This window comes from Hylobates moloch, unplaced genomic scaffold (genome assembly GCF_009828535.3).
Source record: "Hylobates moloch isolate HMO894 unplaced genomic scaffold, HMol_V3 SCAFFOLD_7, whole genome shotgun sequence".
Taxonomy (NCBI): domain Eukaryota; kingdom Metazoa; phylum Chordata; class Mammalia; order Primates; family Hylobatidae; genus Hylobates; species Hylobates moloch.
In genome coordinates this window covers 111,578,827-111,650,915 of record NW_026652282.1, presented here as the reverse complement: position 1 = coordinate 111,650,915, position 72,089 = coordinate 111,578,827, and the positions used below count along the sequence as shown (strand labels likewise).

At 41.9% G+C, this 72,089-nt stretch overlaps 1 protein-coding gene across 2 annotated transcripts; it reads right to left on the bottom strand.

The window, feature by feature from the left end:
• Positions 1-24,368: 24,368 nt before the first annotated feature.
• ARHGAP36 (Rho GTPase activating protein 36) lies at positions 24,369-55,801 on the bottom strand. Of its 2 annotated transcripts, none has more exons than XM_032756441.2 (12): positions 55,703-55,801; positions 32,344-32,738; positions 31,022-31,087; positions 30,282-30,517; positions 29,844-30,036; positions 29,570-29,625; positions 29,187-29,337; positions 28,517-28,665; positions 28,164-28,340; positions 27,827-27,924; positions 27,587-27,693; positions 24,369-25,623 (listed from the first exon to the last, which is right to left on the bottom strand). In XM_032756441.2, the coding sequence occupies exons 2-12, from the start codon at positions 32,594-32,596 to the stop codon at positions 25,466-25,468; spliced, it is 1,644 nt and encodes a 547-aa protein (XP_032612332.1). In that variant the 5' UTR covers positions 32,597-32,738; positions 55,703-55,801; the 3' UTR covers positions 24,369-25,465. The 2 variants fall into 2 exon arrangements, with proteins under 2 accessions (XP_032612332.1, XP_058297636.1); XM_058441653.1 differs by having other exon boundaries at positions 32,344-32,502; positions 55,703-55,760.
• Between the last annotated feature and the right edge of the window lie 16,288 nt (positions 55,802-72,089).

Here is a 72,089-nt window from a genome sequence, read left to right as displayed (position 1 = left end):
AGAATGTTTCATGTGCGCTAGAGAAAAATGGGCATTTGCTATTGCTGGGTGGAATGTTGCACAGGTTTGTCTTAGGTCTAATTGGTCTGTCCGTTATTGAAAGTGAGATATTGAAGTCTCCCACTATTTTTTTGTTTCATTTATTTTAGGATTTTATATATATATATATATATATATATATATATGTATAATTGTTATATCTCCCTGATGAGTTGACCATTTTATTATTATAAAATATTCCTCCTTATCTCTTGTGGCACTTTTTTGTATTAAAGTCTATTTAAATTCTGATATTAGAACGAGCACGGTGGCTGACGCCTATAATCCCAGCACGTTGGCAGGCCGAGGAAGAAGGATCACTTGAGGCCAGGAGTTTGAGACAAGCCTAGGCAACATAGTGAGAACTTATCTTTCCAAATTTTAAAAATTAGCCTGGCATGGTGGCACATGCCTGTAGTTCCAGCTACTTGGGGGGCTGAGGCAGGAGAATCCCTTGAGCCCAAGAGTTTGAGGCTACAGAGAGCTGCAATTACACCACTGCATTCCAGCGTGGGTGACAGAGGGACACCCTGTCATAAGAACAAATTTATTTATTATTCCGATATTAGTATCACCACTCCAGCTCTTTTATGGTTGATATTTGTAGGTATATTATTTTCTATCCTTTTACTTCAACCTAAATGTATCATTGAATCTAAATTACATCTCTTATAGATAGGATATGGTTGGATTTGTTGGTGTTTTCTTTTCTAGGTTAATGAACAGAATAGGAAACTCAGAAATGGATCTACACAAATATGCTCAGCTGATTTTTGACAAAGATGTGAAGACAATTCAATAAAGCAAGGATAGTCCTTCTAGCAAATAGTGTTGGAGCAATTGGAATTACAAACATGTGTACGCTCATGCACACACACACACAGAGGCAACTTCAACTGAAAACTCAAACCTCACACCTTAAGTAAAATTTAAATCAAACATTAACTTAAATGTAAAATGTAAAACTATAAGACGTCTGAAAAATCATAGAAGAAAACTGCAAGATCTAGGGCTAGGGAATTAATTCTTAGAGTTAACACCAAAAGCATAATGCATAAAATAATAAATTAACAAACTGGACATCATCAAAATTAAAAATTCTCTTTTGCAAAAGCCCAGGTGAAGAGGATGAAAATAAGGCACAGATTTGAAGGAAGTATTTGCAAACCAGCTATCTGACAAAGAACTAATATCTATAGCATACAAAAACTTTCAAAACTCAACATTTAAAAAACCCAATGAGAAAACCAGCAGAGGACATGAGCAGACATTTCACTGAGGAGAATATACAGATGGTAAATAAGCACATTAAAAGCTATTCAACATCATTAGCCATCGGTGAAATGTAAGTTAAAATTATAGTGAGATATCACTACACATCTATCAGAATGGCAAAAATAAAAATATAGTGACAACTGGAGGTGATGGCACACGCCTGTAGTCCCAGCTACTCAGGAGCCTGAGGCAGGAGGATTGCTTGAGCCCAGGAGTTCTAGGCTGAGGTGCCCTATGCTGATCATTTGTCTGCACTAAGTTCAGCATTCAGCTTCAATATGGGGACCTCCCAGGAGAAGGAAACTACCAGGTTGCCTAAGGAGAGGAATAACCTGCCCAGGCTGGAAACAGCAGGTCAAAACTCTCATGCTGATAAGTAGTGGGATCATACTTGTGAATTGCCACTGCACTCCAGCCTGGGCAACATAGCAAGATTCCATCCCTAAAAAAATAAAATTATATGTATATAACAATGAGAACACTTGGACACAGGAAGGGGAACATCACACACCAGGGCCTGTTGTGGGGTGGGGGGAGGGGGAAGGGATAGCATTAGGAGATATACCTAATGTAAATGACCAGTTAATGGGTGCAGCACACCAACATGGCACATGTATACATATGTAACAAACCTGCACGTTGTGCACATGTACCCTAGAACTTAAAGTATAATAAAAATATATATAAAAGAAAAAAAGATTAGATGTATATATAATTATACATAATATTATATGTATATATAATAAGAGACATAAGATTATATGTATATATAATTATACATAAGATACATACATATATAATTATACATTAAATTATATATAATATTACATATAGTGACGGATATGGTTTGGCTGTGTTCTCACCTAAATCTCATGTTGAGTTAGCTCCCACAATTCCCACGTGTTGTGTGAAGACCCAGTGGGAGGTAATTGAATCATGGGGGAGGGTTTTTCCCTGTGCTGTTTTCTTGATAGTGGATAAGTCTTAGGAGATCTGATGGTTTTAAAAAGGGAAGTTCCCCTGCACATGCCCTCTTGCCTGCCACCATGTAAGTTCTGACTTTGCTCCTCCTCACTTTCTGCCATGATTGTGAGGCCTCTCCAGCCACGTGGAGCAGTGAATCCATTAAACCTCTTTTTCTTTATAAATTATCCAGTCTCTTGTATGTCTTTATTAGCAGTGTGAGAACAGACTAATACAGTGACAACGTAAAATTCTAGTGAGGACGTGAAGTAATTGGATCACTTATACACTGCTGGTGAAAATGTAAAATTGTATAGCCTCCATAAGTTTGCTAGTGCTGCTGTAATAAAGTACCACAAAATGGGTGGCTTAAACAAAAGAAAATTTTTGTCTCACAGTTCTGTATGCTAGAAGTCCAAAATCAAGATGTCAGTAGGATTAGTCCCTTCTGAGGTCTGTGAGGGAAGCATCCGTTCCATGCCCCTCTTCTTGGCTTGTAGATGGTCATCTTCTCCCTGTATCTCTTTACATCATCTTCCTTCAATGCATGTCTCTGTATCCAAATTTCCCCTTTTGCTAAGGACACTGGTCATATTGGATTAGAGCTCACCCTAATGACCTCATTTAACTTGATTTCCTCTGTAAAGATCTTGTCTCCAAGTAAGGTCACATTCTGAGTTATGAGGGGTGAGGACTTCAACATATAAATTTTGGGAGAACACAGTTCAACCCCAGTCACTCTGGGAAACAGTTTGGCAGGTGCTTATAAAACTAAACATGCAACTATACAACCCAGCAATCGCACTTCCTGGCATTTAACTCAGAGAAATGAAAACATATGTTCACCCCAAATCCAGTACATAACATTCATAGCAGCTTTATTCATAATAGTCAAACACCAGAAACAACCCAGGTGTTCTTCAACAGGTGAATAGTTAAACTGTGGTACAATATACTCAGCAATAAAGAGGCACAGACTATTGACACATACAACTTGTCAATCCCATAAGATTACATACCTATGATTCCACTTATAAAACATTTTGGGGCCAGGTACAGTGGTTCATGTGTGTAATCCCTGTACTTTGGGAGGCCAAGGCAGGGGGATGGCTTGAGGTCAGGAGTTCAAGACCACCCTGGGCAACATAGGGAGACCCTGTCTCTACAAAAAAATTTAAGATGCCAGACATTGTGGCGTGTGCCTGTGGATCCAGCTACTAAGAGAGCTGAGGTGGGAGGATTTCTTGAGGCACTTTACTCCAGCCTGGGCGACAGAGTGAGACTCTGTCTCAAAATAAATAAATAAATACATACATAATAAAATATTTTTTAATGAAGAACAGACTAGTGGTTGTTAAGGGTTAGGGATGAGAGAAATAGCAGGAGGGAGGCAGCTGTAGCTATAATAGAAGGTATCCTTGTGATGAAATTGTTATGTATCTTGACTGGTAGTGGATACAGAAATCCAAAAGCATGATAAAATTTTATAGAACTAAGTACACACATACACAAGTGAGTGCAAGTAATACTGGGGAAACCTGAGTAAGATAAGTGAATTGTATCAATGTCAGTCTTAATTTGCCATATTAGCAGAACAAAATGAGAAAAACGAATGCATAATAGGTGGAGAAAAACTATTCGACAAAATTCAAAATCTATTCATTATAAAAGCTCTCAGAAAACTAGTATAGTCATGTGCCTTGTAACAATGTTTTGGTCAACAACAAGCCACATACATATCTATGCTAGTGACCCCATAAGATAATAATGGAGCTGAAAAATTCTATAGCACAATACATTACTCATTTGTTCATGGTGATGGTGGTGTAACTAAACTCACTGCACTGCAGGTCATATAAAAGTCTAGCACATTCAATTATGCACAATACCTAATACTTGATAATGATAATAAATGACTGTATTACTGGCTTATGAGTTTCCTATAGTTTTTATCATTATTTTAGAGTGTATTTCTTCTATTTATATTTTTTTAAAAAGTTAACTGTAAAGTATCCTCAGGCAGGTCCTTCAGGAGGTATTCCAGAAGAAGGCATTGTTATCATAGGAAATGACAGCTCCATGTGCGTTATTGTCCCTGAAGACCTTCCAGTGGGACAAAATGTGGAGGGGGAAGACAGTGATATGGATGGTCCTGACCCTGTGTAAGCCTAGGCTTATGTGTGTGTTTGTGTCTTAATTTTTAACAAATGTTTAAATATTTAAAAATAAATAAAAATAGTAAAAACATTATATAATAAGGATATAAAATATGTTTTTATAGCTATACCATGTGTTTGTGTTTTAAGTTGTGTTATTACAAAAGAGTCAAAAAGTTAAAAATTATTGTATGACAGTAAGCTAAGGTTAATTTATTATTGAACGAAAATATTCTTTTATAAAGTTGCTGCAGCCTAAGTGTACAGTGCTTATAAAGTCTACAGTAGTGTACATTAATGACATAGGCTTTAACATTCACCACTCACTGACTCACTCAGAGCAACTTCCAGTCCTGGAAGCGCCATTCATGGCAAGTGCCCTATACATGAGTACTATTTTCAAATCTTTTATACTGTATTTTTACTATACCTTTCCTATGCTTAGATATGTTTAGATACACAAGTACTTACATTGTGTTACAACTGCCTGTAGTATTCAGTACAGTAATATGCTGTACAGTTTTGTAGCCTCAGAGCAGTAGATAATGGATCTGAAAAACACCATAGAGCTTAGGTGTGTAGTAGGCTATATCATTTAGGTGTGTGTAAGTACACTCTATGATGTTCACACAATGACAAAAATCACCTAATGACACGTTTCTCAGAATGTATCCCCGTCAAGAATGTATCCCTGGCATTAAGCAATGTATGACAGTAGAAGGAACTTACTCAATGTGACAAAGGGCGTCTACCAAAAACCTACAGTTAACATGATGTTAATGGTGATATCTTCATTGCCTTCTTAACTAGGTGTGAGAAAAGCAATGAAATCAATTCTCATCACTTATATTCAACATTGTACTGGAGGTCCCAACCAGTTCAATAAGACAAAAAAAAAATAGTAGAAATTTGAAAGATTGGAGAAAAAATAGTAAAACTGTCATTAATCATAGATGACATAATTGTATGTACAGAAAATCTTGTGGAATCTACAAAGAAAGCTACAACAACAAAAACAACAAAAAACCCTAGAACTACTTAGTGAATTTACAAGGGAGTAGGGTATAAAATGAATAAATGCAAATTAATCACATTTATATATATAGGCCATAAAACAATTTTTTCCAAAAATTAGAAAAGGGAATTAAAAATGCCACATACAATGAGATTTCTAAATGATGAACTGCTTAAGAATAAGTTTAATTAAAAAATGCAATATCTTTACACTTAAAAATTACAACACATTGGTGAAAGAAATTAAAGATAATTAAAATAAATGGGAAAAAATTGCCATTGATTATATGTCTCAATATTGTTAAGATTTTAATTCTTTCCAAATTGATCTAAAGATATATATAATTACAATCAAAATCCCATCAGGTTTTGTTGAAGAGAGTGATAAGCTGATTTAAAATTTATATGGAAAAGTAAAGACACTAAAATAGCCAAAAAAGACTTTTATAAAAAACGAAGTTGAAGGATTCAACCTACCAGATTTCAAGTCTTACCATAAAGTTACAGAAAATAAGACAGTGTGGTATAGGCCTAAGAATGAACAAGTGTATCAACAAAACAGAATAGAAAGCACATAAATAGACCCACACATACAAAAGCAACTGATTTTCCAAAATAGCACAAAGGGAACTCAATGTAGAAAAGAAAGTTTTCAACAAATGATGCCAGAAATCTACACAGAAGAAAAGTGAGCCATTACCCCTATATCGCACCAAAAAACTTGATTCAAGATGGAGCACAGACCTAACTATGGAAAACTAGGACTATAAAGTTTATGGAAGAAAGCACAGAAAAAGAACTTCATAAACATTGAGTAGGAAAAAATTATACAGAGAAGAGACAAAAAAAGAGTAAAGTAACATTTCTAAAATGACACATTGGACTTAATCAAAATAAAAATATTTCTGCTTGTTAAAAGACACAGATAGGAAAAAGACAATAAAATGTAATGTCTATTCTAGCTGTGAAGAGTAAACTGCAGAAGTCTAGTACCCTCACCATAAAAAACTAGAAAACTAGATGAAACATATGAAGCAACTTTCAGATATAAGACAACAGTCAGTGATGAATTGTGATATCACAGGAAGAATCTAGTGAGATGATTCTTAAAGAAGGGTTAAGCAAGACTCCAAAGACTAGTAAAAATACATCAAGCAATACCTTATGTGAAATTTGAACCCCCAAAAGGGAGGGTGGGGCAGGAAAATATTTGAATGAATAATTGCCCAAAGTATTCCAAATATGTTGAAAATATAAACTCATCAAAGCTCAATGAACACAAAGAAAGGAAGAGGAAAAAATAAAGAAAACCAACTCATATGTAACAAACCTGCACATTGTACACATGTACCCTAAAACTTAAAGTATAATAATAACAAAAATAAAAAATAAATAAAAAAAGAAAACCAAATCAAAATAAATAATAATTAAATTACCTATAAGTAAGATAAAAAGAAAATTTTAAATGCAGCCACAGAAAAAGACAACATATCCATGAGGGAAAAGAAAGAGAAATGGCTTTTAAAATATAATTTAAAACTGTGGAAGCCAAAAATGGAAGAAAGTACTGAAAGAAAATAACACTCTCGAAGCAGAATTCATTATCCCGTGAAAATATTATTGAATGATAAAGACAAAATAAAAATTTTCACACAAAATAAATGTCTGCACTACAGGAAACAATAAATGAACTTTTTAGACTAAAAGAAAGTAAAACCAATGTTAAATGAAAATCTACATAAAGAAATGAAGGGCACTGGAAATGGTAAATATGTGATATACATAAAAAACTTTTCTCCTGTTTGTTTTTTATAAAGATAATTGCCTGTTTAACTCAGAATTAGTAATATCATCTTGTAAAGTTTATTGCATATGTAGAAATAAATTATATGACAGTAATTCAAAGGATGGAGTGGATAATGGTAGTACATTGTTCTAGGATCTTTACATCTTATATAGAATAGTACAAAATTATTTGAAGTAGACTGTAATAAATTAAAGATGAATATTGTAAATCCTGGATCACAACATAAAAATATTTTTTAAAAGTTATAGCCATTAAGTCAATAGTGATGCAACTTCAATACTAAGAGATATTCAATTCATCTAAAAGAAGGCTGAAAACAAGGAAAAAGAAAACAAAATAAGGGAAAAGAGAAAACAAAGAGAGTGAGGCTATACTTAAAGTCAACCATATTAATAATTACATTCAATATCAGTAGACCTAACCCATAAATTAAAAGCCAGATATTATCAGGTTTAATAAAAATTACAACCCAATTATAATACTGTCTGCAAAAATTATCTTTCAAATTTGAAGACATAAATTAAAAGTAAAAAGATGAAAGAAAACATCACAAATAAGCATAAGAACTCTGGAGTGGCTCTATTAATGTCAGAAAATGTAGACATGATTAAAACAGTAAAACAAAGGATAAAGAGTGGTTAAATTGTGTGTGCCTAGTGACACAGTTTCAAAATACATGAAGTAATAATTAAAGAACTAAAGAGAAGAATGAAGGAATCCAAAGCACATTTGGAGATTTCAACATTACTCTCAGTAATTGATAGAACAAGTAGACAGAAATCAGTAATGTTGTGGAAGATTTGAAAAACACTATCAGCCAGCTTATTCTAATGGACATTCAAAGAATACTGTACCCTAGAACTGTAGAATATACATTTCAAATGCACATAAAACATTTCCCAATATAGACTATATGCTAAGCAATATTTAAAAGGCCTCAATAAATTTGTAAGTACTAAAATTATACATGGTATGTTATCTAATGATGGAATTAAATTAGAAATCAATTACACAATGGTATCTAGAAAATTTCTGAATATTTGGAAAATAACACACTTCTAAGTATTTCATAAGTGAAAAAAGAAATCACAAGGAAAACTAGAAAAAGTTTTGTAGATGATGATAAAAAGACAACATATCAAAATTTGTGGGCTATAACTTAAACAGATCTTAAAAATAAATGTATTGCTTTAAATGATTAAATTGAAAATAAATGTTTAGAATTGATTATTCTGGCTTCCAACTTAAAAGGCTAAAAGAAAAAAGAGCAATTTAAGCCCAAAGTGAGTATAAAGAAGTAAACAATAAAAATCAGATTGGAAATCAATGAAAGAGGATACGAACAACCAATAAAAATCAACAACGTCAAAAAGGAACTACAAAAGGTGTTTCTTTGAAAATATTAATGAAACTAATAGAATCCTTACAAGACTAGTTGATTATAAAGAAAAAAGAAACACATTGGGACTATCAGAACTAAAAAAGGAGCTGTAACTACAGATAATGCAGATATTAAAAGGATAACAAGATATTAATTCTATTTCAACAAATTCAAACACTGAGATGAATTGGGCAAATTTGTTGAAAGACACAAAATTTTAAAAATAATAAAAAAATCAATAGGTCTATATCTATTTAAGAAATTGAATTTTTAATTAAAACTCCTTCCCAAAGAAAACTCCAGACCCTCCTATCTTTAACTTTTTATTCTCTCAAAACCTAAAATGAGAAATAATACCAAGTTTATTCAAATGACTTCAGGAAATAGGAAAGAGAGGAGCATTTCCCAGTTCTCTTAGGAAGACAAGTTATCCTGAAACAAATACCAGACAAACAGAAGAAAACTGTGCACCAATATTTCTCAAGTACATATTCAAAAGAAATTTTAAACAACATTAGCAAGTTCAATTCAAAAATATGTAAAAAAGATAACATGTCATGAAAAAGTTGGGTTTACTCTGGGTATAAAAAGATGTTTTAAAACTTGGAAACCAATCAATGCAATTGACCATATTTACATAATAAAGGAAGTAACTAAGTTGTCATCTCAGTAACTACAGGAAAATATCATGTGAAAAATATAGCTATATTTGTGATTTTTTAGAATTTCAGTAAACTAGGAATAGAAGAGATTTTCATCAACCTAATAAAGGGAATCTAAGAAAACCTGATTGCTAACACAATTTTAATGGTAAAATGCTGAAATCTTTCTAAAATTGAGACCAAGGCAATGATGTCTGCTTTCACTACTTCCGTGCATAATTTTCTTGGAGTTTCTATCCAGTGCAATAAGAAAATAAAATATACTTCATAAAAGGCATACATATTGTAAATAAAGAAAACACTCTTCCCTTAGAGAAGACGTACTTTTGTTTACAGATAACCATATGAAATCTTTTCAAAGCATTAAAAGAACCAATAAATAAAATTTAGAAAAGTCACAGGACACAATGTCAATATTCATTAGGTATATCTCCTAATGCAATACTATGCAGTCACAATGTCAATATTCAAAGAGGATGTGAGTTTCTATACATGAATAATATACAACTGGAAATTGAAATTTTTAAAAATACTTCCAGTAGTATCAAAAAACATGAAATATGTAGGGAAAAATTTATCCAAATATATAAAAAAACCTAAATGCTGAAAAATATAAAATATTGCTGACTGAAAATAAAGAAGATTGAAATCATTGGAGAGATAGATCATGCTTATGAACTGAGTCACTCAATATCAATGTCAGTTTAATTATGTCAGCAAGTTAATCTCTCTCTCTCGCTATACATATATACGTATATATATGTATATATGAGTCATATGCAAATGACATGTATACATATATGTATATATACGTATATGTATATATGTATATATGTGTATATATATGTGTGTGTGTATATATATAACCCCAATCTAAATGCCAGTATAGTTGATATAGCAGTTGACACTTTTATTCCCAAATTTATGTAGAAAAGCTAAGAATTTAGAATTGCCAAAACAGTCTTTTAAAAGGAGAACAAGGTTGGAGAATATACACAACATAATTTCAAAGCTATGATCAGCAAAATACTGTAATATTGGTTTGATGATAGAGACATAGACGAATAGAAGAAAATTACAAAAATAGACCCACATATGTATGGTCAACAGATTTTAGACAAAGTCACCGAAGGAATTCAATGGAGGAAAAGTAGTCTTTTCATGAAATAGTGCTGGAACCATCATATCCTTAAGAAACCAATGAACATTAAGTCTTAACTAACACCATATACTAAGTTAATTCAAAATGTATTACAGACCTAAGGATGAATGTTAAAACTGTGAAACATGTAGAATAAAACATAGGAACATATATATTCAGTTTCAGGGTAGGAAAAGCATTCTTACACAAGAAACACTACAAATTTTAAAAATGATACATTAGTAGTTTATTAAAATTGAAAACTTTTACTATGTTCGCTACTTGGGAGACAGGATTATTAGAAGCCCAAACCTCAGCATCACACAGTATGCCCATGTAACAAACCTGCATATGCTCCCCTGAAACTAAAACTTTTTTAAAAATTGAAAACTTTGTTTTCTGAAAAACGCCATTAATGAAATGAAAGACAAGAAATAGGAAGGAAATGTTTGCAATATACATATCTGACAAAAGACTTTTACTAATAATACATTTAAAATCTTAGGGATCAATAAAAACACTTTACAAAGAAACATGCAAATGACTCATAAGCAGAAATGCCCAAAATCATTAATCCTCAATGAAATGCAAGTTAAAACTGTAATGGCGTACCACTTCAGACCTGCCAGTATGGCTTTAATTTAAAAACAAGACAAAACAAACAAAAATTTTCAATGCCTTGGGTTTTTCAGGTGTGTGTACCTAACATCAGAGCTTCAAAATAGATGAAGCAAATACAAATCTTAAAACAAAATAAACAAATTCTCATTTATAGTTGGAGATTTCAATACTCTTTCTGCAAGCACAGAGAAATAAATATGTGCAGTATACAGATTACTTGAGTTACACTATTAACCACTTGTCTTAATATATATAGAAAATACAGCACCCAACAACAGCAAAACAAAGTTTCAAGTACACATATAACACTTGCCAAGATATACTACCATATTTCTGACTTGTAAAACAAACTTCAACTAATTTGAAGGATTTGAATCAGACAAAGTATGTTCTATAATCACACAGAATTAAATTAGAAATAAACAACAGAAAGATATCCAGAAATCTTCTAAACAGTGTAAAATTAATAAATATTTCTGATTTTCCTTTTGAACAGGAAGGAGTAACAGGTTGCAAATTTACCATCCCACTTGACATGACTAAAAATAATCAATGTATATGAAATAATGGCTCTCAATACATTGAATGTCATGCAACAAAGGATAGTGATCCCTGAAAGACAGAAAATGAATGAGATGAGCCAACAATTGTTCCAGCTTGCTGCCTGAAAGGGGTACCAAGGTGCAGTGCAAAGGATAGAAACCCAGGTGTTGCCCAGAATCCATTCTCTCTGAGTTGAGGAGTTAGACCTAGAATTCCTAGGAGTCCCAGATAGCTAAAGTTCACAGAGCAGAGTAATTGAGAGGAGAGAGTCATACAGATAAAGAAATAAGGAGATCTGCAGAGTGTCCTTATTCATTGCTTAGATCAGGGCTGATGGATTTGTGCATGGAAGAACCCAAAGGGATTATAGAAATAGTACCTCACATTCACATAAGGCAGAAAATAATTTCTGTACCTACCACCAGAGTGAAAGACTTCATAATTCATGGGACATAGAGAGGAATACTCAGAAGGGTCTTGTCTGAGTAGTGAAGAAAATGAACCCTAGACTAAATGCTGTTCTGGTATACCTGGAAGTTTAAAAGGAAGACATGTAAGTACCAGACTTTTTTCAAGTAATTTAGCTGCATCCTAGAGCAAAGCTCAAGAATAGTTATAGGAATACAAAATATACAACACCTACAAGTCAAAATTCACATCTGGCATCCAACCAAAAAATTACAAGATGAACAATGCATCAGGAAAACACTACCCATAATAAGGAGAAAACTCAGCTAATCAGAACAGACACAAAACTGGCACAGATGATAAAATTAGTACATAAGAACATTAAAATAGTCAACTTGCCTGTATCTCGTGTTCAAGAAGATAGAGGAAATACTGAATGAACACGTTAGCTGGAGAAATGGAAGATACAAAAAAGACCCAAGTCTAACTTGCAGAGATGTAAACCACATTGTCTGACGTGAAAAATACAGTCAATGGGAATAACAACATAACAGACATTCAAAATAAAAGATAAACAAAGATAAAGATATAGAAATCAAAACTCTCCAAAATGAAATACAGGGAGAAAAGAGATGGAAGTAAAATGAAGAACATCATTAAGTTGTGAGATAATTTAAAGTAGCCTAATATATATGTGATTGGAGCCTCTGAAGAGGAGGAGAGAGAGACAGAAAACTAAATATTTGAAGAAATAATAGTATAAAACTTTCTAGAATTGGTGAAAACTATAAAACTACAGATCCAGTAACTTTAGCATGTCCAAGCACAACAAAGATGAAAAAAAATACATTAAGCACATCATAATAAAATTAACCACAGTAATTCATGAAAACAAACTCTTAAAATAAGCCTAGAAAAAAGACACATCATGTAACGGAAGACAGGTAAGGATGAAAGATAATTTCTTTTCAGAAACCATGAAAGCTATAAGACAGTAAAACAATATGTTTAAAGTACTGTAAGAAGGACAAAGTAAATCCACAATTCCATACCCAGCCAAAATGTGTTTTTTTAAAAGGGATAAAATAACATTTTAGGATACAAAAAAGCTGAAAGAATTAATCACTAATTACATTTTGCACTAAGCAAATTGTACAGGAAGCCCTTCAGGTGTGTATCTATAAATATGGACATGCACAAAAGAAGGAAAACCACTGAGGTTTTAGCATATTAAAAGTAAAATACGTGACATTTGCAAAAAATTGGGAGGGAGGAAATGGCATATCTTAGGATTCTTATGTGGCAGAGAAAATATGAATATGGTTCCCAGGATCTCTACTTCCTGTTTTTATGTCCTGTGTAATCCAATCCCCTTGAGTTTAGGTGGGACATGTGATTTGCTTCTAGCTGATAGAATACGACAAGAGTAATGGGATATTACTCCTTTAGTGAGGTCATGTTATACGGCAAAGATGATGAGCTGCCACTCCTATCATTATATTGCGTTATAAAAGTCTTACCAGACTGGTAAGAGAGATTTTCTGCTAGCTTTAAAGAGGCAGACGAACATGTTATGAACTGCCTATAGAGATAGTCACATGGGAAAAAAATGAAGGTGGCCTCTAGAACCTTGGGGACACCTCCAGGCAAGGTAAGAAACAAAGGCCTTTAGTCATACAGTTCCAAGGAAATTAATTAGGCCAACAAGTTTAATGATTTTGGAAGCAGATTCTTTTCTAGTTGATTCTCTAGATGAAAATATAATCAATCAAAACCTTGATTGCAGCCTTTGAGACCCAGAGCAGAATATGTCATTAAGCCATGCCTAGATTCCTTACCCACAGAAACTGTAAGATAATAAATGTGTGTTGTTGTGTGTCGCTGCACTAAAGGTTGCAGCTAGTGCCCCAAGACAAGAAAAATAAGAGGTGAGTCTTTATTGCAGACCCCAAAGGAATAAGGAAGACTTTATTCACAGATATCATAGTCACCAATGTAGAAAAGCCAACCAATTTTACAAAACAAAACTATTATGACTGATAATATACAAATTCAACTTACAAAATTTAATTTTATTTCTATATACTAATAATGAGTAATCAGAAGTTAAAATTTTTTAAAATACCATTTACAAAGGCATCAGAAATGTGAAATACAAATAATTCTGACAGCAGAGCTGCAATATTACTGAAAACTATAATATGTTGCTGACAGATGATAAAAACGACCTAAATAAGTGGAGATTTACCTTGTTAGTGGGTCAAAAGAATCTCGGAATTGATCTACAGATTCAATGCCATACCAATCAAAATCCTATGAGACTCCTTTGCATAAGCTGATAAACTGACTCCAAGATTCCTATTTAAATGCAAAGGACCAAGAATATTCTAAACAACTTGGATAAAGGAGAATAAACTTGGTGGCTAAGACTACTCAATTTAAAGATTTATTTATAGTCATAAAGATAGTATGATACTGACATAAAAATAGACAAATAGATCCTTCAAACAGACAGAATGTAGAAATACAGAAGAAATGAATTATTAACTGATTTTTGATAAAGTTGTAAAGGCAATTCAGTGAAGAAATGGTAGTCTTTTCAATAAATGGTGCTAGAAAATGTGAATATCTGTATGGAAGAAAAAGATAAACTTCAATCCATACCTTATACTATATACAAAATCAACTCAAGGCTAGCGGTGGCTCATTTCTCTGATCCTCACACTTTGGGAGGCTGAGTTGAGTGCATTACTTCAGCTCAGGAGTTCAAGACCAGGCTGGGCAACATAGCTAAACCCCATCTCTACAAAAAATACAAAAATTAGATGGTTGTGTTGGCACACCTGTAGTCCCAGCTACTTGGGATACTGAGGTGGGAGGATCATTTGAGTGCAGGAGATCGATCCTGTAGTGAGCCATGATCACACCACTGCTCTCCAGCTTGGGCAACAGAGGGAGACCTTGTCTCCAAAATATAAAAATAGAAATAAAATTTAAAAATCAACTCAAAATAAATCATAGAAAGAAATAAACTAAAAATATATTTTTTACATTTTGTTTCTTAATATGATATATTAATTACATTGATTGGCATTACTAGTCAATAGGGAAATGCAAACCAAAACCACGAGAAGATGCCATTCAGACTCACTGGGAGGTCTGTAATAAAAAAGTCAGATAACAAATATTATTGGCAAGGATATGAAGAAATTGGAAATATCAGACATTTCTGGTAGGAATGCAAAATGATGCAGTCACATTTTTTACAAAGTGTTTGGCAGTTTCTCTAAATTTAAACTTATGGTTACCATATGACGAGCAATTCCACTCCTAGGTACATACTTAAGAGAAATGAAAACATACCTCCACACCAAAACTTGTATATGAATGTTTACAACAGCAATGTTTAAAATAGGAAAAACTGGAAACAACCCAATTGGTCCTCAACTAATGGCTGAATAAATTAAATGATAAAAAATTTCTAGGAAACAAAAAAGAAGAATACAGGACCAGGAATAGGGTGACGCAAGTGAGGAACCGAGGGTGCAAAATGTAAGGACATCCTCATTCTCAGGGACTTGCACAACCCTCAGCATGAGTTCCTCCTTAAATTTTGTGCCTTAGGCTCCTCATCTCCTCCCTCTAATGTTGACCTGGGAGAGACATCTTGTGATCTTGGATTAGGCAAAGATTTTTTAGAAATGACACCAAAAGCAAGATTCATAAAATTTTTAAAAATGATAAACTAGACTTCATTAAAAATTTAGAAGTTCTGCTCCCTGAAGGGCACAATTGAGGGAATGAAAGTCAAGTCACAAACTAAAAAAAAAAACAAAAAAAAATCCAGATTGTACAAAGAACTGTCAACATCCAATCAAAAATCTTAGTTAAAAATGGGCAAAAGATTTGAACAGATACATGATCAAAGAAAGAGGAAAAATACAAAAAAAATTCTCTACATCATTATTTACTAGGTGCATGCAAATTAAACATGGTATAGCTATACAATTAATTGTTATTCAGCATTAAAAAGGAATAAAGTTCCAATACATACTATTAATACATATAACATAGATGAAACTTAAAAACATTATGCTACATGAAAGAAGCTGGTCACAAAAGATCACATATTGCATGATTCCACTTACAAAAAATATCCAGAAGAGGCAAATCTATTGAGATAGAAAGTACTTTGGTTGCCTAGGATTTGGGTGATGGGGAGGATAGACAGTGACCACTAACTGCTACATGGTTTATTTTTAAGGTGATGAAAATATTTTTATTTAAATTCTGGCAATGGTTGCATGCCTCTGAAAGTATACTAAAAGCATTAAATTTTACACTCTAGATGGTAAAATGTATATGAAAATTATATCTAAACAATTATTTCAAATAATCATGAGATTTCTGCTTAGGAAAAGCACATAAATCTTTCTTTCCAAACTCCTGCACACTAAGTACAACTATAAACTCTGGAATTAACTCAAAAGACAACCAAAGAAAATCTCTGAAAAGTGGAAGAGGAAGGTGTCTTGGTTTGGGACCATAGAACTAGGAAAACAAAATGGTAGCCAGTCATATTATGACCTCTTATCCAACAGAAAATGGTGACCCAGGCCTGCCATTTCCTCACCACCAGCTTAGCAATGGAAGTTGGTCATATAAGCTCATTTTTCCTCAGGATCAAATAGAAGTGCTATCTACAACAGACGAGCCAGACAACACTGCAAATCAATAAGAGAAAAATGTCAAAACACTTGGAAACTAAACCAAACTAAACCAACCGTGGGTCAATGAGAATGTCTCAAAAGAAATTAAAAATGTGTCAAACTGAATGAAAATAAATACTCACCATATAAACACTAGTGGTATACTGTTAAAGCAATGCTAAAATGAAAATAGATAGCATTAAATGCTTACATTAGAAAAGAGTAAGTCAATAATCTAGTTCCTACCTAAAGAAAGTAGAGAGGAGAATAAACCAGATGCAAGCAGAAAGGAGGAAATAATAAAGATATCAGTATAAATAAAATTGAAAACAGGAATATAATAGAAAAAAATCAGTGAAACAAACAGCTGGTTCTTTGAAAAGAGCAATAAAATTGAAAAGTCTACTACAAGATTGACAACCAAAAAAAGAGAAAAGACTCATATTACTAATATGAGGAATGAAACAGACTATCACTATAGACCCTGGAAACATTCAAAGGATGATAAGATAATACTAAGAACAAATTTAATCTCATAAATTTTGCAACCTAAAAGAAATGTACCTAATATTTGAAAACCCAAAATAAAATAATCTGAATAGTTTTATAATAATTAAATAAATTAAATTCTTTAATTCATAATTTTTCATAATTTCTAAAGGTCCCAAAAAAGAAATCTCTAGTCCCAGATGGTTTCACTGAAGAATTCTACCCAATGTTTAAAGAAGAACTAGCACCAACTCTATACAATCTTTTCCAGAAAACAGAGGATGAATTACCAATTTCCAATGCATTTTATGAGGCCAGTATTATCTTGATACTAAAACTATATAAAAAAGTACAAAAACAGAAAGTTACAGATCAATTACGGATCATTAATCTAGGCATAAGAATTCTCAAAAAAATAGCATAGTGAACTCATCGATGTAAAAATAAACAACTTAAATACCATGACCAAGTAGAATTTATTCCAGATATGTAAGCTGGCTCCATATTCATAAATCAACCATTGTAATCCATAATATCTACAGGCTAAATGAAAAATCATATGATCATATCAACAGATACAGAAAAAATATCTGACAAAATCCAAAATTCATTATAAAAAGCAAAAACCTCTTAGCAAGATAGGAATAGAGAGGCACAATCTCAACTTAATGAAAAGCAGCTATTATACAAAAGACCTACACCTAACATCATAATTAATGGTGAAACACTGAACGCTTTTTCCTCAAAGATGAAGAAAAATATAAGGATGTCCTCTCTCACCACTATTATTCAGTATAATATTGGAAAGTCTAGTCATTACATTTAGATAAGAAAAAGGAATAAAATGCAAATAGATTGGAAAGAAAGATATAAAACTGCCATTATTTTCAATTGACATGATTATCTGCATAGAAAAGTTCCAAGTAACCTATTAAAAAACACTCTCTTAAAACTAGTAAGTAAACTCATCAAGGTCACATAAGACAAGATCAACACACAAAAATCAATCCCTTTTCTATAAACTAACAATGAACATGTAGAAACTGACATTAGAAATGCAATATTAGGTATGTCTGGTTCCAGCTCCAACGTATAAACAGGTTGGAAGTTGTCACTTCTGTCCTACAACAAGAAAAAGCTGGACAAACTAAAAATCGACAACTTTTCTTGACCCATCAGATAACTGAGGTCACAGGGCAAACTACCATCCCTAAATCTGGAGAGAAAGGCACATTCAAAAATCTACAGCAACTGAAATCTGCTTAACTAAAGCAGAAGCTACTGGAACCATAAGGTGGTAAAAACATTTAAATGGTAGTTCTGAAAAATTGCTAAAAGGCTGAGTGTGGACTAGTATGAGAGTCAGAAACTCATAGGATCCACAGTCTTAGGAGGAACCTCACATTTTTTAATCTACTTTCCCTTCTAGGAACCCCATCAGGTTCTTACAATGAGGATACAGGATCCAAGAAAAGTCTCCTTATGGCACTGGAGAGATAATAGAAGAGTAACCTTTCTGAAATACATCTAGAGCCCTCTCCATAACAAATGCTAACTCTCCAACATAATTCTGAAACTTTATCCTAGCTGAGAGAAGAGAATTCATCTGCCCTCCGGCATCTTCCAGTCTTCCTGTCTCACCTGAGGGAAAAATAGTAAACAAGGGTCAGACTTTTGAAGAAATAGATTGGAAACACTGCAGGCAAAGAATGGAACAGGAGACAGGAGCGGAAAAGCTCTATCATTAAAGAAACACTTGTAAAAGTCACATTCCAAAGACACAGACCCATTAAAAGAGAGATGTAATCAGAAGATTATAAAATATCCCCTGATCCACACCTTAACACCATACCAACAGGGCTCCAGTATAATGATAGTGAGTTACAACTGAAAGAGCTGCAAGACACAGACTCTCTCTCAGAGGAGTACTTAGGAAAGCACAATGTTAATTGGGGAGACAAAAACAAGAACACTAGAAAAGTTTAAGCCTGAGGCACCAATAGTTACAGAAAAGATTAAACAAAGCCCAATTCTTGCCAGATTAACATGAATCCTCAGACTAGAGGTTTACTTACCTTAATTCCTGACATCAGATACAATATGTTCAGCTTTCAACAAAAATTACAAGTCACGCCAAAAGGCATGAAAAATCATAGTCTGAATAGACAATGCAAGCATTAGAACAAGACTGATACAAATGTTGGGATTATCAGACAGGAATTTAAAATAACTATGGTTAATATGTTAAGGGCTTTAATCAAAAAGTAGACAACATGCAAGAACAGATTAATCATGTAAGGAGAGAGATGAGAATTCTAAGTAAGAATTTTTAAATGCCAAAAATGAAAAAACACTAGCAGAAATGAAAGATGCTTTTAATGGGCTCATCAGTACATTGGGCACGGCCAGGGAAAGAATGAGTAATCTTGAAGATAGGTCAATAGAAACTTATTAAACTAAAATAAAAAGAAAAAAAGAATGAAAAAAGAAAAGAGCATCCAAGAACTATGAGACATTTTCACATGATGTAACATGTGTAAATAGATTACCAGAAAGAGGAGAGAGAAAGAAACAGAAGAAAGATTTGAAATAAGAATGGTACATCAATTTCTAAAATCGACGATAGACATCAAGTCACACATCCCGAAAGTTCAGGTAACACCATATAAATTGCCAAAAGTCATACTTAAGCATATTATATTCAAGCTGCAGAAAACCGAAGGTAATCAGAAAGTCATGAAAGAAGCCAGAGGGGAAAATACTTTGCCTATAAAGGAACAACGATAAGAATTACAGTGGACTTCTCACCAGAAATCATGCAAGCAGTGGCACAAAAGCAATTCAATGGAGAACAAATAGTCTTTTCAACAATTGATGCCAGAGCAATTAGATACCCACATGAACAGACATTTCACTGAAGACTATACAGATGGCAAATAAACACATAAAAAGATGTTCAATGTCATTAAGCATCAGAGAAATACAAATTTAAACCACAATGAGATATCGCTACACAACTATCATGATGGGCAAGATAAAAAGAAATAGTGACAAGACCAAATGCTAGCAAGCATGCAGATACATTGCTGGTGTGAATATAAAGTTGTATAACTACTCTGGAAAGTGGTTTGTCAGTTTCTTATAAAACTAAACATGCAATTGTGTATGACCCAGTAATTGCACAGCTGGGCATTCATCCAGAAAACTGAAAACATATGTCCACTCAAATTCTATACATGAATGTTCATGGTGGTCTTATTTATAATCGCCCCAAACTGGAGAAACAACCAAAATGTCCTTCAGTAGGTGAGTGGTTAAACAAACTATGGTACATCTATACCATGAAATACTACTCAGCAATAAAAAGAGATGAAGTACTGCTACGCACAACCTGGATGAATCTCAAAGTAATCATGTTGAGTGAAAAAAAAAAAAGCCACTCCCAAAAGCTCACATATGTATGATTCCATTTATATAATACTCTTGACATGACAAAATTATAGAAATGGATAACAGATTAGTTATCAAGGTTTAGGAAATGGGGTGGTGGGGATGAAAGGTAGATTTGTCTATTTTGCTATAAAAGAGCAACAGTTGGAATTCTTATGTTGATGGCACATTGCTGTATCTGGACTGTATCAATGTCTGTGTCTTAGTTGTCATATTGTACTGTAGCTTTACAAGATAGTACAACTGGAGAAACTGGGTAGAGGATATACAGGACCTGTCTGTATTGTTTCTTAAAACTGCATGTGAACCTACAATTATCTCAAATAAAAATGATTAATTTAAAAAATATAAGTAAAACATCAAGAGACGGTGGTGTGGTGGTGTCACTGAGACCGAGGAAAGTAAGTGTATTACCAATGTTTACTGAATGTAATAATAGGTTATTGGTGGTGACTTTTGCCACCATTTTATTAGAGTAGTGGGAATAGAAGCCTGATTGGTACGGACTGAAGAATAAATGGGAGGTAAGAAGGAAGATAGAGACTGGGCGTGGTGGCTCATGCCTGTAATCCCAGCCCTTTGGGAGGCTGAGGTGGGTGAATCACTTGAGCTCAGGAGCTCAAGACCAGCCTGGTCAACATGACAAAACCCCATCTCTACAAAAAATACAAAAAAATTTAGCTGGGTGTGGAAGCATGCGCCTGTAGCCCAAGCTACTTGGGAGGTTGAGGCATGAGGATGGCATGAGCCCAGGAGACAGGGGTCGCATTGAGTCACAATTGTGCCACTGCACTCCAGCATGGGTGACACAGATGAGACTCTGTCTCAAAAAAAAAAAAAGAAGGAAGATACAGAATAGGATAGACTCTTCTTTCAATGAGCTTGACAAAAAGAGCAATATAGCAATTGTTATAGGGTGATGACGGATCAAGGAATTGTTTCTAAGGATGAGAGACACTTGATCATGAGAATATCCTGAAGTAAGTGAACTAGTAGACAAGGAGAGATTTTAAAATCAGGCAAGAGAACTGAGATAATAGTGTAAGCAAGGTTTTAGGGGTGGGGGTAATGGAGAAGGAAAGCGGAGGAGAGACAGAGCAAGGGAAAAGAAACTAGAATAGGAACTTCTAAGCTGAAGGAGTGTTATATAATAAGAAGTAGTGCTATGCAATATGAAGTGAGAGTTAGTGAAGCCAAAAAGACCTTTGTAGGTGTAGGGTCAAGGAGCTGAAGTTAGCCTCAATCTCCTTTATGAAGTAGGAGTCTGAGCCATTGTATGGGGTGTGGTGAGGGTAGAGTGAAAGGGGCTGTTGTTTGAGAGGAGTGATGAAAATCTTGGAGTACAGATAGGAGGAAAATCGGAGAAAGAGATGACCTGGGGTGTGTGAAAGGATTGCAGGGTGGCCAGAAGGGCCAGCTGAGGTTGGAAATTCTTGGGGTGCTGCTCCTTTCTCCCACAGTGGTTATTATGGAATCAGAGAAAACATTTGTTTGTAAAGACCGAAAATTGGGGCTAAATAGTGCAGATGTGGCATTTGGAGGGCAAGGGGATGATAAGGCAGTTAATACTAAATCAATATGCCCCCAATTTTTTCTGGACAGGGAAAATAGTGAAGAGAAAAGGAAGGTCTTGGGTACTGGACCCCTCAGGGAAGCCAAAGAGCAAATGGCATGGACCCAGCCTTCGTTAGAAGATTTGGGCCTCAGTGGGATATTGGAGTTGAAGCCACGCCCAGTGATGCCAAGTGACTGAGAGTGGTTGAGGTACTAAGAAGTTAAAGGTCAGAGAGGTGTGAGGCCAGGGTATATGGGGTAAGACTTCCATGTGTACATTGTTGGTGGCACCCAGAATAAGGACAGGACTTGGAGTGTCAGGAAGCCTATGAGCTGGGTCCTTACAGTGTGGAGAACAGCAAGGATAATGCCCACATCTACGAACACTCTCAGGCCCAGTGCCTGGGGCTGGTTAGGAATTGGTACTGGGAAGAAATGTAAGATTAGGAGAAAATCTGGCTTCAGGGAAGGCCAGAGAGTGAAGTCAATGTTTTCAAATAATCTACTTTCTTCTTTGTTGTCTGGTTTGTTTTGAAGCTGAATGGTGAAAGCACACGTAAACTTTTCACAGGACACATTTTACTTTTTTGACCCCATAAAGTCCTGGAAATGCACTCAGAAGGTCTGTCTGAATCTTACTCCCAGATCTCTGACCTTTCCCAAGTCTGAGCCCTAGTATGACTATTCATATAACAAGAAGGTTGGAATGGGTGAGCTACTACATTTTCTTCTGCCTCTGATATGTGTAAGCCCCAGGTATAACTGCTAGAATCTGCCTGAAATATCAGTTATTGTCTAATAGCCTGTCCTTTCTGGAGAGAAAGGACCTATAAGGAAGAAACCTGAAACTTGCTTGTTGAAAGTCCAAACCCCAATATAAAAAAATTGCTGCAGACATCACAGTGCATCTTTGTGTCTGAGGCAAAATCCCAAGATGAATGGGCCAGTATAATCTAGTGTTTAAACAAGCCAGCTTCAGAGACTGGCTGTTTTTCCACTAACCAACTGTGTAATTTGGGCAGGTTATTTAACCTCTCTGTACTTCATTTTCTTCAAGAATAAATTGAAGATGACAGTAGCATATATCTCAAAGTGTCATTGTGAATATTAAATTAAATGATGAACGTAAAGTTTTTAACAGTGTCAGACACTTTGGAAGACCTTGATATGTGTTAACTATCATGATTATTATTATTTACAAAATTTATTAGTGTAGGAGGGGACAATGCTACAAGTCTGCAGTCTGTAAAGCTCTATGCAAGGAAATACCCTAAAGCAAAATGTGTAAAAATAAATAACACAAACCATTCCACTTTCTAAGGTCCTGTATCTAACATGGAAAATTTCCAAGTATGTCATGAAGCCGTAACTTTTCAAGAAAGGCTGGAAGTCTCATCAGTCAGACAGCAGTATGTTCTTCCTCTGACCCTTGGAAGTCATATGTCTGCCGATGTTTATAGGATTTTATTTTTCACTGATTCAGGGGGAACTTCTCAGTTGAAAATACCTAGTGGTCTCCTTATTTATTCCCCTCTCTTCCCCCTTATAGGCTTTCCTCTTAAGCTTCCTTTGCTTCCCCTACTTCTCTTTCATCTCCCCTTAACCTTTTCTACTTTAATATTAATACTTCCACCCCCTTTATTCCATTATAGCTCTTCCCCTTTATTCTATTTACTTCCCTTTATTCCACCTCACCCCCCATTTATTCCACATCAGCCCCTCCCCTTCATTCCATATTATCCCCTCCCCTTTATTCCACCTCACTCCACCCCCTCATTTCATGTCATCCCCCTTCCCTTTATTCCACCTCACTCCACCCCCTCATTTCATGTCACCCCCCTTCCCTTTATCCCATGTCATTCCCTCTCTATTCCATGTCTCCCCCTCCCATTTATTCAACTCTATTCCCTCCCCTTTACCACACATCACTCTATCCCCTTTTTCCCACTTCACTCCCTCCCCTTTATTCCACATCATTCCACCCCCTCATTCCTTGTCACCCCCTTCCCTTTATCCTATGTCATCTCCTTCCTTATTCTACATCAACCTGTCCTGTTTATTTCTATTCACCTCTCCTTTACCCCTTCAGCTTTCTAGTCAGAGCTTCCCAACTCACCCCCCAAATTAAAAAGAAGAAAAACACAGTAAGCCATGAATATGCTGCTGTCACAATACAGATGTTTATTAATGATTAAATGCCAGAGAAGTTTTAACAATCACAAATCTTTGAGCTCAGCAGTTGTTATCCATTAAATGATCAATTTCTATCCCTCAATACAATACATTCTTCATTCTATGGACCTTAGCAGTTGTTACCCATAATATCAGCTGTAATTGTGGATGTCATACGCAACCCATATCTGTGTGTTACCAGAGCATGTCCCACAATTTTGTACTGTCCTGTATAAAGGAATTACAGAGACGATAGTTAAGAACATTTGTAATCAGGTGACTTTACCTACTTGGAACTATGTGTCCTTATCTAACTAGCTGTTTTGCTGACAACAGGGTGTAAACACCAATTGTCTTTAAAGCAGATCCAGGCAATAAAATCTAATTTTTCCTCTAACTTTGGATCCCGGAAACACTAATTAGATCTACACTTGAGGTTTCCCTGTTGGCGTGACCTGAGCAAAACTGCACAGAATTTTGGGAGAGGCCATTTGGCGAGCCATTGGTCTGAATAATTTGGAGGGGGAAATCCTAAGGTGGTGGAGTTGCTGCAGGGACATGGCTATGAGCTGGTGTGACATGATTTCGCATTGTTTGTCAGCTGTCAGTAGGCTGACCTAACATTCTAGCATGCATCTTGACGGCCTTTCCAACTGAGCTCTCTGGAGGAGGGTAGGAAAGTCAGGGAAATCATGCAATCCCATTTGGGGAAGGGAAAGCATCTCAAGATTTGTGAGGTTCCCTGGGAAAGGTGTTTACCACAAATGTCACATTGATTAAAGGAAAGTCTGCAGAGAGAGAGAGAAAGCCAAGATCAGGGGTAAAAGGAAAGGCAAGGTAGCACCGGGGAGCTTGGGCATGACACAGAAACATCTCTGCTTTTACCAGCAGAAGAGACCAAGCATCCCCAGTGAAGAGGCTGGCAGTGTGTTTGGAATTCTCATCCTGACCCGAGCATCAGGTGGAACTCCTTCTTACCTTCAGATCTTTACCTTCAACTCTCTCCTTAATGTTTCCTGTGACATCCCAGATCTACCCCCACCCTTTTCCCCTGTCTGGCACCTGATAGAAGGAAAAACATCTAAGGAAAGAAGTAGCTGACGCCAGTTTTGGCCTCCTTCTCCCGGGGCACACGGAGCAATGGGCGGTCTTGCTCCAGAATGGGAGGGTTACCCGCTCCTTCCTCATCGTCATGGGAATGGGCAGTGCTGGGAGGCACAGCTGGCTCCTCAGAGGAACCTGAAAAATAGTAACAATGTTAACTCCTTATATTTCTAGACCTTATACTTTGTACAGCACCCAAGGCACTAAGACCTAATTTTGAGTTTCAAATACAGTATGAGGCAAGAAGGTAGGACAGGGATGATTATCCCCATTTGACATATAAGAATACTACAGCCTGACAGCAGAACACAGATCTCTGAATCTAGGACCACTGTGGGAACTGGGAAAAGAGCTGAGTTAGGAAAGAGAAAGAGTAAGACAGATACCCTGTGCTCAGAGGGAATGGACAATACCACCAGGGAGACAGGTAAGAGGGTGACCTCCTAATAACCACCACCACCCTACAAGTAACCTGACTAATTTTACCAAGCAAACGAGTAACAAAGCTAGAGCTGAAAGCTTACAGCACTGCATGGAAGACAGAAAGCAGGTGTTGCCCTTCAACATCTCTGGGGAGGACTTGTAGTCCATGACTTGGCCAGGCTGAGACTTGTTTTTAAGGAGAGTAGTATCTACAGGGAATGCAACATCTGCATCTTTATGAAACTGAATTGCCTTTGGATTCTGAACCTCTTTAGAGTTGAAATCTTTAGGTATTGGGACTTTTTCCACATCCATGACTTCTTCAAGATTGACAGCCAGGTCTTGTGGAGGGTCTGGAATTGTATTGAGAATGGAGACATCTTCAGTTTCTGGAGCCATGGTGGTAACTTCTTCTTCTTCAAATGCATTGGCTTGGTCTTTCTGATAATCTTGAACTTTGTTGTAAATCTGGGAATCCTTAGGTTTTGGAGCCACATAGAGAACTGAATCTTCTTCAAGACTGGGGCTTTCTTCAGAGTCTTGGTTTCCACTAGCATCAGAGGCTTCTTCACGTCCCAGAATTTCTTCAATATCTGAGGCTTCTTCATTGTTTGGGACTCCACTCACATCTGAGAATTCTTCATCGTCTTGCATTTCATCAAAATCAGAGACATCTTCAGGGCCTGTGACTACATGGAGAGCTGGGACCTCTTCAGGGCCTGTAATTCCATTGGTCTCTGGAGCTTCTTCATAGTCTGGAATTTCTTCAGTGTCTGAGGTTTCCTCATCATTTGGGATCCCATCAAAATCTGAGACCTCTTCAAGACTGGGATCTTCTTCAGAGTCTGAGAGTCCATTAACCTCTGGAGATTCTTCATGATTTGGGATTTCATGTCCACCAGGGGCTTCTTCAGGGCTTGGAACCACAAGAAGAGCTGAGACTTCTTCAAAATCAAGGTCTTCTTCAAAGTCTGAAATCCCATTTACCTCTGGGGCTTCATAGTCTGGGATTTCTTCAGTATTTGAGGCTTCATCATTTGGAACTTCATCAACAGCTGGGACATCTTCAAGACTGGGATCTTCTTCAGAATCTTGGATTTCATCATTATCTGAAGCATCTGCATGGTCTGGGATTTCATTGTTTGGTATTACATCAAGATAGGGAACTTCTGCAAGGTTAAGATTTTGGTGGTCTTCAAAATCTGCTCCTTCTTCTAGGTCATGTTTTGGTTTTCTCCAGGGTTCAGGATTTCTTGCACATCTGCGGCTCCTTCAAGGTCTGGGACCATATCAAAATATGGAATTTCTTCAAAGTCTGGGATCTCAGTGAGTTCTGGAATTTCATTATCTGGTCCTAGAATATCTCCAAGGGGAGGAAGATCATCAAAATTTAAAGTATCATCATTATCATCATCATCATCTTCCTCATCAAGCTCTGGTATTCCTTCAAGATGTGGGCCCTGAATCTCAAAGTTATTTGGGATTTCTAGACCTTGAGCTTCCCCAAAGACTACTCCTTGATTAAGATATTCAAATACTAGCTCTTCATCTTCCTCAGAGGACTCATCTTCCTCAAGGGGCTCATCTTCAGCAACGACCTGGCCTTCAAAAAGGGCCTGACCTTCAGCAAGGAACTGACCTTCAGCAAGGGCCTGACCTCCAGCAGGGAACTGACCTTCATCAAAAGGCTTGCTTTGAGCAAGGACAGCAGCCCGGGCTTCAGCAGAGGTTTCCACTGGATCAGAAAGTAGTGCATCCTCTTCCATCTTTATGCGTGCACTCCTAAATGGGAAGGATTTTGAAAAAGTCAGTTTGTGTACTTGCATTACTTAATATAAAGATAGTCTGGAGTTGGAAAACCCCACAGGAGAAGGTGCTTCAGGCTAAGAATAAAAAAACCCAAAAAAACACTCACTGGATCTTCCTCAAGTTCCTGCGTCTGATAAAATCAAGCGCTTCCGGGCTGGACTTCCACACACGCTTAGCAACCTGCCTCTGAATATGGGGAGGCACCTGAGGGTAGAATTAGCAACATTAGCCATGATTACACAGCACCTTTTCATTTATTCTCACCTCTTTCAGGTACCCAGGACTAAAGGTACAAAGACCAGCTAATGTGGGAGGAATTTCTAGACTGGACGATCTTGTGGCTGCCTGTTTTGGCTACCCTCAAAGATGCAGGTACAACTGTGCCTTGCCTTGTGAACAGGAGAGGGATGTGTAAAACAAGTGCATCCAAAACTTGCACCTACCTGGAAGAGGACATCCCAGTTATCAATCATCGCGCGGACCACATTGACAGAAGCAACATAGTGATCAATCCCCAGCTTTGTTTTCCTGGACTCTCTCTTGCCAAACTTTCCCTTTTTCAGGAGAGCAGATCCAAACACCAAGGCCAAGTTAGTGGAAGTCATACGGTTGCCTGGGACCTAGGCAAAGGAAAGCAGAAAGTGATTGACGCTGAGGTAGTTCTGGGAGTTGTACAAATGAATATGTCTCTTTTTATTCTTGTTTCTCTCTCTCCTCTCCATCTACCCTCTTGCTGATATACTCCCACATATGTCCCCTACTACAGTTTTCACTACTGTTTCCAAGATCTTTTTACCAACTGTCCATCAATGCCAATTGAGTCCTCGCAGTTCTCAGTGATTTTATGCAGGGCCTTCAGCAGACGCTCCAGGGTATCACTGTGGCAGGGTGGCATCAGGTAGATCAGCAACTGCAGGGCAGAAAGCTGATCCTGGGGCTTTAAAGCTAGAAGAAGGAAAACAGGGGCTGTCTCAGGGGGACAGTCTTGGCTGCAGACTGATACCAAGGGAGGTGAAATTCTGCTTGAAACTTGCTGGCAGTTATGGAGAAAGTACCCAGGCATCTTGCCTTTGCTCATTTCCAAAGCATGTGAGCTCAGGAACTCTGAAAGCAAGAAGTGCCCCCATAAAAACCAGACCTCCTCTACAGAACCTGGGTGTTGTTGTTTTTTTTGACCTGAGAGGGCACACACATCTTCAAGAAGGTCTAGAGAAATTTCCAAGCAACAGACTTATAATGGAACATTTAGAAATACAAAGAAAGTAACCCAAATAAGTTTTGTATTAAAATTTTATTTTTAATTGACAAATAATGATTGTATATATTCTGGAGAGGTTTTTAAAATCTTCTTATGTTCATTTTGCCTTAGTTCTTCGAAGTCCTCCAGCCTGAGCTCTGTCCCTAGAACCCCTAGACCCCGGTAATATTTCTTTTCCTTGCCCTACTAGGGAGGTCAGAAGACTCACTTGCTGTCAGGAGGAATGACATGTACAGATCATCTGGCAGCAGAGAGTCCTTCATGTCACGGAAAAACTCCTTGAGGAGTGCAGCCACATCATGCACATTCTGATTGTCATCCAGTACTACATCCAGACCTTGATCAAATTCTTCACGGAGCTAGGAAAAGGAGAAGACAGGGACTGTCTGCCTGGCCCACCACAGCTCCATCTTGGTCATTCCTTCAACAGGTTCCAGGATTCAGTGGAGGTAGCTGGCAATATGGTGGGCCTGGGGGCTACAAAGAAGACCCTGCTCCTCCCCCCACCAGGTAGTCAGGTCTATGGGGGAACCCCACCTCCTCCTGCTCTTTCTTATTGGAGGAACAAACATGTAAACATAGCCAATTTACCTGACGCACTCGCTGCACGGAGTATTCAAGGGTAAAAATCCCCACCGTGCTTAAGCCTGAAAGAAAAGACCAGCGGATGCTAAGCATCTCTGAATCCCTTTCCCATGGCATTTCCCTTCTCCCCCCACCCCCTACTGCATCCCGACCTCCACTGGGTGTCAGGGGAATGTTATCCAATCCCGTCATCCTCGACCTCTTTTCTCCTCCCATTTCTAGAACATCCCTCCTTTCCCTTTGCTTCCTTCCTTGATTTACCCATTTGCACCTCCCTTACCATGTTTTTCAATGAATTGGCAGCAAGCCTCAACAACCTGGGGGATTTGTTTTGCAATCGGATTGAGACTCATCTTCCTTTTGGATCCCAGAAGTCGTTGGCCAATTGGAAAGGAAATTTTTGAAAGCTGCAGGGTCTGCAGCAGCAGGGCTCCGTCTTCCAGCTCAGCCAGGCTATCCACAGACACTGCACCCTGTGGAGAAATCCAGATTATCTTAAAATGGGAAATAAAGAGAGTCAATTAGGACCTTCCTGAGTACTGTATGTATGACATTCAGAACAAGATACATTCCCTTTGTGGCAAGCCAAGGACACCACTTCAACATATTGTATTCAGCTCCCCCCTGCTTCTGAGGGCACAGGCCTTGACCCTCCGGCCTCACATTCCTGCATACCTCAGGAGAGGCCCCTGCCTGAAACCTGGAGGGTTTAACTCACTCGACGCCCACGGCGAGTGAACTCCCGGGGCAAGGTGGGCTCATTCCGCCTGCGACTGAAAAAGCGCCGTATGCGGCCAAACACCCTTTGCACCACGTTTCCCCGACGACGGCCCGCAGCCTGACCGGTGGCTTCTTCAACCTGCATCGCGGCTGTCAGTTCAAGATGCTTGCGGCGGGTAAACTCGTTCACCAGGACCTCTTCCAGGCGAATGCCAAATGTCTTGAGTGATACAGCTGGGGAGCCACGGAGAGAAAGAACGAGAAACGTCAAAGCCTCGCAGCGCTTAAATCAGGAGGAAGCAGGGGCTGCAGCACTCCTCCCAGCAACCACCCGCAGCCAACCCCACCTCTCCAGAACCGCAGCGCCCCTCCCTGGGGAGCTAGCCAAAAAGACCCCGCACTGGTTTGGCGAAAGGACTCAGCTCCACTCAGCCACCCCGACGAGGCTCGAGGTCCCTGCCTTAAATTTTCCCTGGGGGTGACTACCTTGAAGCAAAGAGGGCGATTTCTTCGGGTTGATCTGTGTGGGGTGAGTCCACCAGGAAGGTCTGAGAGGACCGCCCCAAGCACCTACAGCTACTGCGCCATTTCCTGATATCACCCCCTGTGGGGTTTGGGAGCTGAGGAGATTGTCTCCTGGGACAGTGGACGCCACCCGGTCTCCAATAGCCAGGGTCACACTACACAGGGGGTTAGCATTCTATTTCTTTTCTAAAGAAGGTACAAGAGCCCCCTCACCCCTCTGTTGTCCTCTCAAAATCAGAAACCACTTGTCCAAGGTGTTCGGACGGTCAATAGGTAGAGCTACAGGAAGAGAAAAAGAAAAGATACACTTACAAATAGGACTTAATAAGTGACTAAAACATCCCAATGCACTGATCTGCAGCAGGGGGAGGGGGTGGCAGAGAGGCGAGCTCTGTCCAGCGGGCTAAAAGTAATATGCTTTCTATGAGCCTCAGTTTCCCCACCTAACAACAAGGACAAGCCTATCTCACTCTTATCAGACTCCAACAATTTAACCAAACCAGACAATCTAACGCGCCGCGTGCGCACCGCGCATCTTGCTACGCACCCGTAGTCGCTCAATACAACACTTAAAACATAAATTCCGGGGCTCTGAAGTCCCCAGATCACGCAACAGGAGAGGGGAGGGAGGGGCTCTCCTGCAGCGCCACCGCGGGTGAGGGTCGCCAAGTTACTGCGGGCGCGCTCGCACCAGGTTGCCGTCGGCTCCCTGCGCTGCGGTAGGAGAAGCGGCGACACCTGGCTGTCCCCGCACTCCGAATCTGGCATCAGGGGCTGCCAGCGGGGGCTCCTCGCCCTTTGCTTCACTCAATTCAAGCTGCGTTCGCCGTGCGCGCCTAGCGAAGCTGCCACCCCCAGCACTTTCCAATACCTCTGGGGCGCGCCTGGGTCCGCGCTACCCGCCTGGGCTCCGCTGCCAAATCCGCGCGCTTACCCCTGAGATTCCCTGGTGCGCTCGAACCTCGTCCTCCGCCGCGTCCTGCTCGCCCCCCGGCAGACAGCTGAGGTGGGCAGCGCTCGAAGCGCACCTCCTGCCGCCGCCCCCGCGCCCGCACCGCCCTCCCGCTCACCGCCCGGCTAGGAGCGTCTCTCTCTCACGCACTGTCTTGCTATCTCCCTCTACTCTCTGTCTCTCGACCGCGTTGTCTCTATCTCTCCCAGATCTCTCCCAGTTCTCTCCAGAGTGTCCCTCTGCGCTTCCGCCTCGCTCTGCCCTATTCTCTCACCGCACCTGGTGCGTCTGTCTCTTCACCGGCCCTCTGTCCACTTGTCTGTCCCTGACATCTGCCCGTCTGTCTTACTGCCCCCTCAGCCCCCAGCCTTCGACCAAACTCAACTAATTTTTACCTCTTCCGCAATTCAACAAACAGCCTTCAACTCCGGCTTCTTCAGTTCCCCAGACGCCAGGAGAACTGATCAAGTCTGCGATCAGGCGTGAGCCCCTCCCACCCTCCCAGACCTCTAATCCGCCCCGTCCTGCCCGGAGGGTCCACTCTCCCGAAGGCGAGGATGCCACAATCCGGGGTACAGCTTACCTCTGTCAGGTTTGAATTCGGAGAGGAAATGTCTGGCCACGAGTTCGTGGTAAGCAGTCTCTTGCAGCTTCAGACGCTCCAGCTCGGAGAGGCTGTGTATTGATACCATCTTCGTCTTGCGATCGGGCTTGTGTCCTGGGGCTCCTCCCAAGACACTCACTAAAAAAATGAAGGCGGACAACAACAGCAAAGGGGGCATGATTCTGGGGCACAGTGCCCTTGCTGCCTTCAGAAAAGGAATGCAGCCACCCATTCTGGAATCGGATGATTATCAAGGCTGCATCATCCAATTGTCACTGGACCTGGTGGAGAGAACTATGGGGGTGGGGGCAGAGGGGGAGGGAAAACTGGGAGGCGGCTTCACCCTCAAGCAGAGCAGCCTCTGGTTGTTTTTGCTAAAAAAGAAAAAAAAATCCAACTTCAAAAATTCAGCCCTTAACAGATAGTCCAGGAAAAAGAAAACCTCATTAGAAAAAAAAAAGTACAAAGAGAGAAAACAAGAAGAAAAAATAAAAGAGAAAAACATTTTTTAACAAAAGCGCTTTGAAACAAAAATAAGATAGTATTTTCCATTAATTAATTAATTAATTAGAGCGTTTTTAGAGTTTCTTTTTCTTTCCATGATGATACTCAATGCTGTCCAGGTTGGATAAAAAGGAGACTTCCATCTAGGTTAGGAGAGCTGCAAATTCAGACAAGTCCAGAAAACAAAATGGACACATGGGTCTAGAGCCAAAAATCGTCCCCAGGCCCTTTGACCTAGTAACTCCCCTTCTAGGAATCTATCCTAATAAAATCTTCCTGCAGACAGGGAAAAGCATATCCACATAAACCATAATAGTAACAAAAAAAGGGAAAAAATGCTAGCCCAGAAATGATGTTAGTTATATAAATTTTGTAATGGCCACAGTATGGAAAAATTATGCAGTCATTAAAGTTATATTTACAAAGAATTTTTTAATAACAAATACAAAACACAGAATTGTATTAATTTTGATTGCAACTATGTGAAGAAAAACATGCATAAAAATAAAAGACTGAAGGAAATGCACCCAAATGCTAAGAGCATTTGCATTAACTGGTGAGATTTTGTTTGCCTGTTGCCTTTTCTCTATTTACCAAACATTGTACAACTTCATTACATTACTTTTTCATAAAAAATCTTTTGTACCAAAACCAACAAACATCATTTTCAGACCATTTCTAGTGAGACTCCTTAAACAGAATTGGTGATCAAAGTGGAGTTTGTCTTACTGTAATGGTAAAACCTATTTTATATGTGCCTTCTCCATGGTGCCCACTATCTTATACTACTTCCAGACTACAAAGCATCGCCCATGGGGTATGCCCCTGCACCTCACACAGCATCCTTTCCCGCACATTCTCTATTACTCATTTGTTCATTCATTCATTCATTCATTAAAGAAAAAAACACCTGTATTAATTGCCCACTTTGTGCCAGGCGCTAAAGATTCAAAGGATGAGCAAGGTAATACTATTTCCTTTTTAAAAAAAGATTTAACAGTGCAGTGAAGGAGATACACACGTTAGCAACAATTTACAAAACCTTGTGATGTTAGACCTCCAAGATATAAACAAAGTATTGTCAGAGCAGAAAGGAGAAAACATCTAAGTCTGCCTGGAGACAGAGGAGGGGAGCATCCAGAGAGAACAGCTTGTGCAAAGGAAAAGAGATGGCAGAGAGGTTGTCATATTCTTGAAGCTGTATAAAGGGATTGGAAGGAGATAAATCTGGATGGGCAGGAATGAGATCATGGATGGCCCTATAAGCCAGCTTAAAGAGTCGGACTTTTTCCCGAAGGCAATAGGGCTTTAGGCAGGGAGTGAAAGTGTCAGGGCTGCACCTTGGAAAAATCACAGAAAGCCATGAAAAAGCCTGTTTTGGGTAGAGAGCTGGAAGTAGGTAGATGAACCAAGGGGCAAGGGATATTGACACAAGTCAGTGTCACTAGGGCTGGAGTAGGGGACGAATCTCATGGATGGAACTGACAGGGCTTAGGGAACATCTTTAATTGCAATGGAAAGAAAACAATTTAGGATAGCTCCCAAGTTTATGGCTTGGGTAAATATGGCTGGTTCCTGATAGAGAAGATAATTCAGGAGACGGGGAACTAAACCTTTTGCCAAGAAAGGAAGTAGTTACATACAACTTTACTGAATGTCTCTTTCCCATGGAATCTACAATAACATTCTATATATGATTTGGGGGGTGGGGAGCTTAAATTTCAAAGATCAGGCAATGCAGCTTTGGCAGAGAAAAGTTAAGTAAGGGTTTATCATGCGATAATCTAAATAGATGAGCTATCTTCTGTCCAAAAAACAAACAAACAAGCAAATAAACCATACCTTGAATTTGGGCTCCAAAACTCTTTTGCCCACTTTCCTTAATAGCTAGGATCACAGATGTCAGAAATAGGTGCAGTAAGAGAAAAGATGAGGAGTTTTCCTATGGCTTTTGAACTAAGCCAAGAGGAAAACACCTAGCATAGATATTAAAACTTCAACTGCAAAGCTCCATCCCCTGGACCCAAAGTGAACACCTAACCCCAACCACCAAACTGCAACTTGCAAAGCGACCATTTTAACCAAAGGCACATGCATTTAACCACAGTTCCAGACTAAGCCTCTAGCAATCCCCCATTCAAAATAGCAGATCCAGAGCCTATTAGTCTAGGGTCTCATCCTGAGACACACAGCCTAGCTCTGGCTTAATTTCTCTAACATTACTCCCCTCTCCCCTTTCCCCAATCCAGACGTCTTTTGTACCTGTTTTGGAGTTTCAGTTATTTCTTCTTATCGAAGCTTACCAGATCTGATCATCCAAAGAGCAGAGCTGGGTTTTTCACCCAAAAATAAGATGAAAATCAGTCCCTTCTCTCCCCCAAATATAAGGTAAGAACAAACAGTAAAATCCCCAATCAACAACAGCCCCAAAAGGAGAGAGAGAGAAAAGCCTTTGAGAGATGAGTCAGCCTAGATGCTTACAATTCCGAAGGAAATCAAAGGCCTTATGATAAACGGTTTGTCATTGCCTCCCTGCTCCAGCACACAGGACTAAACTTAAGAGCAGTTATATGCTGCAGTTCTACCAGAAAAATTGGCATTGCCTTACTTGCTTTCAACCTTCTCAAGGTGCCAGTAGCATACAATCCAGAAGCAGATTTAGGAAGACCAATGTCCCCAGACAAGAAGCAGATGGGTGGAGTGGGGAGGGGGAATGAGTAGGCAGGCTTTCGCACTATGAAAGACGCACATAACAGGATCTTGAGATTTGAATACTCATCCTCAGGCCTGACATTTCAAGCTGAACACAAAAGGAGGCTCCCTACAGGAAAGAGGTGCCAAGAGACCTCTCTTGCTCCAAAGTATTTTCCCCTTACCGCTTCAGTATACCATGGCACTAGCCTGAAGAGACCATGAGATTCACAAGGAAGATGAAAGCAAACCATCTCAGTTTCAGTCTAGAATTCAAAACATTTGCAGAAACACTATCTTTAGACAAATACCTTTACTGGTGTTAGAGCCAAATGTAACTGAGCTCAAAGCCAACCTCTAGATTTCTTAGCTGTGTGATCTTAAGAAAGTCAGTTGAATTCTCTGAGTCTCAGTGGCCTTCTCTATAAAATGGTGAAATGATACAGTATCCATTTCAGTGGTTGTCTGAGAGTTGAATGAATAACATTATGTGTGATATTTAACATTTGTTTTTAATAAACATGTTAATATTGAAGGTTCTTTGCAGAGGGCCGGAGTTTACAAAAAAAATCATGTTTCAAAAGTAATTACATAAAATTAGAATTTGTATCAATCCATTGAACAATCTACTCTGTTCAATCACTAAATTTGAATTATGTAAAGAGATCTTAGGAGATTTTGAGGAATATATCTTTCTTCTTCATTCTCCAATTTCAGCAGAGTCAAGTATTTAAAAAAATCATCTTACAAAATTTAGAAAAACTAATTCCATAGGTTAATATTTCAAATGTTATTATTCAGATTAATAAAGTGCCTGTATCTCTCAAAATTTGCTTCTCTTTCAAGCCATCCAATTCTACATTGTCACTAGCTATATATATATAGTTTTATTTGGATAAGTAAAGGGGCTAGAATATGAGCAGATACCAAGAGAGAGAATTTGAACAAAGAACAGACAGGCACAAATCAAGTTTCCATCAATACAAAAAAGGGGAAACACACTTGAATGGCATCAAGCCTGTTTCTCACGTCCTCCCAAAATGCATGGCACACAGATGGAGAAACAAATTAACGTCAGAAAGGTTACCCACTTCAACATTGTGAGGACTGAAATGGTTTCAACTAGGCATAAATCCACAGCCTTCATGATTTGGAGGACTAATTTACTCCATTGCCCCCATCAAATAGTTAAAAATGGTGCAGTGCTTACTAGTAAACACCTGTGGAAAAAAAAAAAAAGCAGGGACTGCACTGATGCCATGGTTTAAATCCTTATAAATTAGGTACTTTATGGCATCACTAGAATTTTGTTCCAAGCCTCTGAGGGTGCCTCAAAGTTTAGGAAATTGATAGTGAATGGGGCTGGGTGCCCAGAAGGTACTGCATCTACATTATTCAAATGACTACAGGCAGCAGCAATGGATAAAGACATCCCCATTAATATATCACAACATGGGAAAGAGATATGGGTCTCCATATGAAAACATTTGGGCACCAATTTGGTCTGCTGACACATTAGCTTATTCATCCCAGAGCATTAATGAGTTAGCCTTAAAGTTGTTATCCCATAACCTCCATTTCAGCAAAGGCTGCTGATGTAATGAACAATATGGCTCATTTTATACAATGTGGTGATGATGCTCCAAGATAATTAAATCTGGGGACAGTGTTCATCAATACATTGAGTCAGCCCATCATGTTATAGCAGAAAGTCATAAACTAGAGGTAATATCACTGTTAAAATATATGGAGAAAAGCCCTGGCTTCAAAAAAAAAAAGAAAGTTGCAGGAACATTATAATATTAGAATGTTTCAGAAATAGGACCTTAGCCATCACCTGGTCCCAAACCTCCATTATACAGGTCAGAAAACTGAGGCTCACAGAGAGACAGGGGTTTTCCCAAGACCACACAGCAATTTGACAGCAGAGCTTGGACAAGAACCCAGTTCTCTTTGGTCTCAGGGCTCTTGCCATTGACGCACCAATATTTGCTTTCACTAGCTGCAAGATTCTGCATTGCTAAATAAAGAAATCAAAAGAATACACATAATCAAAGCCTGATTCCATAAGCCAGGGTAGGTCATATCAGACGGCAGGCAGCCACCACATATTACAGCATCTTTGTAAAATAAGTACAGTCATCATTCCGTGGAATACTGTTTTTAAATTTTATTGACTAAAGAAACAACTCAGGCTCAGGATGGTGAAAGGCAATTTTTATGCTATAAACATCCCAAAGGATAGTGTAAAGAAGGCAATGTGACATCAAGTACACCGAGATATAGATATTCTCACTATTATCTGCAATATGTATCAGGGTGCATAATAGTGTTGGCATCAGAAGCTGTGTCATGCATATCATTTTTTCCCCTTTTGGTTGCTGCTTCTATTAAATTGTGGTGGAAGAAGTTAAAAATAAGATGTTCTATCAATAGGAGGTAAAAGTTTTTAATGCCTAATTTGTCTTCTGCTTTTCATTTTCTTAAAAGCTTTCCATATGCCCATTATCTCCAGACCCCAGCACACAATAGGTGTTCAATAAGTGTTTGTCGAGTGAATCATAGGATTATAAGCTCTTGAGAGTCTTGCAATTAAAACAGCTATTCGTGATTCATGAATAAATGAATCATGCCACTTTATTCTTACAATAACCCCTGGGAAAGAGGTAGGTTGGATATTTCCTCCCCATTTTACAATAGCAACAAACTAAGGCTTTGGAGAGGCTGTGACTTACCTAAAATTGCACAAAAATGCCATGGAGGAATATGATCTGGGAACCAGCTGTCCCTTCCTATCCCCAGCTCAAGCCTTGCCCTTTCCACCAAACCACAGCAGTTCTTGGTATTCATCACCAACATCTGCTGCCTGGAACTGGGAAAGTCTAAACCAAGACTACCTTCTTTCCTAAGGATGTGGTTGGATTTTTGAGGTATTATTTTTATACATTGCTCTGTGCCATTCCATGGGAAACGAAGATAGAAAGAAAGATAGATACATGGAGACACACACACACACACACACACACATATATATATACACACATATATATGGGTGTGTGTGTGTTTATATATGTGTGTGTGTGTATATATATATATTTACAGGAAGAGTATATTTTTTTTTTGGAAAAAAAAGACTATTATGAAAGGTAGAGGAGAGGAGTTGACAGAGGAGAAAGACACCAAAAGCCCAGTGTAGGCATTTCACCATATTTCTTACCCCAGCCCACCCCCAACCTGACAGCATGGTATCCTGGCAAGGTCCTGAGATATAGACTGAAACTCAGCTTCAAATCCCAGCCTCACTCCATGTAAGTTTACACACTCACTAACTATGTGACAGAGAGCAAATTATCTTGCTTTTCTGAGCCTCAGATCCATGACCTTACAAAATAAGAATCATGGTACCTATTAAGTGTGGCTGTGAAGATAAAATAAAAGATAGGGTAGAATGAAAGTGTTCTCCAAAGGGTATATTACTATGCCAAGCAAGCAAGCAAGCAAGGTGAGGAGCTGCCCTCCAAAATACCTGGAAGCCAAACTTGAGAGGAAGACTTAGCAGAAGTGCTACTATCTGGAATGAGGCAGATAGTGTTCCCTGTTGAAGAATGCCTCTGTATCATCCTTTGAAGATGAAAATGGGTACTCACTCACTGTCAGCAGGAAGCACACTTCTAGACGGGATAAGATGAACTGTATCTTCACTGGGTCTTTCATGATCAGAGATGCAAGACAGCTAACTGTGTGATATGTGGGGATTAGTCTAGTCTATGAAATGTAGATAAAAGCTAACTGGCCTACAAAAGGGATTTAGTCCTGAACTTTGGCTTCCTTGGCACAGTATGGAAGCCACCCATGCTAGAGATGGTGGAGGGAAGGGGAGAGCTATCTGGAGTAGAAAGCCCCCGTTCCTGTCCTGGGATCTCGCAGCCTAGTCAAAGGTCACATAAATGTCAAGTGTCTGAAGAATATCAAGAAAGGCCCATGGGTTTAACATCATCTTTCTTGCACTAATTTAAATATGTTTCCTTTCCTTTGTTCTTTTAAGGAATGTTAAGAATTGACCATTTCCCCAGGCCCATCAGCACTGGACAGATCCTTAGTCAGCTATAAGTTTTTAGTTTGCACTCTGTAAATTCTGATTCATTGTTCTCATCTCCCTTGCCTCTCAAAGCTTCCCTCTTTGAGACCTGCTCCCTTTCAGACACACACACACACACACACACACACACATTCCCACTCACAGACATCCACGTACACACACACCCTTACACTCTCTTACATAAGCGTTTTCCCTCTCTCTTTTTCTCACACACACACATACACACACACTCTCACATACACAAAATTCCCTTCTCCGATGTACTCACTACAAGAGAGGGAAAAAGGGAAATGAGACTTAATTAAAAGAAGGGTCATCAATATTTGCCTCTCCAGACCACATCTGTGGCTTCTACAGAGTGGGCATAAGAAATAAAGGACTGATGGGGACACTCCTGGAAACCATCTGAACAGAGACCATATCAAAGAAACCTTCAGAATAAGGAAGTTCTCAGAATTCGTGCTGAGAGCTTCTTCTCCTCCATCTTTCTTCCCCCACTCCCACCCCCTCTATTCTCCTTTGATCGTATCTTCCCCAACAAGCATCCAATTTTCTGTCAGTTTTCTTTTTCAAAATCCTGTCTGAGTGGCTGTCATAGGGAACTGGGGCTGTGGGAGATGTTTTTCCCTGTAGTTTTCATGGCAGGAATAGTATTTTAAAACTACATTCAAATAAGCATATTTTTAAAAATATCAATATCTATCTGTCTATCCATCCATCCATCCATCCATCTATCCATCCCCATTCAAAATTGGACCACTCTCATGTCTATGACGCAATCAGAAAAATCCCTAGACCAGGAGTCAGGAGGCCTCCTCAGTTACTAAGCATCTGGGTGGCCTTGGGCAAGTCAGAGAGGGTCTCCAAGCCGGAAACGTAACTGGCATAATTTATTATCATTCTGTTTAAGGGCACTGTAGAGACACAACTCTCACATCTGCGAAGTCCTTGATTCTTCCACTGGACTTAGCTAACTCCGGGACACAGGGCCACAGGGCTGCTATTCGCAGTTGAAGAGAGAGCCCACCCCGCCCCCCAGCCCCTCCAAGGGGCCAGAGTGCAGGGGACTGAGCCTGTCTCCACCCCCCGACCCTCTGCCCGAGCACCCATCCCGCTGAGTGCCCTCGGCTCTGAGCTAGGGACAGAGGTGAGGGTAGGAGGCTGCGGACTGTGCGCCCTCTGCCTCTCGGGGTTGCCCTGGGTCTCTGGCCGCCACTGCGCTGCAGAGCATGGCCTTTAGGCTGGATTGGGGTGCGCTGCGCGTGTCCTGCCCCTGGGTAGCTCCAGGCAGCGCAGAACCTGTAAAGTTAAACAAAGCCCCGCGGCGCGCGGAAACCACTCTCTTCTTCCTGCTCCTCTGAGAATTAGAAAAAATAAATCTTTTTTGCGCTCTTACGTTTGAGACATTGAACGCAAAAGCCTGGGCAACTTGTTCCACACTCTCAGGTCTCCTCTCCCACCCTCACGTCGGGCCTTCCACGTTGAAGTGCCCTCACCTCCCTCTCTCACCCCGCAGTGGGCTGCGCTCAGGCCACTGGTGCCCTACCCCTGCACTACCTCTTGGTGAGCCTCTTGGTCCGGCCAGGGAAAGGCTGCGTGACCTGCTCGACAGTCCGGCGGGCGGCAGCGGGTAGTGCTGAGAGGAGCTGCAGACACTGCCAGCGCTTGGCTCTGCCGCTCAGATTCCCCCACTCTCTGGAAAGCTTGCCGCGGTGGGGAGGGGGCTGATTCATAGCAATTTTCTACCCAGCAGCCAGCTCAGTGCCTTACGCATACCTGTTTGCTGAATTCTCTGGGCCACTCCCACTGGTTCTCACTGTACCCCACAATCTTCTCTCCCCTATTCAAAACAGAGCTCTCCTTCAAGATTCACCCCAAGGGTCCCTTCCCTCTGAGTGCTCTGAATCTCCCCTCCCCTGGCCATGCCACACAACCTCACAGTACAAGTGAAGGAAGAGCAGAAATGGAGGTTCAGATGGTTAAAAAACTTACCCAAGGACACAGCTAATTAGTGGCAGAGCCAAGATGAAGGTCCAGAACTCCTGGATCCCAGCTCAGCACACAATTTGCCACAGCACTTGGCTTCCCTTCTGCCTTGACTGGTGTGGCATTTGAGGGCAGGGGGCATTCTTTGTTGGCCCTTTACACACAAGGACTGCACAAGGAATAGTCCTTTCCCCTCCTTGCCTCACTCTTTCTGCTTCTTGTTTCCCCTTCCAGTCTAGGGCCTCTGGTCTTCTTGCCTAGGGCCTCTGGTCTTCCAAACTCAGAGATAAAAAGGTCATTTTTTTCAAAGTTCAATGATCAGCAAGAGCAAAACAGAAGCTGACTTCACAAAGTCCTCCATCGACCTGGCTGGCAATGGTCTCCCACCCCCACCCCCCACTACTGTAGTCTTAATTTTTCATGTACTGTCTTCTTTGCATATCTAGGCACTTAGAGAAGTCAGAAGGCCATCCACACCAGCCCAAACCATCTTACCTTTTAATACTTCTTCCAAAAATACTCTCTTCTAAACTGCAGCCCACCAATCATATATACAAATCACCATTCAACCAAGCAAATATATATAATTTACAAGAGCTAACTATTCTTATCTGATGCAACAAGGGCAATATGGGGTTATAATCCCAAGATCTTAAGTGGGAGAATTTCAAATACACAATTACACCCCCCCCCAATTGAATTCTCTCCTGTCTTGGGCCAAGTAAATGCACAAGGGACAGTGTTGTCAACAAAGAGGGACAGAAATGGAGAAGAAAGAGAAGAGTCAAGAATATAAGAGACTATGGGTGAGCCCAGCAAGAGGGAAAAATGGGGAAGCAGAGCCTGGGCAAAGGAGAGAAGGAAGAAAAAGGAAGGGAAAGGATAGAGTACAGCTGCTGGCTCCAAGTATAGCTGCTGTGGAAGCCCAGACAGACATGGACTTATTCTCCAAAGGCTCAGAGATATGGCTCTTAGGTGCCTGGATTGGAAATGAGATCCAGAAGCCCAGTGTCAAGTTTCACTTATCCTCTAGTAAAGAGAGAGAATGTCTGGCTCTAAGCAGCACTGGTGGCGCTCTTTTCAATTTAAGTGCCACCTTACCATCATTGCTACCATCATGAGGCCCTCGCCCTCCCACCACCCCCCCCGGAATTAAATAAATCTTACCCAACACAGAAGGGCAATTTGAATACTCAGGACAATTTGCCCTTCCATTGAAGGAGAGGAGAGGAGAGGATCTCTCCCTCTCCTCCTGCTGTAAGTGGACTGGGTGCTGCCCCTTTATACATTCTAGAGCACCAGATAAGTAGAGGCGGAGAAAGGGAGGGAGCAGCAGTTTGAGGCTTGTCCAGTTTGTCCCTGGCATCCCCTCTTTCTCTCTCTCTCTCTCTCTCTCTCTCTCTCTCTCTCTCCCTCTGCAGCCCTTCCCTCTGGCTCTGGAAGCCCTGCTCCCCTTCCTCACTGCAGCATCCTGCAACCAGCACCCTGAAACCAGCACCCTCCACTGTGATAAAACACAAAACATTGGAGTACATCTTTCTGGTGACACTTGCTATTTAATGTGAGATTTTAGACCTATATGCCAGGAAAAAAACTCGAGTTGAGGTGGGAGAGGGTGTCGAGGGAGAGGAAAAGAAACCCCACCCAGGTAGCTAGTAACATGGGCTGGTACTGGTGGCAGCTGGGAGACATGATTCGAACCTGAGTACATAGGGATCCAATTTAAACAGAGGACTGGCATACTAGAAAAGGCTTGGATTATAGCGATTGCCTGGTAACATACATACACAAAGACCGCATGATATAGAGATAAGGTAGATAATTAATATCACTCAGCCTCAGTTTTCTCAACTGCAAAATAGGGAAATTAGTGCTCCAATAATACCTTGGAGAAGAATGTGTGAAATGACATAGGTAAAGTACCTAGCACTTACCTTGCCACTGAAGCCCAGAGAGAGGAAAATCACTTGCCCAAAGTCACATAGTAAGTAGCAGAGTCAGGATTGGAACCCAAGTCTCCCAAACATTCCCCTCCCCAGGAGGGTGCCAATGCTATCCTTGGGGACTTGGTTGTGGAACCGGGGAGGCAGGTTAGGAGCTGACTTTATGCGTATGAATATAGACGTTCTATCAGTCCCAGCCTCAAGGGCTCAGGCTCCTGCCTCATTCCCCTTCTCATCATTACTCAGGTAATCTCCTCATGCCATCTTGGACTGATTCATTGCCACTTTAGCGCCATCTCTGCTACCTAACTGAGGTGGTGACTCACCCTCTAGCTGGCCAGGGCCTCTGCCCTCCAGGAAAGAGGCTTTCTTCTTAATTGCCTGCAGAAGCCTCAGCCGCAGTGAAGCAATGCTCTTCCAGACAGACTTAGAGGTGGAGGGCTTTGAGGAGGAATGGAATAACTATTTGTCCAATGGAATAACTCTTGATCCAAAGCCACTGCCCTCCATCCCTGCAGTGCCTAGGGTCCTCTCTTTAGGTTCCTTATGATAACTCCTCATGTACCCTCGAGTCTCAATGTTTCCTAGGGATTTCACCCAGGACATCTCTTGCCGCCTGTATAGCGCTTGCACTGTGTGTCTGGCACAGTGCTAGATGCTGGTGGGACATAAGTTAACAGGAGACATTCCTGGCACCCAAGGAGTGCTCACAAGAAGATTAAAAATATTAATGTGGCATCTTGGTAAGAAGGAAAAGAATACAAGCGGAGGTGAGTTAGGAAGTCCTTGTAAGGAGGGGAGGTGATGGGCAGAAGAGCCTCATCACAACCCCAAGGATTGGAGTTGTGACCTGGATTCTCTTGTGGCCAGCGAATGGCATCACCAAATCATTGGTGCAGGCATTTCCCTTAAACACAGCATATTGCAAGTTAACTGAACTCCTGCCCGTCCTCTGTGTTTCTGGCCTGGCTTGGGGGCATCAGCTGGTGGCCATGTCCCCCCTCCCAGACTCTAATCCCCTTTCTTTTAAACTCCCATATCTTTATATTTTTGAAGAGGGCGGGGCAAAGAGGGAGGGAATGGACATCCTCTGTATGTTAACTGGAAGAAGTACTTCACATATGTTACTTCCTCTAAGCCTCACAACTACCCTGTCACCTAAGCCAGCGACTTGTCACATTAGTCAGCTAAGAAGTGGCAGAGCTGGGATTCGAACCTATAAAGAACTCTGAAGCCCGGGTATTTTTGCATGACACTTTACACAATGCGCCACGGGGTAGTCGGAGGGGGAGGCCCATCTCCCTTTCCCTTGCTGTCCATCTCCACAGAAAAGAAGCAAGTGGCGGACAGGAGCCAGAAAGTCATCTGGCCGCGGATCATTCCGGAGTGACCCCTGCCGCCACCACTCGCGTAGTCCGCTTATGGCGGGAGGGCACCTCAGAGATTCTCACAGGGGCTGTGCCGCCAGAACCAGAAGTGCAAAGCACCTTTAGCGACTCTATCGCCCCCTGCCGCCTGTGGCGCCCAGTCCGAAGCTGCTATTTTCAGGAGGGCTAGTGGGCTAAGAAAAGAGCTCACCGACTAACTGACTGCCCAACAGCTGTTGCGAGCCAGTGCTAGGCTGCAGACAGCCTTGCCAAATGTGGTGACATAAGCGGGAGGGGGGAACATTTAGAGAGCCTTACTATGTGTCCAGCGCGGGGTCGGGGATTTCTAATAGCCATTGCCCTTTACGTAGACAATGTGATGCTTTGAGAAAGAGTGAGCTCTCCATTAAGAAAAGTCTTCAAGCTAGATTAGAACAGGCTTCGCAAAAAGCTTGTCTGCCAGTCTTAACTCCTTACTTCTTGAAACCAATAAAGCCCTCAACCCTTAACAGTGGCCAGTTCTCTCCAGTGGGGCTCGGGGGGTGGGGGCGGGTGTGGGCGGGGGAGAGAAGCACATGTCCTGGCTGAGGGTGGGGGTGCGCAGGGGGACAGAGGTCAAGGCAGTGAAAGGGCCAGGGGGAGGGTGCGGGGAGGAGGAGCCTCCGGCGGGGTCGACAGTGCGCTGAGTCAGGGTCCCCGCGGAGCCCTCGCACCCGCTTGCTGATTCCCCAGACCTTCTTGTTTTCCTGGGTTCCGCCTGGATTTTCCTTGGACCCCACTCACTTACTCCCTTTGCTTGGGAATGGGGAACATGGGGGCAACACCCCAGGTCAAAAGGAAAAGAGCATCTGTGCCCGCCCCGCCTCGCGCTCTCATCCCCCCCTCCTTTTTTCCCCTCCTCTCCTCCTCGCCCCCTTCTCTTCCGCCCAAAGGGAAGGCGGGGGCGGGCTGTGTGTGTATGTATGTATGCATGTAAGCGTGTGTGCGCGCGCGCGGGTGCGGTCGATCTGTGTGTGCGTTCGGTGTGTGGCCGGGTGTGGGGGGCGTGTGCGCGGAGCACGTTTTAGCTGGAGTGCTTGGTGTGGTGTGTATTTGGTTTGCGCTTTGACATGCGGCATGTGTTTGTGTGTGCACGCTTATAGGTTGTATGTTTCTGCCCGATTATAGTGGGATTACGTGGGTGCGGTTTGAAGGTGGGTGTGTGCTGTTCCTGCCGGGGTTTGTGGTCGTGCTGTGGTGAGTGTATATGTGTGTGCAGTGTGTGGATGTGTGTGTGCCCATTGAAGCTTGTGTGCATATGTGTGGAGTGTGTTTATGCTTAGATGCAGTGTGTCAATGTGGGTTTACAGGTGGTGTCTGTTGAACTGTGTAGTGTGTGAATGTGTTAGTGTGCAAGATTTCTCTATAAGTCAATCTACTTGGGAGGTGTGTTCAAAGGTTTATGCATGTGAGGGTGCGGTGTGTGTCTTTTGGTGTGATGTTCTCATGTGTGTGGTGTGGACGCATGTGGTCAGCTTACGTGCTTAGATGAAGGGGTTGTGTGTGTCTCGAAGGGGGATTGCCGCGTAAGTGCATGGGTGCGGTGTGTGAGAGTACAGGGTTGTCTAAAAGAACCCAAGTGACCGTGTGTGTGGTTGGGGGCGGGGACGAGTGGGACGTTGGGCTGGGACTGAGAGGAGAAAGGAAGTAGGGGCCGCGACCCGGGCAGGGGTTCCCGCTGGTCTGATCTTCACCGTGGGGGTTCGCCTGCCCGCCCACCTCTGTGTCGGCAAGGCCCGCTGGGGCAGGGTGTGAATTTACCTGGCTGCTTAAGAGGAAAGAAGAGGAAGGCGCCGCACGTGATTGGCCAGGTAGGGCGCCTAGGGCGCGATACAGGGGCCGGTGGGAGTAAGCTGGAAAGATTCTTGGTCTCTGACCTGACACCCCTCCCCCGCCCAGGAGATCCCAGCTGGTGCCTAGCTGAGCCCAACTATTTGCTCAGGGCCTGGCTGTTTCACACCTTTTTGGCTTTGTGTGGGCAAATCCAGTTGCCTGGAAGCCCTTTCCCCTTGGGCCTTGTGACAAACACCTACTTATTTTTTTTTAAAACCTAACTCCAGAATCACAAAACTTTCTCTGCTCTTCTATACTTTTCCCTCTCAACTGAGGGCTCGCTTCTTTGAGCCACCACAATTACACCCTTCATACTTCTCATGACATGATCATACATAACTGCAATCATTTCTTTCCCTTTTTAAACTCTGAACTGCTGTAGAGAATACCTGGTGTGTAGCAAGGATAGTTGTAATAATAATAATAATGTTGCCATTTGTTAAGTACCTACTGTGTACTGGGCATTGTGCTAAGTGCTCTGACATGCATTATCTCCTTGGGTCCTTACAATGGTCCTGTAAGGTAGATAGAGCTATAATTATTGCTATTTTTACACTTCACACATCAGGCTCAGAGTAGTTAAGTAATCTCCCCAAGATCACACAGACCCTAGGAGGCTGAGCTGGTATTTGAACTCAGGTCTACCATATTTCCTAAACCTGTATTACATACCAGGCGGCTTTACTAAGAGTCCCCTGATTCCTGCTAGACATTGAAGTTTCTATCAAACATTATCATTTCTCTACAAATCTTTCTTTTGAGTTTACTGACAGCACCAAGAGTACTCATCATAATTACTTTCTTTGTCTCCCAGACAGCGAATACTTTCTCCACCTAATTACCTGCTTTGTTGATACTTCAAAATCTGTAATTACTCTAGGCACAAGTGCACCTCACTAGCTCCAGTTCTGGGAGCTCTCCGTAGGCTGGTGCTGAAAGAAAGAGTTGAAAATGAACATTTTCTAGCCACAGGGTCAGGGGATTTGGGTATGGAGGGAAACGGAGGTGAAGAATCAGGGTGGAGTAACAGAATGATTTCACAGCTCCCCCAGACCCATTTTTACAACATCACTACCAGAAATTGGTATATGGCGAATTTCAAATAGAGCAAGCATCTCCATACCAAACTGCATATAGAAAAACAAGCAGAGGCTCTCCCTCAGAAAAGATTACTGAATGGACCCCATTTTATATTATGCATGAGTCGGGGGGCACTGCACTTGCCTAATGGGGCTCATGCTGCTCTAATGCCTTCCAAGCAGCCTCGTCTGAGAAACCCAAATTAAAGCAATACATCGCATTTTGGGGAACACATTTATGGGGGGGCATGATGTCATCCCAGTCACAGCTAAAGGGCCTCTGGAAGCTTTAGCTCCCAGCTTAGCCTCCAGGGAACCAGCCTAGACTGCTGCAAAGAGGTCAGGGGGTGGATAGAGAGGGACAATTCAACAGTGGTGAGTCACTTCGCCACTTTTCAGGGGGGAAAGTGAGAAGCACGATTTAAATTGCCACTGTTATTATTGTGCCCTTTCATCTGGCACAAATGAGCCTGGTGCGTGGATGAAAAGCAGTTGGAACATCCATAAAGCTTCCCCCCAGCTGGGCCTGGGTCAGCACCTCATCCTGGGTGGGCACAAAAAGCATTGCCCAAAGTATTATGTAGCCAGAAAGTACCCTTTTGGGGGGAAAAGGGAGCCTAAATATGTCAGTCTTACTCAGGCAGGGCATAGACCACCTGAAGCTCCTTGGTTTCATTAAACTTAAATCCATACAAGGTGTTCAGGCAAACTTTGGTATCTCCCAGCATCTGGTCTCAGATGCTCAGCTTTCCTGCTGCTGTGGGGCCAATCTGACACCTCCTCACTCTCCTCTGAATATACCGGCTTCACTTCCACCTCCTCACAGCTGTTCATGTGAGGCCTCTCTTCCTCAGAGGTTCTGCCCCTGCTTCTCAACACCAGCACACACACATACGCACACATGCATAAACACATGGCTAGACTACCCATCTAAATCCTGTGTAAGTTCCACTTTGGTTCATAAAGACCATCTGGTTCACTCCAGCTCAGTGTTCCTGCCTGTGAAATGGAGGACAAACTTCAACTCTGAAGAAGCCAAAAGCTCCAGGCTATGGCTCCAATGAAGCAGTCCTGGGCCAGGGGCTATTAGCATAATGGAAAGCTATCCTTCTCTAATGCCCCCACCCATATAAATGGGGCAATAAGAGGGGCTATCAGAATCCCTATCAACATGCCACCACCATGGGATGGACACACAGACACGCAGACACACACACACACTTTCCTTGGAGCTTAAAATCGCTGTCATAAGTCTCTCTCTCTCTCTCTCTTTGGAGTTCAGGAAATGTGTTCCCATAACATGAAGATTATATGGGGAATTGTAAAGGTGGAAAATGCTTTAATAACTCCCATTACTGTCCAATATAAACAGAGATTTGTTTGATTTCACCCTAAATATAAGAATCTGGAGAAGCAGGGCACCAAAATGTGGATTTTTGTGGAGAGAGAGATCATGGTTTCCCTATGAGAGTAAAGCCCTTGAAAGTCAGAGCTTTTGTTTTTTCCATGTGGGGAGGGCAGAGAAAGACCATAGGCTTCGGAATGAGACCGCTTTGTGTTGGTATCCCAGCTCGAGCACTTACTTGCTGTGTGATCTTGGGAAGGTTACTTCACCTCTCTGAGCCTCAGCTTCCTCAACTGTAAAATGGAGATGTTAACACCTGCCTAGAATTGCTCAGATGACTAAAGGAGGTAAACCATAGAAACCACCAGCCAAGTGCTTAACAGATACAGTAAATGTTTAAGAAAAGGTTAGTTAATTCCCTTCTGCACTTTTTTTCATTCTCATGTAGCCCAGAGTGTCTCAACCATGGTGTTCAGGGAGTGGAGCCAACTGACTAAACTGCCAATTTTCCTCATTACTGGCTTGTCTGACACTCTTGAAATAGTCCCTCTTCTTTTAGGATGATGTTTGATCAGCCTAATGCAGCCCCGGAAGAACTGGACCTTAAGTCCAATTCTCACTCTGCAGTTTCTCCTCGCAGTGTTAATGAGACCAAGGTTTCAGATGTAATACTCCACACAGGAAAGTTTCAAACTTTCTGCTCACTGTCCAGACTTCCCTCCACCCCAAATGCTGACCCAGCCCCAACCCAGTCTCCTAAATATGTGCCATTGTGCCCCAGAAAATAAAAGCGTGACTATTTCCTGGCTAAGATTGCCCTATGACTCCTGTTTTGCTTTGCCCTCACTTTCACTCTAGAAATAATAGTGCCTAAGGCCATCCAGTTTCTAGCAGCCACCTACGTTGAGAGGTAGATGGGATGATAGAGAAAGATATGATGGTTCTCTGAGATATGCTATGTAGCACTTAAAATACATCTCTGATTAGCTTTTATTCATATGTTCCCAATTAAAGGAAAATGAATTCTACTCTTTGCCAAAACTAGTGAAGTGGAAGAAGACCGCAATCTGAATCCCTTCCTCCCTGGTGCTTTTGCCTCCCTCTAGAGACAAAAGCAAGTCACTGCAAGCTAAAGCTGCATTTAAGCAGGGAGTGGTCGTGGAAGATCAAGAAATTGGGAGCGGGGAAGGGGTGGTGGTGGTGGATATAATCTCAGGGAGGGATAAAGAGTAGAGAGGTATTGAGATTCATGGCAGGAAAAGCTCTGAGAGGTCCCCCCTAGATGTTCCCAGACTCTGGAAGGTGACTTCAACTCCTCCCTCTCCTTCATCCCTTCTATTTATCCCGCATTCTACTCTCACTGACCCCAGATTCCTCCTTGCAAGTGAGTCCCTCTGAGGATTTAAGAATTTCGAAAAACTTCGCCAGCTCTTACCCCTGTATGCTTCTGCGGAAATCCTGGAGCCTTAGCTTTGAAAAGGGAAATGGGAGGGGTAGCAATTAGGTGTCAACCACATCACACAGAGAATAGTTAGAGCAGGGGTTCCAGATATGCCCGTGCCACTTAGTAAGTTTCCTTAATAAGCAGGGACCTACCAGCTGCTGAGTATTGGGTACCCATCCCGAGGAAGCCGCGTGGTTTCTCAAGAAGTGTATCTGAGACGTGACAGTAGCTGCCAAGGCTCATCAAACATGCCATCTACCTACTTCTGCTGATACATGTAAGAACAAATGATACTGCCAGAAGGAAACAGAAATCATTTCTTAGTGACTCAGAGCCCCATCTATGAGGACACAGGTGGTGCGTTTGTATTGCATCTTTCAGTTGAAATTCCTTTTCACAGAAAGAAATTTATAGATAATCAAATAAGTCAAAGACCAGTGTCTGGGTCCTGGGCAAAGTATCACCAACATCATGTTGACCACCTAGTAAATGTCTGCCATATGTCAGCATAGGAGTTTTGCAAATGTTTCTCTCTTTTAATTTCACTCAAGCTTGGAAGTCAGATCAAAAAGGATTGTAATCCTTGCTCAGCCACTGTGTGACAGTGGGCAAGTTACTAAACTTCTCTGAGATTTTGTCCTTAAAATAGAGACAATAATACTAACCTCAGAGAGTTGTTACGGTTAGAGATAGTTTATGTAGTATGACTGGTATTTACAAATAGTAAACATTTGGGAAAAAAACTTCTTTTGATAACTGAGCCATAGAAAGCATTTAATATAGTGACATCTACAACAGCAGTAATAAGAACTATTATTATTATTATTTACAACCCCAAAATATAGACATTATTATGTCATTTTAAGAGAGGTTAAGTAACTCTCTCACAGCAACTTTATAAGAGCTGGCCTGGGATTCAAACCAGTTGTTCCTCTTCCCACCCAGAGTTAGTGGAAATTTCATGATCATTAGGAAGATCATGTTTGGCTTGCCGGATCTAGTCATTATATTTAAACTAAAATTAGAAGAAAAAATTCTTTAAACTATGTATAGTGGGATTCTAGATCACTGTATAGATTATTTGCATGTCACAGGTCCTAAATTTACCTTTGTATGCCTTTTTAAATTGTCACAGTAATTGAAGAACAAACTTCATAGACTTTAGAAAACATAGAGAAAAAGAACTATTATCCCACCACCTTAATAGATTCTCTAACTTTATCTTATTGTCAATTTCTTTCTAGTCTTTCAAAAATGCATATTTGACAGTTACAATCATACCATTTTCTATGTTGTTACATATTCTTCACAAAAACAATTTTTATGATTCTGTGCAATCTAACAAGGGGATATATCACAGAACTTATTTAACCATTCCACTATTGTTGGACATTTAGGTTGTTGTAGTAGGTAGGTGTGAAAAAAAAGGAATGCTGTTACTTTCACCATTGCCATAATCACCCTCAGGGACCTGGTGCCTTGCTCTATCAGTGCTCAATGCTTTCCATCATTTGATATTTAAGCTTGATAAATGTCAGCTCTACTGCTGGAGCCTGAGATGCATTTGCAAGAGTATTATTTTCTGCCGGTTTTCATCACACAGATTCTGTATTTCATCCTCACGATGGGTAAAGTGTGGGCTAAGCTCTAGAGCATCACATTTTTTTTCCTTGGGAGAAATGTATTTTGAGGTACAAACAAGTAGTAAAGAAAATTGGGGAAGTCCTGCCATTGGTGAATGGGGGTGCTTATCTGACGACCTGACTTGGAGAATGGGGTGTCTCATTGGTCTCATTGGCAGTCATGCCCCAGCTCTGGAAACTGATCCTGCTGCAGCACAACCAGGCCTGGCCTCAGCAAATCGATTTGGTCCCATCTCCAAGAAAAGATCAAATTTGTATGTAAAGTGGGCCCCAGGGTCCCTTCAGCTTTAGAGCTTTGGCTGCTTTACAGAAGTCCAATTGTTTGAGGCCAAATCCAATGCCAACAGTGAACTGGGGAGAGAATTTCAAGTGGGTCAATTGTGCTGTCTCTTTCCCTGGGAAAGAAGGCCTTTCTGGGCCCTCATTCCTCCCAGACCTCAGTGATGCCTCTCCCAAGTGCCTTCCTATGGTTGCCCATTGCCCGTTGTCACCCTGAAAAATCTCTGTGATGCAAACCACCGTGGCACATGCATACCTATGTAACAAACTTGCACATTCTGCACATGTATCCCAGAACTTAAATTTTTTTTTTAAAAAGTTGAACAAAAAAAAAGTAGCAAACATCAACAAAAGAGTGATGATATTCTAATGAAGACAAAATAAACCTGCCCCTCAAAAAAAAAAATTGCTGTGACATACCAGCTATGTCTTGGGCAAGTGGAATGGGGGTGAAGGAACATTTAGATACTGCCCCAATTCTGTCCAGTCAGCTGACAGCTTCCTCCCCCAACCCCATCTCTGACTCCTGAAGACTTCTGAAGGACATTTGAAGGGAGGCACCAAGGCAATTACAGCCCTGCAGAATATCAATAGTTGCCCACAAAGTTACCCTTCACATTGTACAGCATTTCTCAGGGGGAGTGCAATGAAGTGAGCCCTTGCCCAGTCAAAAAACTACCCAAAGATTATTTATTTCAAAGTGGTGCCCTGTGACTTAAGTGAAATTATACATGTAAGGAACTGAGCCTAAGGGCCCAGCATTTGGGAAGTGCTTCACATATATCAGCTGCTGTTGTTTGAGTAATAGAGCTGATGTAGGCAGTGGTGTGCTGCAGGGGTATGTTGGGGAACAGGTCCCACCAGACTAGAAATGCAGCAGCGAATATAAAGTCTTACACTTGAGTTCAAACACCAAATACAGAATGGAGACTCCAAAAAGAACTTTGGTTTACTTAAGGAAAAAGAGTAGCTTTCGTTGAAAGTAATTCAACGTAAATAAAGTCTTTGTGTGAACTGTGTGGCTGTGCATGGGATTTGTGAGTGGTGCATACACGGGTGATGTGAGTATATTGTGTTGTGTGTGGAAAGTATGTGGTGCATGTGAAGCGTGTGTGTGTGTGTTCATGGCTTTGCACATGGGCATGCATAGGTGTGGTAATGTGTATGTTATGGGTGTGTTTATGACTACGTGTGTGTGTACCTTGGGTGTGGCGTAGGCTTCTAAAAGAGGGAAAGTCAGCTTTCCAGGACTATATTTATAGGGGCACAGCTGGAAAGCCTCTTTTGGCCCGGTCATTGGACATTTATAACTTGGAGCATGTTAAAAGAAAAGCAGCTAGACATGGGTAGGGGCCTTGAAGCTATGTCACATGTTAAACAGATGAAGAAACTGGGGAAGTTTGGCCTAGGTAAGAAGAGGGTGAATAGAGGATGGGACAAGGGGGAGAGCTGGCACTGTTTCCTAGGAAGGAGGACCATGGAAGTCAATGCCAGGGCCAGAAGGTGGAAGCTCCCAGGGCATAGATTTGGTTCAGTTTAAAGAAAAGCCTTCTAATTCTAATAGACATTGCTGATTTTAGATGGGAGTGGGCTTCCTGGTGTAATATGGACTCCCTCCTATGTGGTTATTCATAAAGGAGCCTTCATGTCCTTGATCTCGTTGGAGTCACATGACAACCTTCTAGTCCAAGCAACCGTGAAATGTTTCCCCCACCCCCTTTTTCAGGGTATACTGTTAGAGCAGTAAGGCCTTAAAAGACATCTTATAAAACTCCCTTATATTTTTGATTCACCAGGATCATATAAAACTTAAAAATATGCAAAAGAAAAAATTAAACTCTGTGTGTATGCAGGTCTTTTTCCTTCTCAGAGATCTTGTTGCTGGCCTGAGGCTGTACTTGAACTGGCTAAGCATGCTATAGTCTTTCAGCAGGAGGTCAAACTCCTAGGATGATTCCCAGCAGGGTGTTGGGGCTGGCAAGAACTAAAAACAGGTCTCTGCTGAATTAAGTTGTTGAGGCCCCTCCTCTCCCTGCTTCCCCTCCCCCGCCTGTGAGGGGACAGAGGAAAGAGGAGACAACCCCAGGTTTGGTCTATGGCTGGTGCCCAATGACGCACTCTCACCAATATAGATTTTGGAGGTGGAGACTATGGAAAAACAGGTGGCTGTGGGGGCAGGTGGCAGCCTGAAGGGGGTGGGGCTTATCAAGGGGGAGTGAAGGACAGTGTGGGTGGGGGTCCTGGGGTATGTCAAAAAGAAAATATCAGTCTCCTGAAACTTTAAGGACGAAAATATAATCAGTTGTCAAAATGTACTTTGTAGAAGCAGTTCCAGTAAAGGGGTGAAATGTGACCCACATATGCCGGTGCTGTGATCTTTGCACACTTGTGTCCTCAATTCCACAGAAATAGGGAAACCAAGCATTGATCTCAAGTATCCAAGGAAAGAACCCGACTAAAGACCCCAGGGGTCCACTACTGGGCAGTCTGGGGCAGTGGGCAGCTGGCAGAGCCTAAGCTGACCCAGGTATGCTGCCAACCTGTTGGGTAACCTTGGGCAGGCTTTTCCCATCTTCAGTGTCATCATCTCTTAATTGAAGGGTTAAATTCGACGACTCTAGGGGGTCCATTGCTGATATTCTGTGTTTGAGATTGAGACAAGGGGACAAACTTCAAGGCAAAATGAACCCCCGCCTCCTTCAGGGTCCCTGGGGCCTGGCTTGCTCTGTCAGGGACATTCATCCTTGGGCCTTGAGGGTCCTTGAGTTGCGGGACGCCGCTCCTGTGCGTCTGGCCCCAAGGCTCTGGCTGTCCCTGCGGGCGGCTGAGCCAGCGACTCCGCCCACGCGCTCGTCCCGCGTACCGCCGAGCCATTAGCGCGATTGCTCGCGGTTCCCGGCAAAGCTGGTGATTTATGCGGGGCCTCGACGGGGCAGTCCCTTGAGCCAGGAACAATTAGCTAAAAGCCAGCAGGAAGGGAGGCAAGGGGGCGACCAGCCAAGCCCTAGGGCGCCCAGCCGGGGCTGCAGCCGCCGGCCGCCCCCGGCCGAGCACCCCAGCCCCCCGACTCGGTGGGCCCCACTCACCACGGCGGGGGCGGGGCTCAAAGGCCGAGGCGAAAAGGCAGTCCAGTATCCACGCCATGACCCGCGCTGAGTGCCCAGCAGCTCGCAGTTAACCTTTGCGTCGTCCCCCGCACCAGCCGCCCTAAGTAGCCCCCGGTGACCACGCCCTGAGACGCACCCTGCACCCAGCTAAGAGTGTCTCGGTCACCGGACACCTCGAGCATGTCACGAAGGGGGCAGGGCCTCAGGGGAACCCCCCCCCCCGCCAGAAAAGAGGCCGCTGGTCCCGCAACCCCTTGCCCCACGCGAAGGGAGGCAGAGACACACAGCTCCTGTCCTGGGAAGCTGACTCTGAGGGCGAGACCCTGCCCCTACCCCAGGGAGCCCAGAGTCTGAGGGGAGACGCCATCTCAGCCCCGGTGAGCCCCAAATCTGAGAGGGAGGGAAGGTCCTTGTCCCCTAGCCCCACCCCAGGAGCCCTTGATTGGGCACATAAAAGCAGGCCTGTCCCCAAAGGCTGGAATTTGAAGGCGAAGTAGTGCACCTGTCCCAGGGAGCCTCAGATCTGAGAGCGAGACAGTATCCCAGGCTCTAGAAAACTCCACGGTTTAGCGGAGCGTTATCTCAGCCCTCAAGAGGCCTAGTCTAAGCGGGAAGCAGTGAGTTCCCCAGGATCCCTGAATCTAAAGGGGAGATGCTGTCTCAGCCCTTGGGGACCCTCCCACCCCCACCCTTAACCCCTCTCTTAGGGCAGGCATCACCTCAGCCCCGAGTAGCTCCAAGTCTGATTTAAATCACTGGTCCGTTCTAGAGGACCAATAATGTGAGCAAGAAAAATGATTTTGCCGCCTCCCCCAAGAAGTCCCATATCTGAGAGTAATCTTACTTCCCTTCTCCTGGGAATTCTGCAGCGAAGAGGGAGATGCTCTCCTGCCTGGGAACCTTTGTATTGAGGGAGTTGATCATCAACTGAGATAAAAGAACCCAGTGTCAAGTATGTATAAATGTGGGGTGCCCCCCAGTTGCTGCCGACTTACAGATTCCACTGCCAATGCTTTTGCTCAGGGCACTGATATGAGAGGGGGACCAACATTTATTTTTAGAAAGAATTTGATATTTGATATTTCGATGGAAGATGGTACTGTGTTGGATTTTCTTATACTTCTTTTATGGCTTTGTATTTTTACGTTTTAAATACATATGGGAGCACGTGCCATAATGGGTTCAGTGTTTGGGGCCTCCGGTGGTGGTAAAAACAGCCCTGCTCCCCAAATCCTGGGGTAGAAGCAGCCACCAGAGATGGACCACATTAGGCAGGAAGGGCTTCTAAACGAAATTTCCTTTTTACTTCAAGCCCAGGGGCCCAAATTAATTTCTCTCCCAATTCGCCATTGGTAGCTCCACAGACGTGACTCTGTGCCTTGTTTTTCTCCACTGGGAAAATGGGGCTCCGTTGATCAAAATGCTAGTGAAGAGGTAGAAAGAAATTTGGAAAATCTCCTTCCAACAGCTCGATTGCAGGCCAGAGGAGTGGAAGCCTCAATCACGGGGTCCATTGGGGAGAGCAGTTATTATATTTGCTTTGCTAATCACTGATATTAGCATTAATGCGGCAAAAGGGGTGCATAAAATGGAAAAATTGCCTGTATTTTGCTGTACAATTCTTAGCAAAGCAGAGCTATCTTCAGCGTTTAAGGGCCCTCCACTCATTTTCCTTCCTTTCTGGGAAACATGGTACCTCTCTGCCTTTGTACCAATTTCTAAATCATTTCAATTTTCTCTGTTTTCTAAAAGCAATCACAGACAACAAACACTCACCAGACCTGCTCTTTTACCAATTTCTGCTTTACAAATACTTAGTCATCCAAGCCAAACAAGCCTGACATCTAGAAATGTCCAGTTTCAGGCCCTGGATATTGAAATCTCAGCCTTACCTCTTCCCATGAGCTTATCCAGCACCAGCTTTTGAAATGGCCTCAGTGGGTTCCTTTTTTTTCCAACTGAATGAGCTTTTTTTGGGCTCCCTCATGGCACAAAATCTGCCTGCCTGGTCCAATCCCAGAGTCCTCGGAAACTGAAATTGCTCTGCTTCCAGGGCAGCTCTACATGAGGTACAAACCCATGACAGCCGTCCTTCTTTGTTGCCTTTTTCTCAAGAGGTGTAACGTAGTAAAGGAACAAAGCTACAGAAACTCACAAACCTAGACTGGAAGCTCAATTCTGCTATGTTCTAGCCATGTAATCTTGGGAGGGTTATTTAATCTCTCTGAAGCTTAGTTTCCTCACCTGTAAAATGGGGATATTAATAGCTATGAAAAAGCTCCAGGTGGACCAAAGCATCTACTCTTTTGGGAAAAAAGAGAAGAGGAAATACAGAGGTCAGAATTCTTTAAAAAATTGATTTAGTAACTAAGTTAGCACTTCTGCCCTGTCCCTTTTCTTTGACCTGCCTACTCTGCCACTTAATTACTTAGTGTTACATTCCCTTTGAAAATCTTTATCCTTAACTTAATTTCCTGGGGTAGAAGGACATAATAGACATAATAGGGAAATGCATTCATCCATCAATCCATTAATTCACACAACAAATATTTATCAAATATCCTCTAGGTGCCAGATATTGAGCTATGCAAATAATGTTGATTCACTCAATGAATTATTATGCAATTATTTTTAAGTGTATAATTTAGAAGCTTATATGATAATCTGAAAATATGCGTATGATACTTTTAAATGAAAAAAAGGCAGGATGCAAAATGTGTGCACATTGTAATATAAACAGTGCAAATAAATAATAAGCCTATATACAGAAAAAAAAAAAAGGCTAAAAGGAAACACACCAGAATCTGAGTCGTGATTGTATTTAGGTAATGCAATTATGGGCAATTTTTAACTGTTTTATTATTTTCATATCTTAGTATTCTCCAATTTTTCTTTAATAAACATATATTATTTTCTGGAGTTAGAAAATCCTACTTAGAAAAAAATCTACAACTTCGTCTCTGCTGAATAAAGGACTAAGCTAGATAGGAGAATGACGAGGGCCTTCAGGTTGGCGTTGTGCCAGTGGCACAGGGCACTTGGGCTGGCTTTGGTGACCCAGAAAAGGCTGAGAAAGTTGGCCTGTGAGTAAAACGCAGAATTCCCTTCCTGTGCAGGGGCACATAACAAGTTATGACTCCTCCTTTCTGAGGATGTAGGAGTGCTTAATGACCCCATCGAGCAGCCAGGAGCCTGCTAGCCTGGACCTGTAATCCCTCATCCCACGGTATGTGCTCACAAGGGACACATAGGACATCTTTGTCCTCACTCTGACAGTCCAAGACCTATGGCACGACAGTTTACTGCTTCTTAAGTGTCTTCTATTGTAATTCCAATTAAGAGCCAAGCATCCTGCTCCTAGCTTGGGTCATTGTCTTCCCAGAGGTCTTTAGCCACAATGATAAAGTGAATCTGGGGCTTGTTGACTTTTAGAAGATAGGCTTCAGACCTTCTTAACTTTTTTCCTGAAGCCCAAAAGTGCTTGCCCCCCCAGCATAAAATTGCTAATTAAATGGGACTCTAGGAATTAAAGGCCCTTAAACCTTGTCGTTGATCAGTGTTTCCCAAAGTACAATCTATTGGACCAGATGCATCAGAATCACTTGGAATGTCATATAACAATGCAGATTCCCTGCTCCCACTCCAGTCCTACTAAACAAGAATTTCTGGGCATGGCGACTAGAAAATAGTATTTTTAACAGGCCCTCCATGGTGGTTTTATGCCCACTAAAGTTAGAGAAACTCTAATATAGAAGAAAGAAATCTTTCCCTGCAAACCCTCCCCTTGCACCCTAGCTACAGGGAACACTGCGGCACCCTAGCCACAAGAAACACTGGGGCAACCAAATGGGGAAACGGGTCACTTTAACCCCACTCTACTTCCTTTGGGTGCATGGGGAAATATGTAGCATGGAAAATTGACCTAACCTTGAAACTTGACTCCTCATAGGGCCTAGGTGTATTCAAAATGAGCATACTCCATACAAGTCATTCATTTAGATTTTCTAAGAATCCTTGTGTATATGTCTACATAGCACTTCCCAGTCTAGTTATTTCATTTGAACGTTCTACTTGTTGGGTTCCTTGCATCAGGCAAGAGAGCACAGTGGAAAGGGCAGTTAAAATGCCAAGAGTGAAGCTGGACTTACTGGCTGACTGGCTGGGTGAATGTGTGTCTGCTTCCCAACATAAGCCTCAGGCTCCTCCTCTATGAAGTGGGAATCTCAGTCCTGCCACCCACCTCCCTTTACAGCAGGCTTGTCCAACCCATGGCCCGTGGGCCACATGCAACCCAGGACAGCTTTGGATGCGGCCCAACACAAATTTGTAAACTTTCTTAAAATATTATAAGATTCTTTTGCCATTTGTTTTACCTTATCAGCTATCATTAGTGTTAGTGTATTTTATGTATGGCCCAACAATTCTCCCACAGTGGCCCAGGGAAGCCAAAAAAACTGGACACCCCTGCTCTACAGATTTTTAGGAAGGTCTCTGCATTTTCAGGAACGAGATAACGAAGTACTTATCTCTGGGCCCATGAAGGGAATTGGCAGATTAGCACCCTGCCCCCCAGCATCTCCTTTTGAGAAGCCCTATCAGAAGATCCACACAGAGCGCACAGGGATCATATTTGCTCTCTAAAGGGGACTCCAAGCCCCAGGACCTCAAGACCCTGCCTCCCTGGTTTTCTATTTGTGAAAGACTTAGCTGGGCAAATGGTAAGCATGTCAGTGAAATCATGGGTGCTTTGGGGGACCACTTTGAACCTCAGAAGGGCCTCAGTTTCCTCATTTCTCAAATGAGGTTATACAGAGAAATCTTGAAGTTCCTTTCTAGCTACTTAACAGCATTTCTAGGGGTACACTCCTTCCATAGCACTTTTTTCCCATAGCTCCATTAATCCTAAATTTTCATATCACTGAAACCTGACAAAGTCCTGGCACCATCTTTGTGAGGTAGATATGGGAGAGAATTATTCCCATTTTCTTAGATTTAGAAAAGTGAGGCAAAGTAAGTGACTATCCCAAAGTCACCCAGGGGAGAAGAGATGAGTGAGACCAGCCTCCACATCTCTCGCCCCCTGCCCATTCCTTTCCAGTACTCCTTGCTAGATCCCAGGAGCTGTCTGTCAGTGTGCTGACACCACTCAGGAAATGCAAGTTTCATCCTGACACCAGAAAGACAGAGCAACGATTACGCTTCAGTCCCCAAGGAGGCAGAGAAATTGCTTTTAGTTGACAAGCACATCTCCCACACACATACCCCTCTGGTTGAATGAAAAGATAAAATCAAGTTAAAAATCCCAAATGCTCACTTAATTTTGTAAAGCATTTTGCTCTTTGAGCTAGGGGTAGGCAGGATGAAAGAATTTTCCAACTCCAGAAGTCTCGACAGGGTGGGGTAGGGAGAATAGTGGGAACTAAGGGGGGCACAGGAAAAGAAATGTCAGAAAGAACAAAAAGCACGGGGATGTTTTCTTTCAGTTTTGTGCCATAATCAATAAGAAAATGGAGTTATCTGAAAAAAGAACTAGAAAAAATTCAGGTGTGTGCTTATGCCTTTGAAAAACTACAAGACATGCAAGCCACTGACATTTCCATTCTAGATGAAAATTCTGTGGCTTCCGATAACAAGAGTTTAGGGGTTCAGCAGGGGGACTGTCCACTTCTATGTGTTACCATAGACGCATGGGCTTTACTACCTCTGAAGTTCATCTCTGCAAAGCATTTGCCTTTATATATTTAAGTGTAGCAGCTCCTGACGTACTCTCATATGTATTTTCAATCTGAATTGCATACAGCTTTGGGAGGTTGGCAGGACAGAGATTAGCACAACCCTCATTTTATAGAGGAAGAAATTAAAGTTTGAGGAAGGGGAGTGACTTGCTTAAAGTCACTGCCTTTTTTGTTTGTTTGGAACCTGTTCTTGAACCACTTTTGTGCTTCCTTCTTTTGTGCATGGCTCCCTCTCTCACTACCCATATCCAGCCTAAAATCTGATCTTTAGATCTTATATGTCTCTTGACCCCTCCCTTGGACTCCAAAAACTGGAGACTTTCACCTTGCTGAGAATTCCAAAGCCCTTAGAAAGCCTGAGAATCTCCCCAGCTAAGAACATTTTATTCTTATGAGATGCATTCTGAAGTATTTAGGAGTGAAATGTCAGGATATCTGCAACATATTTGCAAGTATATATGTATTTGACTCTCTCTTTCTCTCTCTCTTTATCTATCTATCTATACATAGATAGAGATAATTTATTGTACTATTATGTATACACACACACACACACACAAGTATTTATTGTGCTATTCTTTCAAATTTAGGATATGTTTAAAAGTCTGAAAATACAAAGTTAAGGGGAATATTCTCCCAGGCAGCCACCCCACTGGTCTACTCTAAAATCTGAGTGTTAGTGGTGCATCCTTCTCATGGGGCTCTACCTCAGGACTCTATCAGGATGACACAGCCCCAAACACAGAACTAGCTCTGCAGGAGGGGAAGGCTACACCTGTGAGTGGTTGTGATGTCTTAGATGGAGCTTGGGTGCTGGTAAGTGGCTGCCTGTACTGCATGGGAGTTTAGGGCAAAAGATTTGATGGTAAAGCAGCTTAAATTAGAGCCTGAGAGGAGTCCTTAAACAAATTCTAATTAGAGCTGGCAATTTTTCAAAAATAATTTTTTCTTTAATTTCAAAACTTGCTTATCAGGGTTGAAAGTGCCATTAGAGATAATCTAGTCCAACCTCTTCACATCATGGGGGCCGGTGGGAAGGGGACACTGAGATCCAGAAAGGGAAAGTGACTTACCCAACATCGTCTAGCAAGTTAGTGGCTGAAAAGGGACTAAAAGCCAGGTGTCCAGCATCCTAGTCCAGGGCTCGGTCCATTACATCACACTGCTATCCCACTTTGGCTTCTTGGGTTCTTGAAAGGTCATCTGCCCACCCTAGGGCTTGCTTTCTTCAGACCAGCGTGGCACTTGGGGGATTTGCAGTCAGCGACAGTCCCTGCTGCTGGGAGCAGAGCCAGGAGCCTGAAGATGGCACCTGTCACATCCCACTGGAATGAATTACCTCCCTCTGAAACTGAGAGGGCCAGGCAGAATCTGGGAGCGGCACCTTGAGAGCAGAGTCAGTCCTGGCCTGCGTGGCTAGCATGCCATGGACATTCAAGGCAGAGAAGGTCATGGAAAATATCCTGAGCACTGTTTGCTGGGGAGCTTTCCACCTCTCTTGGACCCCAAGTGATTTATTGATTATTTTAGGGGCAGCCACTCTGGTTTATTGGTTTATCTGCCATTACTCGTGAGGTGGTGGGGTGGGGGGGCTGCCTGCCCGCTGCATCTCCTGGTCTGTCTTCTCACAGGATTGGTTCATGGGACAGCTTAGCTGGACCCTCGTGAGCCTGTCGGGATTAATGGCATTTGACTGTAGATCATGAGAAATCACATCAGTTGCTGTGGGTGGAGGTGGATGGAGTAAGCAGGAGGAGGGCAGAGGAGAAGAAGGAAGATGAGCAATAGCGGGAGCGAAGAAAAAGGACGAGGGAGAAGGGGGAGAGGAAAGTGCAATAAAGGAATTCTCTTGTACAACAACCGCTGACATTTCTGAGCCTGTAGCTTCCCTCGCTTTTAATCATTCCCTTCATTAAGTGCCATTTGTCAATGCAAATAGGTCTTTCTCCATTATAACTCAATCCTGGGACAACCCACGCCTTAAACAAAGATGCAAGGCTAGCTCCAGAGCCTTAGGTTTCCCTAACTAAGGGGCTGTTTGCCCTTCCCTCCCTGTATTCCTCCATCCCGGGATCCATAAGATTGGTATGTGAACACCAAAATTGGCCCTGGGACAAAAGATACCAAGAACTGACTTTATCTTCTGAGCTACTTTGGGTCTGGCCCCCACCCAAGGACCCCCTCTCCTAACTTCTGTGGCCCAAAACCCTCTCCTGCTTTCAAGCACCCAGGGCTTATAACCGTCCTGCTGTTCCACCCTCCAGATCCCAGGAGAGTTATGAGATTGAAAACTAAGCGGTAAGGCAGGAAGGTACCATCAGAGATGCATCTGCCTAGGACCAGAGAGCAGCCTTGCTGGAGAAGAGGGGCTGTAGCTGAGGCTGGGTCAAGTGGCAGGACAGCCATTTGACGCATTTGGCAGGCTGTGCACACACGTTGAAGAGGTGAAGACCAGGTTATATTCAGAAAGCCCTTCCTTTTGCTCCTAATAAGGGAACTTCTGGCCAGATCACAGGACTCCGGGCCCCTAGTGCCTTAGCAAATAACAGGAACACTCAAGTCTCTGAGTGACTGTGGACCCTGACTTCATTTTTAAGATTGGCTCTGGGGTGGCAATTTCAGTGACAGGGAAGGAAGAGATTGTGTAACATGGGTATAGGTCATGAACTGTAGGCCCTCCTCACTGGGCCAGGCTCTGGGGCCTGGTATCCTGGGACCGGGGCTACAGCTCTCTGCCATCTCCCTAGGGAAAGAGCCACCAGTATATCCTCCAAATCACACACCTTGCTGTCCTCAGAGACAGTCCCTCAAATCTACTCAGTGATCATGAGATGCCCTGAAAGTTATGGGGTCAACAGTGGTGATATTAGTGCCCAAGGCCAGGTTCAAGGACCAAGTGCAGAACGTCAGCTCCTCTGGCTTTTTTGTCCTTTCCTCCCACCTCAAAGGAAAAAAAACGGATCCTCTCTGGGGTTCTCCTCACTAGTGTTCTGAAGCTCAGCCGCTTCTGCTGCTTCCACCTCAGCCATCAAGAAACCTCTGATCCTCTTGTACCTTCAGCCTCTTCTCTTCCGCTAACTCCTTCCTTCCTATGCACATCTCAAACCTCCCTATAAAGCATAATCTCTCCCTTAGCCTTGTTCTACCTGCTCCTGAGTCTGCAAAACTTCTCAAATGTGTAGTGTCTACCATCAACTCACTATTTTACCTCTTCCCACTCCACTTCCACTCTTGAGGCCTTCCTAATTCTAGATGCAATGGCTCCTTGTCAACTCTCAGCCCTCTTGGCCACTTGACAGCCATTTGCTACCCCATGATCTCTTTCTCCTTATTAATTGAAAACTCCTCTGCTCTCAGCCAAAGCTCCCAGGTCTCATCTCTCAGAATTCTTCTTCTGCCTGTTCAGTAATCCTCTCTGTCATCTACTTATTCATCTTCTCTTTCCCTGTGGGCTTTTTCTTCCCTGTAGCCCACAAAAACATTGAAATGCTCCTATATGGAAACAATCTTCCCTCAACCCCGCGCCCCCTTCTAGCTATCATCCATCCTTCCTTTCTCAGCCTTAGTCCTTAACACCTTGAAAGAGTATTCTAGATATGCTCACCTTACTTTTCCCCAAACACTCCTGCCATCCATGGCAAGATGGCTCCTACACCCTCCATACATGCACGTGCGTGCATGCACATGCGTGCATGCACGTGCAGACACACACAGCCCCTCTCAATGCAGTTACGAATGTTTATTTTGGAGGCCTGCTCCAAGGAGACACATATCTGTCCTATTTTGATTTTTCATTCTCTGCAGAATTCTACATTGTAAGTCTCTATTTATTGAAACTCACTCTTCCCTTGGCTCTGCGGACACTGCTATACTGGTGTTCTTACCTCTGATTTCTCCTTCTGGCTCTGCATTCTCCTTTGCCACCCTAAATTGCTCAGGTTCTGTCCTCAATGCTCTATTCTTATGTGGAGGGGCTCATCTAGTCTGATGGCCCTTATCTCTCTGGATGGCTCACAATACCTAAAATAGTGTCCTCCATATAGTAGACACTTAAGTAATGCTTACCTAATTGATTAACCTTTGTTAATTGCACAATGCCTGGTACATTTCAAATGTTCTCTAAAGACTATTATGGGGGATTTTACAGTTTACAAGCATTTCCTGCATACTTGCCTGTCTTCATCCTCATCATAACCCTGTGAGGATGATTTTTTCTTATTCTCATTTATATAGATGAGAGAAGAGGAGGGAGCTAATGTTTGTTTTCTGCCTATTGTGTGCCAAGTGCTTTGTAGACATTTTAATTTAATTTTCACAACAGCACTGTGAAGTAGGTGTTCCTAGCCACATTATACAGATGGGAAAACTGAAGCTCAGAAAGGAATTCAAGATCACAAGGAGCATATAATTTGCCTCCTCTGCTATTTCATTGTTCTGTAAATTTGATCATACCAAATTTAGTGAGCAATACTGGGGAGGCATATAAAAGGTATCATACAGTGATATTATAATTATTGTTTACATATGAGTATTTTTTGGTTTGCATTCATATGAAATTTAATGTCACGCATATAAAAAGCTGAAGAGGAAAATAAAACCCTTCTATTTCCAAACATTCTCTGCCTTTCTCCCTGCATATTATAATAAGAACAGATTATTAAATGTTTACCATGTGCCAGGCATTATGTTTAGCATTTTACATGTGTGCTTTCATCTAATTCTCACCACAACACTCTGAGGTGGGGGCTATTATTATATCTCAATTTATACATAAGGTAATTGTGCCTCATAGGAGTTAAGTAACTGGTTCGATGACCCCTAGTTAGTTTGTGAGGTCATTGAAATTTTAAATCAGGTTGGTCTGACTCCAAAGTGAATATTCTTTCAGTGATACCAGGCTGCCTTTCTAAGAGGATAGGGAAACCAAGTCTCAGAGAGATTGTGATGTCAAGTCTCCTGGCTCTACATTTTTTTCCACTTTGCTTCAGCTGCTAGCATCTCTTTGTTGAAGGGACTGCTTTCATTGTCAATAATCTTTCTATGTCTGTGGTCTGTCTCCTCAACCACATTGTCAGCTCTGCCAAACCTCTTTAGCTCCCCCACAGAGGGTTCTCACTAAATACTTGTCAATTGATAAGCATGAGGCTCTCTTCAGTTGAGAGAATTATTAATAAACCATCAGGCTTTGACAAAGCCCTTCTGATCTCCAAAGGAGTTGAGCCCTTGGAGCTTAGGAGATGTATCAATTCCTCGCCTTCCTGCAGCTTGAAGTCAGGAGCCCACACTGCTCGCCTCCGCACAGCATCCACTCTCCAGGGAGCCTCTATAGCGTCAGAATCATTTCACCGAGGGCTAAATTATGTGTGTGACTCTGGGAGGGCGAGGTCTCTGTAAACAGGGAGAAGAATGTGGGCTGTGATTCTGTATGCAGATGGACCCTGGGGATGTTTCGCACCATCTGAGACGATGTGTCAACCTCTGGCAGTGGCACTCCATAGAACAAGCTTTAAAGATTGATCATTACTGTTATTATTGGGAATATTAATCATATTTCTTACATTTGTACAGTGAACTCCCATTTACGCAAAAGGCTCCTGCACAAGAATTCATTTTTTTTTTTCGTTTGTGCTGGCCTTCCACAAAACCTTTTGGGCTTCAATATTCCCCCAAAGAAATATTCTTCTGTCCAGTTTTTGGGAAAGAGAACCACCCCAGGGAAACAGAAACAGCTGAGACCCTGAGAACGGGAACCTTAGCTGGCTGGGACTGAAGGCCAACCGTTGATCCTGCTGAGCAGTGAAATATGTTTGGAGCCTGAACACAGATCCCCAATCTCCTTCCTTCTCTTTGCCTGTTCCCAGAGCTGGCGGCACCTCCCACCCCAAGCAGAATCCGTAGTTCCTCCCGCAATCAGAATTCACTCTTCCTCATCCCTTCCCCCATCAATGGCCTCAGGGACACTTATGTGGAAGCCACCAATTACCTCTTCCCCTCCTCTAGACCAATTTTCTCATGCATTTGTATGAGTTCACTTAGCATCCTGCAAAGAGACAGGCAGTAGTAATAATCACAGCTAACATTCATGGAGCTTTTACTATAAGGAAGGCACTATAATAAGCACTTTGCATGCATAATTTCTCTTCATTCTCATAATAGTCCTATGAGGAGGGTTTATTTGGATCCCCACTTTAAAGAGGAGGATGTAGAGTTTCTAAGTGAGTAAGCAGCCTGCCCAAGGCCACACAGCTAGCTAATGCAGAGCCAGGATTCAAAGCCAGATCTATGAACCCCTCCAGTACACTGTCTCTTAGTTTCAGCTTCCATTTCTTTTTTTTTTTTGAGACGGAGTCTCGCTCTGTCGCCCAGGCTGGAGTGCAGTGGCGCAATCTCGGCTCACTGCAAGCTCCGCCTCCCGGGTTCACGCCATTCTCCTGCCTCAGCCTCTCCGAGTAGCTGGGACTACAGGCGCCCGCCACCACGCCCGGCTAATTTTTTTTGTATTTTTAGTAGAGACGGGGTTTCACCGTGGTCTCGATCTCCTGAGCTCGTGATCCGCCTGCCTCGGCCTCCCAAAGTGCTGGGATTACAAGCGTGAGCCACCGCGCCCGGCCCCATTTCTTGGATACAAACAGTGGGACCCAGAGATTGGAAGGCCATGTAGCATTCAGAGGAAAGAGTCTCAGGAAGTCAGGAAATAGTTTTCCTCCAATTTCTGCCAGTAACAGGCTAGATGAGTCTGGGTGAGTCACTAAAATTCCCCTGTTTCTGAATCTGCAAGCAGGGTCCACAGTGTGTGAGATGCAAAAGATATGAGCCAAGGAAGGTTAATCTCTTCCAAATCTATAGAGTTTTAAAAAAGCACCATGCAAATGCAAAGTATTCCTTATCATAATCCTTAACATTATTATTCCAGCCTATTCATCTACCAATGAACCTGGGATAGAGTGCCTGGCTTTGCCCCTGGATTCTGGTGCCATTTAAGTGCCAAGACAAATGGTCTCAGGGAGTCAGGGGTGATCCATTATCTGGATATGGATTATTTCTCAGGAGTAAATTGTTAGCCCTGTCAGGTGGCTGATGAATTCTCCCACTGCACCTGGGGGCTCATCACTCTGCATGGGACGTGCAGGGAATGCAAGCAGCGCAGCAGTGGAGTCGCAGTGTGACTCTGCAGATGGGGTCTTGGGGGTGGGGAACAAGGATGTGTTGGTTAGGTTTCAGGGAGCAGCAAATGATCCCACCCATCCTTGAGTGAAAAGACAGATAATGAACCCCACCCACCCATAGTCCAGCCCAGGGCAGAAAAGGGTAACTCCTTCCCCCTCCTGATGCCTGAAGCATCTTTGGGGAGAACAAAGCACAAAAGAGGCTGACAGATTCATACACAAGGAGCTACTGACAGAGAGGTGAGAAGAATGGGCAAGAGAAAGAGAAATAGAAAAACAAGACATGGAGAAAGACAGGGATAAAAAAGACAGGGAAAGAAAATGAATAAAATAAAGGATCACAGAAAAGAGACACATGGAGGAAGAGGAATACAGTTAAAAGAGAAACCCAGAAATAGGAGCTAAGAGGAAAAGAAGAAACAGAAAGAACTAGCTGGGTGCGGTGGCTCACGCCTGTAATCCCAGCACTTTGGAAGGCAGAGGTGGGCAGATCACTTGAGCTCATGAGTTAAAGACCAGCGTGGGCAACATAGCAAGACCCTATCAATATAATTTTTTTTTTAATTAGCAGGGCGTGTTGGCATGCACCTATAGTTCTAGCTACTCAGGAGGGTGAGGCAAGAGGATTGCTTGAGCCCAGGAGGTCAAGGCTGCAGCAAGCTATGATCACGCCACTGTGCTCCATCCTAGGTGACAAAGTGAAACCCTGTAAAAAAAAAAAAAAAAAAGAAGAAAGAAAGAAAGAAACAAAGAAAGAAAGAAAGAAAGACAAAAGCAGACTCAGAATCCCCCCAAAATGGGAAAGGTATATAGAGAAAGAAAAAAATAAGAAAAAGGGAAATATATAGAGAAAGACAAATCTAGAGAGAAAACAAATAGGGGAAGAGAAAGGGGAAGAAATAAATAAAATAGAAAAGAAAAGTATACAGAGAAACAGAAAAATAGAACAACCAGAGATAAAGGAACACAGTGAAAGAAAAAGGGATGAGAGAGATAAGAATACTGGGAAAAAACTAGGTGAAAAAAGAAACATAGAAGAGGAGATTGAAGTCTTTAGGAGGACCAGAAATGGTTTTTTTCCTCCCTCCCTCCCACTTTCACTGTTAGCCGTTCTTGTGGGGTAAAATCAGTCAGACACAGACACACATGCTAAGGCAAATAAGCACATGAAAAAATAGCACATCTGGACACAGAGAAGCTGAAAGACTTGAGATGTAGGCAGCGACAGACTCACAGTAGAAAGAGAGAGCCAACCTGAACACAAGGATGGGCCCCAGGCAGAAACTGACAAGGAACTAGATATACCACTGCAGAAGATGACACAAAGGCACCTTAAATGATGGACATTTGAATAGACAGGTACACAAGCAGACATCCGCCAGGACGGGAGGAGGAGGTTTGGCCTAGCTCCGTTCCTCCTCTCTTCTCTTTGCCTTTGTGAAATACTCTAATAATGGGCATTTACCATTCTGAGTCTCCTGCCCTTGGGATTTTCCTTTAGGCTTTGTGAAGGTTGGTAGCAATGTGTTTCATTTAAATCAACTCACTCCTGCTAGGGTCTGTTAGTTACTGTGTCTCCCCTCCTAGGAACACATGTCTCATATCAGTTTAAATGATCATATCCAAAAGACCCCTTCAGGCATGAGTGTAAATGGCTGAATATCAGGCCCTTGGCTAAGACAGAGTTGGAGTCTGTCTTGACACTTACTCCAAGACTAGAACTTTTTGCCCCCAGTATGCCATGATCCTCCTTAACTTCACTGGACTTTCCTTTTCACCTTTGCAGTTTGAAGCAGATGAGAAGGGGAGGCTATGCATCAGGATCCACACCCCTACTTGAATAAGAGGAACGTCATAAGATTTCCTTGGTTAAAAAGTGTTTCTTGCAAAAGCGAAGTTTGAAAACCTCAGGGTTACACAGGACCAGATGAATTTTAAGGGTCCTTCCAGCTCTGACATTCTGAAATTCTATGACTAAGAGCTAATTTGTTCAAATCTAAACCCGCAGTAATTGCACAGAACTTGATTGAATTTTCTGAGCAAACATGGCGTCACTGTCCGCCCCAATAAGTATTTAGCCATGGCCCCAGTTTATTGATTTTGTGCAGTATCAATATTTCTTGGTGCAGTTTCCAGCACTGACGGTAGGTGCATGATGACGTGAAACATGTGGGCTCAAGATGCCCACCCAGGAAAGCCACAGGTGGTTGTTGGTGTGTCCACCTGGCTTGGGCTGGCACACAGACTGCACCAACCCCTCTGGCTAGTGCTGGGCACATGCAGGGGTAGCACGACTGCCTTTGAAAGGGGCATGCTGGTTGGGTGGGTGGATCAGGTTGCCCTAAAAGCTCAGGGATGCTGTAGCCAACGGGTCACAAAGAGAATAGCAGTGAATGGGGCTTGCTTTGTATAACTTCACTTTGATGCAAATCATCCCTGAAGGCTAATGCCTCACTTAGTATTTCATTCATTCATTCATTCATTCATTCTACAGAGAGTGCGTGCTCTGTGCCAAGCTCTGTGCTAGAACTAAGAATATAGACATGAACAAGATACAGTCCAATATCTCCCAAGAATCTCATTTGTGAATCAGAATTGTGGTACAGTCAAGGGGGCAGTATGTGAACCAAAGTCAAGAAATATTGATGCTGCTCAGCATCAACAAACTTAGGCTATGGATAAATATTTACGAGAAGAAATAATTTGGTAGGAATATTACTGTATATGCACACTTTTAATTATTCCCACTGGCAAAACTGATGAATCAGAGACCTTTTTTTGTATACAGTATTCAAGATGCAAAGAAGTCATATAATTAGTTCAGGTAAAATAACTTGATTGTTTCCCAAGTATAACTCTGAAAAAATACAAGTTAATTTAATACTTTCTGTTTATCTTTTAGTTACACATTCTCCATGACAGAGTTTTATTTGTTGGTGATGGTTGAGAACATTGTATTTTGGAGAGAATTAAAACATTTACTGGAAGAGAAAGGAAGATTGGTTCCTCTCTTTGATGCTGCCATGACACTAAGCCTGTCATTCCCAAACAGAGATACATTCGTGTATGTTTGTGAGTTCTCTTGATCATTTGTCTTTTATATATCTAGACTTTCATACATGCACCAACCATACACAAAGCACCTTCTCTGATGCGTGCACTGGGCCACACTGGAAAGATTAGAGCATAGCCTCTGCCCTTGAAGGGCTTACGCTCCATAAGGGGAGCCAACAAATAACTCGAGGACTTTATGATGAGTGGCATAACAGAGGTGTGGACAAAGGGAAGCTGAGAAGAACAGGGACTAAGAGATGAGGGTATGTGGAGAAGCTTTAAGAGACGAGGTGGCCTATGGTGGGGAGTGGTGGGGAAGGTCTGAAGATCGACCCTATTCATCATTGTGGGGCTAGACGGAGCCATCCTCTTTCTCCAAACTCTGTTTTGTTTTAATCAATAGAATGTATT

Bases quoted from the DNA above. Each gene is read 5' to 3' on its own strand.
- ARHGAP36 (XM_032756441.2), bottom strand. From the start codon at position 32,596: ATGGGTGGCTGCATTCCTTTTCTGAAGGCAGCAAGGGCACTGTGCCCC. The intron at 29,626-29,843 runs GTAAGGGAGGTG...CTTTTCTTTCAG, and splicing joins CCAATTCATTGAAAAACATG to GCTTAAGCACGGTGGGGATT. The intron at 25,624-27,586 runs GTCAGTTCCCTG...ACTATTTTTCAG, and splicing joins AAGCAAGCCTTTTGATGAAG to GTTCCTCTGAGGAGCCAGCT.